General features: G+C 36.5%; 1 long non-coding RNA gene across 3 annotated transcripts; it reads left to right on the forward strand.

Annotated features, from left to right (window-relative positions):
* Positions 1-15,517: 15,517 nt before the first annotated feature.
* Positions 15,518-30,873, forward strand: LOC122171624. Of its 3 annotated transcripts, none has more exons than XR_006172039.1 (3): positions 15,518-15,556; positions 18,088-18,207; positions 30,137-30,873. It is a non-coding gene; the product is annotated as an uncharacterized LOC122171624 (long non-coding RNA). The 3 variants fall into 3 exon arrangements; XR_006172038.1 differs by lacking the exon at positions 30,137-30,873 and adding an exon at positions 29,461-29,586; XR_006172037.1 differs by lacking the exon at positions 30,137-30,873 and adding an exon at positions 20,786-21,240.
* Positions 30,874-72,089: the final 41,216 nt, after the last annotated feature.

Here is a 72,089-nt window from a genome sequence, read left to right on the forward strand (position 1 = left end):
TGAACTATCACATTTGATACGAAAGTTTGAAAAATACATGTGGATTCTAGGAGTTAGAAATTTTAATAGAAACTCTGCATTTTCCACTAGAGAAAAAAATGTCAACTACAGTGTGATTTAGCCTAAACTGAGCACACAATCACAGCAGAAAAGGAGTCAAATAAACATATTCTACATATTCCTATCCTCCTTTCCCCCTCTCCCCCCAGTGTGTCTGTGCTAATATTAGGACTGACTAACATTATAATATTATTAAATGTTCCCCCTTCTGTAAATCTACCTTCCCTTTCATTTTATATTTTTCTATGGAAGAAAGAACTTCATACTTCTCTTAGCTCACATTGTTACCATTTTAGACAAGATTAAACAAACAACGTATACACATGCATACCTACATGCATTTATATATGTAAAGTATCTACAAGGATTGATTTGCAAGTAATGCCTCCTATTTTATTATGCAGACCCATGGTGTCAAAGGTGAATGTTGGTGATATTGCATAGGGATTGAACCTTCTTGCCAGTGTTCCTTTACATTTTGTTACTGTGTGACAGACAGCAGTAGAGGGGCAGTCTCACAAAGTGCTGTCTGATGCATGAAGCAAAGGTGCATAATAAGTTCCTCCGTGTGTAAAATATTGAATCCACTGACATTTGTTGATGGTTGTTGAACACTTTATGGAAATCGAGCCATGGATGTGAGCACAGAGAGGCTGTGGGTGTTGCATTTCAACAGTAATGACAGAGATATGAAAGACAGACTGCATTCTGGACAGCTAAGTGAAGCTGTCACACCACAAAATGAAGAGTTCTTGTTCTGCTCATCCACATGAATCAGCTAGTGGTAGTGACTATGAAAAACAAAGTGTTTTATCTGAGACTATGCTCTACCAAGCAGTGTTTTTGTGTTCTTTGTTGTAATTTCCACGAAAATAGATGTGAAACATTACTTACAGAGTGACCTACATAAGCTACCCTGATGATGAGTATCAAAAAAGTGTTTCTTAGGTCCATTCAAAATTTTGGAAAAAAAAAAAGAAAACGCAACAGAACAAAAATATGTCAATGGGGTATTCTACAAGAGCAGAGAAAACAGTATATCCTGTTGGTAGTACCCAGATTTCTGAACACTGATGTTCCTAAACATTTAAGTAATTAGCTCTGAATGTCAGGAACTTCAATTCTAGTCTTGGAAAATAAGTCAACTTTAAATTAATGTAAGTCAGAACAGGCTTTTCTTTTTTCAAATTTAATGTCTTAAAGCACATTTTGAAGTGAGAGTGGAATTTAGACTTTCCACCAAACTTCAGAAGAGAATTAAAGAGTAACATTTCTTCCAAGCTCTATGCAACCTACAGTAAATCATATTTCCATATGAAAATCTTGTCAGTGGAATAAACTCTAAATCAGTAAATAATTCTTGCAAATTGTATGGGTATAAGTAAAGATTAAAGAAGTCACAGATTCCACAGTGCTAATGCTTTGAGATGAATTCACCTCACTGAAAATAGATGTCTAATGTTAAATAGATTTGTCATGCTCCTATAGAATTTATTTTGATTCATCAAATTAGGGTAACCTTAGGTTTTGTCTGTCATCTCTTAGTGAACAGATTTCACTGTTTCTGACTTGAAAACATTGCTTATCCCACAGAATCACAGAATCATAGAGACTGGGAAAGAACTTGGGATCATCAAGCTCAACTCCCAATGTATAACTCATCAATCAAAAGCAATTAAAATAGTTATCTGTACATGCAGTGTCTTAGTTTCAGCTGGAATTGAATTGTTTTCTTCAGAGTGCCTGGTATGATGCTAGGTTCTGGTTCTAGGAGAAAAGCAATGTTGAAAATGCACAGATGTTTAGAGTTACTTCTAAGCATTGTTGTACAGAGACAAGGCCATTCTCAGTGAAGGGCAAAAGGAGATGGGGAGGAAAGAATCAGGACAGCTGATTTAAACTGGCCAAATGTGTATTCCATACCATATGACATCATGTGGAAGTAGTTATGAAGAGGTGGGAGTTCACACTCTTCCACTACTCAATGGCAAGGTGGGCATTGATTGGGTGGTGTTGAGCAATTATTTGTGCATCACTTGTTACATACATTTATATATTTATATACAGTCAATGCTATTTTCTTTTTCCTTTTCTCTATCTTAGTAAATAGTTTTATCACAACCAACGAGTTCTACTTTGTTGATGTTTGCTTGTCAGAATCATAGAATCACAAGAGTTAGAAGAGACCTCTGAGATCAAGTCCAGTCCCCCTACTAATGTAGGTTCGATAGAATAGGTTGCGCTGTAAAACATCCAGGTCAGTTTTGAATATCTCCAGAGAAAAACATGCCACAGCCTTGCTGGGCAGCTTTTTCACTTTTTCGATGTTTTGTTACCTTCAAAGTAAAGTTCTTTTTCATATTTGTATGGAACTTCCTGTGTTCCTGTCTGTACTTATTATTACTTATTATCGTCCTGTTTCTGGGCACCAGACAAGTGTTGATAAGATTTCCTCTCAGCCTTTTGTTCTCCAGGCTAAACTGGCTTTCAGTCTTTCCTCCTGAGAGAGGTGTTCCAGGCCCGTAATCATCTGTGCAACCCTCTACTGGACTCTTTCCAGAAGTTGCCTGCCTTTCTTGAACTGAGGAGACCAGAACTGGACACAGTACTCCTGATATGGCCCCACCAGGACAGAGTAGAGGGGGAGGATCACCTCCCTTGATCTGTTGGCCATGCTCTTTTTAATACATCCCAGAAGACAACTGGTCTTCTTGGACACAAGGGTGCACAGCTGGTTCATGGTGCTTAGACAAAGTCACACTGCTTCTCACACTGCTCTGCCAATGGGTAGACTTGATATCCATAAGCTGGGAGGTAACCAAAGCAATATTCCATGATATTATATCCTGCAGTAAAAGCTGGGGAGGAGAAGGAAAAAGGTGAAACATTCTGAGTTCTGTCATATATTTTCCCAAGTAACCATTATGCTTGATGGAGCCTTAGTTTCCTGGAAATGTCCGAACATCTGCCATTTGAAGGGGAGTATTGAATTGATTCCTTGTTTTGTTTTGCTTGTGAATGCAGCTATAGCTTTACCTGTTAAACTGCCTTTAACTCAATCTATGGATTGTCTCATTTTGAGCTCTCAGATTTCTACTATAACGCAAAAGTAATGGGCTGTGTTACTTGGTTGGTGCTTGGTTGCCTACGAAGTTTAAGCCACAACATAGACAGAAATATTTTAGTTACAGACTAGGACATATAAAGTCACATGAATTAATCTTCACTTCCTCAGAGAGATGACAGATTAAAGGGACAAATGACAGGAGAGGAAGTGGGCAAGTACTGTGAAACAGGCAGATGATCAGTACAACAGAGAAAAATTTTCCCTGAATATACTGTACAAACGTAACACAGCATAGCGAGAAATAACATTTCTAGTCTTGCTTTCACTGCATGTCAGTCATAATTTATTATCACAACTGTGATCTATGGAACACATAGCTATATTTAACAAACATAAAAAGGTATATTTGCTCAGATATGCCTCTGTAAGCTGACGATTTTATTTTTTATTGTAAACATTAAATATAGTTTTCTAGAAATAGAACAGTGTTTTTTTAATTTATTAAAAATGAGTTTGAAATATTAACTTATCATTCAGAGATTTTTAAAAGTGAAGCTCCCTCTGAAAAGCAAATAATTTTTATTAATTTTATTTCTTTTATTTTCAGATAAATTTCATTAATTAAGCTGTTTTTTCTGTTTGTACTTCTAAAGCACATTTTTCTTTATTGTCAAATTTCTGGTTGTAGTAAAAGAAGGTTTTAGTTTGTATTATAATTAGATTATAATAGATTATAAAATTATTATAATTTTTACTTACAAAAAATGCTGTTCTTGGAATGTACTGTTTATCCTTACTATTTAGATGTGAAATGTGCCATTTCAAATAATTTCAGTTGCAGCAGATTTTTTAAAAACTGATACTTGATCTGATTTGTGAAGCTGTAGAGATACTTTCATGTACAATTTCCTTACCCTTAGAAGATGGTACTATAGAAACTTGGCTCCAATGCCTATCTCTATTGCAGAGTTCATCCACATTTCATCTATGTTTATTGCTAATGAATGATTTACCCGATAATAACAGGATAAGAAGAAAACAACAAAGCAATTATACATTTTTTTTTCCTCCTTCAGGTTATATTTATTGTGTTCTTAAAGACTTTTTCAGTCAAAGAGAAATAGGTGCATCTACATAACCATTTCAATTTAATTAATGTGACTTTTGGAGCAGATTCCCATGTTGTTCTAAGCACTGTCTTTGGATGAAATCTACGAAGAAGATATATTCTAGGTAGCTGCCTCATTCCTGAACAACCTAATTGAACTGGGCATTCAGTTCAATTTAAAGTTTTTTTGAAATGCTTAATTGGGGGGACATTGCATCCTCAGTACCATCTGTTTCACTGTGCAAGCCCAATCCTATATATCTGCATTACTTGCTAAAATTGACATATTCGCTGAGCCCAGTTCAGTTTGGGCACACAGAGTAGCTGTACATGTGCAACACAGAAGGCAAATTAATATGAATAAATTATGGCAAACAGTAAACATGTCATATGTATTATGGATATCTAGAGTATGATCAATACTTCTGATCTGTCTATGCATAATGGATATTCCTATGGTTACTGAGCATTTGTCCAAACAGTCATTTCTACAGCTATGCTGAGTGGACATCTAGTTAAATAAGAGTTCTTCACTTCTTGCAAGAGGCTTTCTGCTCAGACAAATTGAGTCCTGTATGGAGGCTGACAACTGCTCTCTGAAAATTATGATTCACCTTTAAACAGAGGTCACAAAACAGACCATCTCTTGTTCATGATAATACCTGAGATGCTCCAAAAGTAATATCTCCTATATATTTCCATCGAAACTACAACAGATACAAAGAGTACAGTAGCACTATTTGAAAGAGCAAATTCTCAGTTAGATTACACTATTTTTCAATATTGTCATCACTATTAGCAGTGAACTGCATGTAGCACTTGTCTTCCAGGACATGGCTTGTCATTCATGTCACTATCACTCCTGCCGGAACACAACACCCAAAATTTCACTGTGCTCACATCAACCGCTTGATCCCCATTAATGTTCAGAAATCATAAATCACAGAATCACAGAATCACAGAATTGTAGGGGTTGGAAGGGATCTCCAGAGATCATCAAGACCAACCCCCCTGCCAAAGCAGGTTCCCTACACCAGGTCGCACAGGTCGGCATCCAGGCAGGTCTTGAACATCTCCAGAGAAGGAGACTCCACCACCTCCCTGGGCAGCCTGTTCCAGTGCTCCGTCACCCTCACTGTAAAGAAGTTCTTGTGCACATTTGTGTGCAGAACTTCCTATGCTTCAGTTTCCGTCCGTTTTCCCTTGTCCTGTCTCCACTCACCACTGAAAAGAGTCCAGCCTCGCCATTCAGCTCCCACACCTTAGATATTTGTAGACCTGGATCAGGTCCCCTCTCAGTCTTCTTTTCTCAAGGCTGAACAGACCCAGTTCACTCATCCAAATGGATGTCAGTGGGTGCCATTTTTGTCAATATGTAGGAATTCAGTTACGCATTCTTGCTTCCTAGCACTTCCATGCCAGATGCTGCCGTTGTGTGAGACTGCCTCTCTGCTACCATCTGTCAGACAGCAACAAAATGTCCTGGAGAATTGGATAGAAAGTTCAGTCTCTACTGTCATACCACCAACATCTGCCTCGGATGTCATGGATTGGTGTAATGAAATAGAAGGAGTTACTTTTGGAGAAGAACTTGCACATAGTTGTAATATTTGAAAACAATAAATACAAGAATAATATAACATTAACTTGTTATTTTTAGCAGCAGTCACTTATCTGTATACAAAAAAACCTCAAATCCATTAGGCTTTTGATCTTAATTCTGAAAACATTTATAGCTCAGTTCATTCTCTGTCCTAAAACACTAAGTTTTGATTTCTCGTGTGAATACTCCTGAGCTTAACACCTTATGAGCAGTCTTGTGGAGAAGGATTTTGGGGTCCTGGTGACTGAGAAGCTAGACATGAGTCAGCAGTGTGTGCTTGCAGTGCTTGCAGTCCGGAAGGCCAACTGTGTTCTGGGCTGCATTAAAAAAGGGGTGGCCAGCAGGGAGAAGGAGGTGATTGTTCCCCTCTACTCAGCTCTTGTGAGGCCCCATCTGGAATACTGCATCCAGGCCTGGGGCCCCCAGAACAGGAAGGACATGGAGCTCTTGCAGCAGATCCAGAAGAGGACCACTAAGATGATCAGAGGGCTGGAGCACCACTCTTTTGAAGAAAGGTTGAGGGAAGTGGGCTTGTTTAGCTTGGAGAAGAGAAGGCTCCGGGGAGACCTCATTGTGGCCTTCCAGTACTTGAAGGGAGTATATAAACAGGAAGGGGAATGGCTGTTTATGAGGGTGGATAGTGCTAGGACAAGGGGGAATGATTTTAAATTGAGACAGGGGATGTTTAGGTTAGCTATTAGGAGGAAGTTTTTCACACAGAGGGTGGTGACACAGGTTGCCCAAGGAGGTTGTGGATGCCCCATGCCTGGAGGCATTGAAGGCCAGGCTGGATGTGGCTCTGGGCAGCCTGGTCTGGTGGTTGGCAACTCTGCAACCCTTGTTGGCAACCCTGGTTGGCAACCAGGGGGGTTGAAACTCGATTATTATTGTGGTCCTTTTCAACCCAGTCCATTCTGCGACTCTATGATTCTATGAAAAGCAAAATCTGTTTTTATGGCTGCAAATTAAACTTTCTAGAATAATGAACTGTTTTCTTTTAAATAGAAATTGAATTTGACAGTGATAGAGACTAAAGAGTGTAGACTCCAATTGCAAAGTGACAGTCAGTGCTGAGCATTTATACTCTGCCTTTCTGTGTAAGCTTGCTCTTGAGTTACAGCCAGTGATGCTTCTATTCTTACTCCTACAAATGTTCCCATTTAATCAACTTTGCTACTTCAGGATTTTCTTTGCCAGCTACTGGGATTACCCTTCTGATATCAATGTGAGCATAAATATAAAACAGTGACTGCCAAAGACAATCACTTCTGCTGCTCCTAAGTTGTATGTTTAGTCCTTTTTCAAGCTGATTAGATTTACTTTAATTGCATTCAGTCAGCTGATTATTCTAATTACAAACAGTTTAATAAATGATAGTGGCTTAAATGAATTAAGTTGCACACTGTCAGAAAATATTTTTTCTATTATATAGGAAAAATTCATAGGAAATTACTCTGTAAACGTTCCCCAAATGCGTATTTTTGCATAAAAGAAATTATGGTCCTTTTGTCCACATGGAGTCGATATTTCCTTAAGTAGAGTAGGAAGCTAAAAATAGAATAGAGAGAAAATACTGAAAAACAGGCATTGCTTTCTTATATTATTGTAGTAAATTCTAATAGCAGATATAGGTAAAAGATTTTTTATTCCAGAAGTCACAAGAGTAAGAAATCAGGTTAAAAAACATTTGCACTGAGATTAGGGAGAGATTCTTAGCTCACTAAAAAAGTCATTTCACTTTACTGAAATATATTTCTTGTATGTATCATATATACCACAAAGACAGTTCTTCAGACTGTATTTTCTATTGACAGAGTATTTTTACCTGTAATATATCTGTTTTAACAGTCCAGGAATGAAAAGGGCAAAGGCTGTGTGAATACAATTACTAGTTTGAACTGAAAGCCAGTTTTAAGTGTCAGTCTGATACATAATTATCTCACACTCTCAGTTTCTAACTTGATTTGACTTTCTTAGGCTATTTAGTAAACTAAGTATATTTTTTGTGTGTGTGCATGTGCTTTGTATGCAAATGAATCAAGCACATTGTTCAAGACGATTTTCAGCTCTTATAACAGATAAAAGTGATATAGACATCTAATTCTGTTAGATTCTTTTTTTTTTTTTTTAATATATATATACATTTAAAATATTTAAATGGACAACAAAATCCTGCAAAATTTCACAACTTTTCAAAGAATCATGGAATCACAGAATCAGAGTCTTTTGAGTTGGAAAGGACTTTTAAAGGTCATCTAGTCCAGCTTCCCTGAAGTAAACTCGGACATTTACAGCTAGATAAGGTTGCTCAGAGCCTGGTCCAGCCTGACCTTCTACCACATCTCTGGGCAACCTGTTCCAATGCCTCTCCATTCATATTTTATTTTTCCCCCATATCCAATCTAAATCTCCTCTCTTTTATTTTGAAATCATTTCGCCTTTTCTTATCACAACAGATCCTGCTGAGGAGTCTGTCCTCTACCCTGTTATAGTTCCCCTTTAGATACTGTTAGGCTGCTATCAGCCTCCCCAGAGCTCTCTTATCTCCATGCTGGACAGATCCAGCTCTCTCAGCCTGTCCTCAGAGGAGAGATGTTCCATCCCTTGGATCATTTTTTTGGCCCTTCTCTAGATGCACTCCAACAGGTCTATGTCTCTCCTGTACTGAGAACTCCAAATCTGGATGCAGTACTCCAGGTGAGGCCTCACCAGTGCAGAGTCGCTTCCCTTAACCTGCTGGTCATGCTTCCTTTGTTGCAACCCATGATACAGTTAACTGTCTGCACTAGGAGGGCACGTTGTTGGCTCATGTCCAGCTTACCAGTGCCTGGCACTAGCTATGCATTTTTGCTGATTGTGAACAAGAGCCTGCAAGCTGCACTCCTAAAATTCAGCAGAGGTAGTACACTGTGTCACAGCTGCTGTGACTGTGCTCCATTGCTCTATTACATCACTATTCATTCTGAGAATATTTTTTTCCTAATATCCAATTTGACCCTCTGTTGATGGAGGATATTATCTCTTGTCTTTTCACTAGTTACCTGAGAGAAAAAGCTCATCATCACCTCACTACAACCTTCTTTCAGGTAGTGTGATAATGTCTCCCCTGAGCCTAATGATCTAAATATAAATACAATAGGAAGAAAAAAAAAAAAAAAAAAAAAAAAAAAAAAAAGGAAGAAAAAAAAGAAAATCTAATATCATTGAGTTTACTAGCTGTTATCAACTTATCTCAATAGAAATAATTTTTGAATTTTTTCTTCTAATGAGCATAATTCACACACATACTACTTCTGAAGAATTTTTTGTTGAGTCTGAAATGTTAATCATACACTGTTGTCCAATTAACTTGTTTTATTATTTATGTTACCTTGAGGTGGGTGTCTTCTTTTTAAAATTTTCCTACAGGTGAGAATAAAGCTCCTTTACTAAGTCTTTTAAGTTTCATTTGTTGGCATGAAAACTGTAGTGATTATAGTCATGTAGAACAAACCTTTGAACTACTAACTTTATATATAGATTAATTATTCAAGTGTTGTACAAGCAGATGATCTGGAAAGTTTGTAAATTGTCAGCTACCTTGTGGAATGGTCTTTCTGAGTGAGAGTTTATTCTTCTAAGTTGAAAGAGGAGACCTTTATCTTTACTCCCTTCATACATAAATTAATTACAAATCTGAGCTTAGAGAAAAGATTTCATATTTTTATGATTTACTTCTCATCCATGATCAGTACAGCAGCAGCTGTTGTCTTCTACACACTGTGCCAGTTCTCTGTGAATGCAGCAGTAGAAGCCTAGATCACTGTGAGGCATATACGTGAGGTTTTTTCATATTAAAGTGTTCCCCCTGGAGGAAAAAAAATATATCTTCAGTGAAATATTGAAGATTCTAGTGATGCCAGAAGCTGCATATAGGTTATATTCATAATTTCTATTAATTTTATCAGAATTTCTTACTACTTTCTTCCAAAAACAAACAAAAAAAACACAAAACATCCAACCAAACAAAAAAAAACAATTCTTTTTTTCTTCTTATTCTTCTAAATACTTTGTTGTGAGAATATACATTTAAATGTCTATTTATATATGATGTAATATAATAAAATATTTAAGCAATTGGTTAGTCTTTAATACATCTTTCTCTTATGAATTCACCTGTATTTGCAAATAAAACATAGTAAAGATTACTGACAATTAAATAATTTATGTTCTCCTAGAATAAAGTATAAAATGAATAAAGACATTAAAAATATAAATTTGAATTGACATATAAGAATCCAAAATTCCCCATTAGGTATCTAAACTTGTTTTAGAAACTCTAGTGTGGCAATTAATCAATATGAAAAATTTGCATTCTGAGTATTTTCATTCATAAATTTATTTTTGTTTATTATTATTGTGGTTCATGTGAGAGTGGAAAAAATAGACTCTTTAAAATAGCATTTTCTATTCCAATTTGCTAACATGTATTTCACATTTTAATCACTGCACAATAGAATTAGCTGAAAGTGATTTATTTTTCCTTTTACTTATACAATATGAGATGCTAGTGTTCCTGTAATACATTAAAATTGTCTTGATTATGTAGGAGATTTATAGCTTCAATAGCTTTGCAACTTTAATGTGCATAACTTAATGAAAATATTAGATACAGAGTATAAAAAATATTTTTCCAACATTCTGCTTATAAATTGCATTTGTAAAGATTAAAAACTCTTTATTAATCAATTTCATATTGTGAATTCCAAAGAAGTACTTCCTTGTAATGTGATTTTTTTTTTTCTACCCATGATGGGAAATTTTCTTCCCCTCTCTCTCTTTCTCTCTCTCTCAATCTCTCTCTACAAAAAAATAAAAAATAATTTAAAAAATAATAATTATTATTAATGCTTTTAGGTTTAATGAGATTTCAAAGATTGACAGGTGAAGTGGAATTTTGTCAATTCCTTTCACCCCTTATAGTTGACCCAGTTTCAACTAAAATAAGGTTAATATTCTTCCTAAATATGATATCGTGTCATATTTTGGATTTAGGATGAGAATAATGTTGATAATATGACAGATTCTTAGTTGTTGCTGAGCAGTTCTTACAAAGTCAAGCTTCTTAAAGTACCTTAGCATTGAGGAGGCTGTTGTTGTAAAAGGAGCTGTGAGGGGACAGAACAAGGACAGCTGATCCAAACTGGCCAAAAAGGCTATTCCATAAAATTTGCTGTCATGTTTAACGATAAAATGAGGGGAGTTGTCCACAGGGGCAGCTGCTGCATCAGGGACTGGCAGGACTTATGAAGGTGCATTGCAGCATCACTGTATATTTAGTATTTATCTTTTTTTTTTTTTTTTTTTTTGTGTGTGTGTGTGTGTGTGTGTGTGTGTGTGCGTGTGTGTGTGTATGTGTTATTAAGCTCACTTTATCTCATCTCACAAGTTTTATATTTTCTCTAGTTTTCTCCCTCACCTTTAAGCAAGGAGTAAGCATACAGCCGTATGGTGCTTATCTGCCTGCTGGACTAAACCACAACTGCAGTCAAAGAAATCAGACTGTTTAGAGACAAAGTATTTGAAGACGTATGTTCTGTGATGATCAGACAGAAAAGAGATTTCACCATGTATTGACACCCAAGGAAGCTCTCATTATTCTAAAAAGAATTAAGTAATATTTATTTTAAAAAAATACATAAATAAAACAGTTTGCAAACTTCTGTCCTAGAAGTATCTAATAGGCATACCATTGCTAATTAATGCCTCCTTTAGCTTGCCTTTTACAAAGCTGCAGCAACTCGAAAATTCATGTAGTAGGAAATTAAAGGTAGCAAAAGCGAAAAGAATTCTCCATTCAGCAATTATTTAGGATGTATTGATTAACTTAAATTTACTTGTTTATTTAATATATACGTATTTGGCAAAATATGCATATCCAGTACAGTGATCATTTAATACATCTCCATTTTAGTTCCTTCTTCTCATTTCAGACAAGTTCAGCAGTAATAACTTATGTGTCATTCTTCAAATTTTGTAAGATTCTTCTAGAAACAAACAAACAAACAAAAAAAAACCACAGAAAATCTCAAAACCAACTAAGTACAAAAATAAATAAGAGGGGAAAACAAACTAAAAACAAGTAAAGCGGGATTGGAAACTGTAAAAAATAATCAGTTGTCAGACTGTGTTCTTATTCATTTAGAGGTTCACAAATTTCCCAAGTATTAACATGTATCTCAGTTCCACAAAAGTTTTATCTTTCTCAGCAGAAATAGATAATCATTGGTTTTTTGTTTTACTAGCGTACATTTTTTCCTAAAGAAAAAAATGACTAAGAAATGATGGTCTCGTCTTACCTAATTTTACACCTAATTTTACACCTAGTTAAACCTATGTTTGATGGCTTTTTGTGTATAATCATTGGATACAAACAGGCACACTGAATGATGAAAAATTCACTTCAGTCAATATAAATAGAATTTAAGATAACTGTATATGACATAAAAATCTATCTATTCTAAATTAGATGAGATGGATCTCACCCTAGAAGACTGATATTTAGTTTCAGAGATTTTCCTAAAAAGGAGCTTACTCCTGAATTGAATTTGCTGAAATTCCTATGAGACTCAGAATAACACCTTAGCTGTTTTTCTGCTATTCTCAATTCATAATAATTCATAGGAACAGATTCATAATCTGTTGTTTGGATAATAAAGCTCACGGTAAATATTTAATTAAAACATAATTAAAAACAGTAAAGATAGTTGATTAGATAATACACATTACTAAGGAAATTAAGGAATGAAAAATCTTGGTCAGTTGACAAGACTAAGTTTCTAGAAAAGAGATTTTTGCTAACAAACAACTATGGTAGCAGCATTTTTAACAGATTTTATTAGCAAGCCAGAGACTCGCAGCTCAGTTTGTTTAAACTATTTTAAAACAAGATAATTCTACTAAATTTGAGTCTTGTTTGGAAGTACTTAAAAGTTGTATGGATATGGTCCTGGTTAAGCAGTGCTGGATGTCCGTGCTCGAGAAGGTGTGGTGGGACCAGATGATCTAGAGTTCTCTTCCAACCTTAACAATTCTGTTCCACCTCTACTCTGCCCTTTTGAGTCCGCATCTGGAATACTCTGTCTACTTCTGGGCACCTCAGTTCAAGGACAGGAAACTTAATGAGAGTGTCCAGCACAGAGCCATAGAGTTGATTAAGGGAGTGGAGCATCTCCCTTATGAGGAAAGGCTGAGGAAGCTGAGTCTCTTTAGCTTGGAGGAATCTGAGGGGTGACCTCATTAATGTTTATAAATATGTAAAGTGTGTGTGTGTCAGGAGGATGGAGCCAGGCTCTTCTCAGTGACATCCAATGATAGGACAAGGGGTAATGGGTGCAAGCTGGAGCATAGAAGTTTCCACATATATACGAGAAAAAAAGAACTGCTTCACAGTAAGGGTAATAGAGCATTGGAACAGGATGCCCAGAGAAATGGTATGGTCTCCTCTGGAGACATTCAAAACCCAACTGGATGCATTCCTGTATGAGGTGATCTAGATGTTCCTGCTCCGGCTAGGGGATTGGACTAGATGATCTTTTGAGGTCTCTTCCAAACCGTGACATTCTGTGATACTGTGACACATTCTGATTCTGTAATTTTACAAAATAAAGTTATATTTTTCTATTAGGAGTTAGGAAATCACTGAGCTTGAAACTCAGCATGTATGTCTAAACTAAGTAGTAAATACGTGTCTCTTTATTAGTTTGTGGAACTGACTGAACAGATGGAGCTATATGATGATTTCATCCTGAAACAAGAGACCATGGGCACAGACCATGCCCAAACAGATAAATCTTTGCATCTGAGGAAAACATTCATATATGAACAAGGAGAGGATTTCTATATGTTCTGGAAGACTGCTTAGGTGCCGTGCTGACTGGATAACCTTCCCTGAAGGCATGTCTGTGGATAAAACATACCTCATTTTCTTAAGGAAAAGTTAATTGAGTTAGATGGAACTGCCTTCCATAATGCGAAAAGAGCTGCCAGGCGCTATCGAGTTCATAGCCAACATCCCTTTTTTTCATTTATTTAATCATTTTGAATTTCTAATAAGCTATCTTGAATTGACAAAATCTGATCACAAAGCAACAGACCTGGAATCACTTTGGCTCTTAGAACTTGATTCTGCAAGTATTTCAAAGTCAGTCATTTTCCGGTAGAGACAGAGGAGAGGCTTGACTTCTTTTGAACATTTTAAAAAAGGCAGTATGCCATACTATTATGTGCATTCCACTACAGGCAGTACAAAGTCATTGGTTGTAGCAGAAGTAAAATGGGATTTTCTGCGTGTCAGATGTATTGCTTAAGTGATGGAAATGAAAATCTCCTCCTCTAGCACTTCAGCCTCTTAAGCAATGCTTTTGTTATAAGAAAAAAGTTAACTTTAGTGCTATCTCTGCTGGAATCCTTTCCTGCTGCTGTAACATTGCTTTAATTTAACATCCTTTTTATGTCAGTGGAACTGTTGAGTATATAGGGGGAAACTGATAGCATAAATTGTGTTCATCCTGTTCAAGAGATCTGTACTTTTATCTTGCTTAACCAGGCTTAGTTCAACACATCTCTTAAAAAAATCCCCTCGTCTGCACATCCGGAAGATGCTGGGGGAGATTTTTCAACATGACATGGCTAGTAATTTAAAACAGACTTTTTCTCCCTTTGTTATCAAGGTGCATGACTAGTGTTTGACCATTAAAATGTGACTGATGTAAAAGTGTCACTATTTAAAATATCTGTAACTGTGTAAATATTATTGGGACACAGTGAGTCCACTGACCTACAGTCTCAGATGAGTACTGAGTTTCAAGAGGTCAGTGCTACTTTTTCAGACACCAGTGTGATGTTTTACAAAGACAGACGTATATATATCATTTTTAAAATATAGAGACTCCAAAAGATAGATAATTATCATTTTTTAATTTTATTCTGAAGCATATTAAAGTAAAAGCTAAATTTTTAAGAAACTGAACTTGTATTTACAAATTCAAATGAGGAAGCTAATATAACTCATAGTAACTTCTTTGACAGTAGAGTATTGAAAATATGGTCCTGGATGAAGCATTTTAAGACAAAATAAGAAAAAATAAATGTATGTGGGGGGTGGGGAAATACAGAGGAATGTACTGATTTGTATCCAGGATGTAAACTTAGCATTCCCTTTTTTTGAAACATTAGATTCATTGATTATCTTTCCACATTGATTCAAGGGAAAGAGGAAAAAAAAAAAAAAAAAGGCAGTCAAGGACAATGTAAATAGTTCAGCTACAATATCTTCAACTCTATCTATGATAACTAAACAAGTGAATCAAGTGAATCTTTTATGGCAAGCACTCAGCAGAATTGTGAAAACACTTTCATTTTCAGCACTCCATTTTATCTCCAATTCCTGAGCAATCATTAACTCAACCTGTTTTCATGCCTTTCACTTTTCACTGCTTCTTCCAATCCCCTAAAAGAAGGCATGGGATTGTGAGAAAAACTGATTTAGACAAGAGAAAGTAAAGTTGTCAAAAATGAATATTCCTGATTTTCTAAATACTTGTCTTTTTTCTTTAATACATTCAGAATTTTTTTCTCTGTTTTTTTTTTCTTAAGCAAAGCCTTTGACACTGTCTCCCACAGCATTCTCCTGCAGAAGCTGGCAGCCAGAGGCTTGGATGGATACACTCTTGGCTGGGTAAGGAGTTGGTTGGAGGGCCGGGCACAGAGAGTGGTGGTAAATGGAGTCAAATCCAGCTGGCGACCAGTTGTGAGTGGTGTTCCCCAGGGGTCGGTGCTGGGGCCTGTCCTCTTCAATATCTTTATTGATGACCTCGATGAGGGCATCGAGTGCACCCTCAGTAAGTTTGCAGATGACACCAAATTGGCTGGAAGTGTGGATCTGCCTGGGGGTAGCGAGGCCCTACAGAGGGATCTGGACAGGCTGGAGAGCTGGGCTGAAGCCAATGGGATGAGTTTCAACAAGGCCAAATGCCGGGTCCTGCACTTCGGCCACAACAACCCCAGGCGACGCTACAGGCTTGGGGCGGTGTGGCTGGAGGACTGCGTAGAGGAAATGGACCTGGGGGTATTGATTGATGCTCGGCTGAACATGAGCCAACAGTGTGCCCAGGTGGCCAAGAAGGCCAATGGCATCCTGGCTTGCATCAGAAACAGTGTTGCAAGCAGGAGCAGAGAGGTGATTGTTCCCCTGTATTCAGCACTGGTGAGGCCGCACCTCGAGTACTGTGTCCAGTTTTGGGCCCCTCACTGCAAGAAAGATATTGAGGCCCTGGAACGTGTTCAAAGGAGGGCAACAAAGCTGGTGAGGGGTCTGGAACACAGGCCATATGAGGAGAGGCTGAAGGAGCTGGGAATGTTCAGCCTGGAGAAGAGGAGGCTCAGGGGAGACCTCATTGCTCTCTATAACTTCCTGAAGGGAGGTTGTAGTGAGCTGGGGGTCGGCCTCTTCTCTCGTGTCATTAGTGATAGGACCAGGGGGAATGGCTTCAAGCTACGGCAGGGGAGATTCAGGCTGGACATGAGGAAGTATTACTTTTCAGAAACGGTGGTCAGGCACTGGAATGGACTGCCCAGGGAGGTGGTGGAGTCACCAACCCTAGGGGTGTTCAAGGAAAGGCTGGATGTTGTGTTGAGGGACATGGTTTAGTAGGAGCTATTGGGAATAGGTGAACGGTTGGACTGGGTGATCTTTTAGGTCTTTTTCAACCTTGGTGATTCTATGATTCTATGATTCTATGAAAACCAATCAAAACAAAAACAAAACAAAACAAACAAACAAACAAAAAAAAAAGACAAATCCTTCTGTGTCATTTCATGAAACCGAAATTAATAGTTAAATACACTGGCAATAAAATGCTAGTCATGAGGATTTTCTTTTCTTTAAAAATTCAAATAAATTATATTCACTAGGTAACTTTACTAGCGAACCTGGTATTACCAGCAGGTACCTTCAATGCAAAAATTAACTGGAAAGGCAATAATTTCATAAACTATATTCGTTTAGTTAACATACCATATGTTTTACAATAATATATTTTACCTTCAGTAATTAAAGAAAAATAAATGAACAACAGATGCATATACACAAATGTGGATTATGAAACTCGGATATCAAGAAATACGATTTCACACAATTGTATTTACATTTACTGCATTTGAAAATAATTTAAAAAGTTGCTATATATTCATGGAAGCCACGAAGAACTTATGACACTGAAAATCATGCCTGTCACTTTGTTTTTCATGTGGTCTCCCATATTTCCCTTTTCCTATTTCAAGTAATTTATATTTCAATTTTATGGCTATGGCTGATGCTTTTCCTTCAATAATTAATTTGTTAAGGTATTATCCAGAGAACTTGTAGTGTACATTCAGTCAGGCTATAGGCATGGAGGTGTGTTCTATATCTGGGCTTGTTAACAAGTTGTACTATTCTAGGTAGATCTAAAACCTAGAGGTGTCTTAATGCTTAAGTGAAATCTGGAGTCAGCAGATGCCCAGAGCATGTGTTTTGCACCCACTACTGACTTTTAAATGTGTTCATTTAACTTATCATCATACATGATTTGGTTTATTTCTCAATGTTCAGGTAGAAGAGTCTGTTTCTTGGGACAGAATTCCAAATATACAGGTGTAATGTCTTAGTATTCACTTCATGGTTTTATTCCAGAGGATAGTACAAATAAAATTCTGATACCATGGAAGTTGCCTCAGACATAGAAGAAACAATCGGGAATACTGTGAGGAATATGTAAGAGTGTCTTTATAAGTCTAAGAAAAGCAAAAAAAAACCAAAAAACTGAGCTAAGATGTGTATGTGACATCATTTCACAAAATCATTTATGCATACAGATAACATATTTACTAGCTATGCCATGTTTTTTATTCTCGTGTCTATTGACTGCAAACAAACAAACAAGAAAAAAAAAACAAAGAAACAAAAACACCACAAAGAACACAGCTGGAACAAACTTTATTTTTTAAACATTAAATCAAGCGCTGGTTTTCCAGGAAATTCTGGAGAAACTGTATTATCTTCAATCTGGATTTCAACTTCAGATTCTCTTTTAAGGTTAGCAATCTACTGGGGGTTTCAATGTAGACAGAAGTAGATGCATTTTTAAAGGTACAGTTCAACTAATTATGCTATTTTTGTTGCTGTTTTTGTTTTTTTATTGTTTTACTTTTATTCTGAATTCTATCAAGACATGACTCCTCAGCCAGCTGACAGTATTGCCTCAGGAACTGACAGCTCCCACCAGGAGACTGCTGTCATGGGAAGGCAAGGTGGGAGGATTCTTTTACTAACGGGATCTACAGTGAAAGGTATATAAGGCTTTGCTCACTTTTTCCTCAGTCTGGAATAATAAATAACCAGTTTATCATCAGCTTTGGAAAAGAAGTGATCTTTGAAGTTCTTTTTATGCCCCTGATTCTCGAATTCATAGAACGTTGGTAGCTTCAATACATTTAACGCACTTAATACATTTTAAAGAGTGTTTCAGAGACTTGTAGATGCCCCAGTGTGCATCAAAAAGAGTGTCAAGGAAGGTGATCCTCCTGTTCCCTGGTGAGGACTCACCTAGAGTATTGTGTCCAGCTCTGGGCTTTGCAGTACAAAAAAGACAGGGATCTCCTGGAAAGAGTCCAGAGGAGGTTCACAAAGATGGTAAAGGGCCTGGAGCACTTCTCTCATGAAGAAAGGCTGAGAGACTTGTAGTTAACAAAATACGCAAGTTAGAGATGTAGTCAACGAAATACGTAAAGTGGGGGCTCTCAAGGTTATCAGGCGTAACCAGGCGTAATCTGTGTCGGCCCCTTGCGTGGTTAGCGAATACGTGAAAGGGGGGCTGTGACAGTCATCAGCCTCTGCGGGGGCTCCTTGGCTCATAAGAAAACCATGATGAGACATGGCAAGACAAGACATGCCACACGTCCATTGGGCACAGATAACCGTAACACGGGTGATTGGTAGCACTGTGAAGTAAGGGACAACTATAAGAAGAGTGTGTTGCTTGCAATAAGGGCCATTTGCCGCACACCACATTGGTGTCATAAAAGCGTGTGATTTGGCCGGGGCTGTTTGAGCACTTCACGACGGGACATTAATCAGAGGCTGCCGAAGCAAAGGCAACAGCGACTTCAGTCAGTTCAGCCTTGAGAAAAGAAAACTCAGAGGGAATCTGATCACTGCCTATAAATTTCTAAGGTGCAAAAGGCAAAGGGACTAGGCTGAGTGTGGTGACAGGATGAGGGGAAATGGCCACAAACTGAAGCATAGGAAGATTTGCACAAATGTGCAGAAGAACTTCTTCAGTAAGGGTTACAGAGCACTGGAACAGGTTGGCCAGAGAGTTTGTGGAGTCTCCTCTGGAGACATTCAAGACCTGCCTGGACACCTGCCTGTGCAACATGGTTTAGGGAGCCGCTTTGGCAGGGTGGTTGGACTAGATAATCTCTGGAGATCCCTCCCAACTCCTACAGTTGTGTGATTCTAACATACAAAAGTCCCCAAAAGGTTTGGGAGGAACAGCACTTAATTTCTAAAAACTGTGTGGAATTTATCTGTGACTTTGGAGACGTATAGAGCCTGTTTGGTCTTGAGTTGTTTTACACTTTGTGATAAATGTTTCTTCCGCTGGGGAAGAAACTGGTAAAGAAAAGCCATTCCAAGGTTAGCTTGAAACAGCATGACTAATTCTGTTTTATTTTACTTTCTGAAAACGGCTGCTTTGAAATAAGTAGACCAAAGGTGGGAAAGGAATATTTGTTTCAGAAATATCATACAGAAATCCAACTGAATAATCAATATTGAGGTTTATCTTCAACAAGTTTTTGTTATTCCTCAGCTAACATTCATATTGTTTTTATGACATGTATGCAATGTGAATGAATGAAGTCGGAAAAGATGTAAGTTGCTCTGCCTATACATTTGTCAGTATACTGTTAGACATTCATATATTGCTGATGGATTAGGTATACTTCAGGATTTCTATTTTAAAGGAATGATAATCTGAACAAATGTGTTAATTCATTGAACAAGAATCCAGCAGATTTCAAAGAGGTGTAATCAGAGTAGATTTTATATAGTGACTTTTTAGAGTTATTATGTAACAAGACAGGGAAAGAAAATGACATTTCATGGAGTAAATTCACATAAGCTCCAAAAAATGAATAAGGTGACTTGGAGTGCCTGCCCGAAAAGGCTGCTGTTCAGGTCTCCAGCTAACCATGATGAAAAGACATGAGGTGTTCTATGAGCAACTGACAGAAGCTATGTGATCAGCAGACCTTGAAAACAAAGAAGTTGTTAGGATGTGCGGAGAGAAAACTAGAAAGGCAAAAGTCCAGCTTGAACTCAACTTGGCCTTTGGGGGAAAAAAAAAAAAAAAAAAAAAAAAAAAAAAACTGTTTTAGGCAGAACAACAACAAAAAACTTTTTACAAATATATTAACAGTAAGAGGAGGACCATAGAAAATCTTCATTTTTTACCGCATACAGCAGGAAATATGACTGCTAAGGAAAAGGGAAAGGCTGAGGTTGTCAGAGCCTGTCTTTAAAAGTCAGATCAATTATCCTCATTGTACTCTCTACCCCCTGTCCTGGAAGTCTGAGATGGAGAGCAGAATAAACCCCCTCAATTCAGATGGAAATATTTAGAGATCTGTTACACCACCTGAACACTTGCAAGTCCAGGGGGCTAGCGCCTCCAGCTGGCAGAGATGATAGTCAAGCCACTTTCTATCATTTATCAACATTCCTGATCAACTGGAGAGGTCCCAGAGGATATGACTCTGGGTAGCCTGGTCTAGTTGGTGACACTGCACATAGCAGGGGAGTTGAAACTAGATGATCATCGTGGTCCTTTTCAACCCAGCTCATTCTACAATTCTATGATTGTAGGCTTGCCAATGTGACTCCTACGTTCGAGAAGATTTGTAAGGAGGATCTGGAGAACTACAGGCTTGCCAACCTGACTTTCATGCAAGAAAAGGGTATTGTGTGATCTCTTGAAGGAGATCACACAACATGTGCAGGGCAGCCAGGGGGATCAGGCCCAGCCAGTATGGGTTCATAAAAGACATACCACAGGTCCTGCTTACCCAATCTAATTTCATTCTATGATTGAGTGACCCACCTGAATAATACAAAATTACAGCCGATAATATATCTTCCTCTAAAGAGATGATCTTTACTTTATGAAAAATGTTTTAAAACTGTGCTGATTTTTAATTGTAGGCAATATTACTTCAAGTTTGTATCTGTTGTAATATCTATCTCTGTCATTAGCATTTTGCATAGCCATTAACTTCTATCTATCCATATATGTAAATATTAATACTCTAGAATTTTATTTATTACCTAACTCTATTATAATTTACTGTACAATATTATATAGCTATTCTAGATCAGTATTAGTATTCAGTTCTCACTAATATCCTCAGTGTCTCCAAATTCAGGATATGTTATGATTTCCATGGCCTTGTCAGTAATTCTTCCTTATAGTTGGCGTGTAAATCTAGCCCTTTGAGCTGTATTCATGGAGGTAACTTGAACCACTCTTGATTCCATAAACTGAAATATTATTACTTCTCTGCTTCAATCTTTTAGCTGTTTCTGGTTATCTGCTAACAAATTAAATTTTGACTCTGACATTTGGATAGGGAAGGCCTTTAAAATTAACTTTTTAAAGATTTGAAATACAGCTCACAGAGCCCAGAACTACCATCTTCAGTTGTCCTCTGCTATTCTCCAGAATTTTGAAATCATTCACAGCATTCTACAAAATTATTTTCAACCATCTCAGCCAGTTAGAAGAATTATTTGCCTGCCTACTCTTATCCTTGTGTCAACGGTTTACGGGCTGGTTTGGCCCACTTCCATGACTAGCAGGGCAGAGGGATTTTGCAAAATCAGCACCTCCAGACAAAAAGGGAACAGGGGACCCCAAAATAATTAAAAATAGCAGCAACAATCGGAGGAGAAACAAATTTACTAAATACAGTATCAGAATGCAAGATAACACACCATAATACAATGTCCAAAAGGTGGATAGGCCTCACCAAATTGCTGAGGTGAGATGCGTAGTCCAGTTGAGCAGTAGAGAGACAGGAGGAGAGCCAACAAAGAGCGGATGAAAAAGAGCTCATCAGGTGATCTTGCCAGGAGCTATATCTCCTCTCTGTGACTGCAAACTCCCCTGGGCAATGTAGTACTTCTCTTCCGGGCAGGTACTCAGAACTTGAACAGTTAAACTCCCAGTGCACTACATGATGTTATGATGTGGAATACCGAAAACCAAAAATCACAAAACCATGACACCTTGTCAGGCATATTGTCACATTTCTCTACTAAGTTTTTCCTCAGAGAAATAGGTATATTTTTCTCTCTTATTCCTACTGGGATCCATACTGTCAGCCTGAATGACAAACTTTCTAGCATTCTTCATTCTAATTCCACTGGTCATTCACTGAACAATGAATGGTTGTATTACTGCAGAATTAATCCTTTTATCTAATATGGACAGAATATCTCTTGGGCACAAAATCATTTGTATAATGATGAAGTCAACTTTTTTGATAAACAAAAGTTTTAGACATCTCTATTGTTTTAAAAAATTCTATAGTCTAACATTAGATATATATTTATGCTGCATATGTACTTTGAAATAATATATTTTTCTGGCGTGTAACTGAAACTCTACAGTAACTTGACAGTTTGAAGAAAAGGTACAGCAGAAATCACAGTTGGTCTGGTTTCAGACAATCTCATAATTAATGGATTGAAGAATAGCATCTGCAAAAGCAGGTCTTCAAGAATTTTGCTTTCCCTTTCCCACCCTGCTCAGTCTGTCTCTGAATAAAACACCTTGGGAGACAGCTCCCCATCCCCTTTGCTTCATTTTTTATAGCCAAACATGATATTATACAGTGTAGAATATCCCTTTGGCCAATTCAAGTAAGCTGATCTAGTTCTTTCTACTAAGGGAGAAGTATGGAAAAAAAGAGAAATCTTTGAAGTTGTGCAAGAACCAGTGATAGCCAAACAAATTGTTTGTTATCAACACTTTTCTCCACAAAACCAAAACCACAATGCTGCAAAAGCTGCTATGAAGATAGTTAATTCCATCCAAGCCTTACACAGTGTATTTATAAATACTTCTTTTGAAAACAAGAAAACAAATGAGCTGTGGAATATTATCGTAGTGAAAGTATTATTTCCATTCCCATATTTTCAGTAATCTTATTCCTCTCACCTCTATATCTCTGATAAGAAATATTTTTATTTTCTTCTTGTAGTGTAGGACAAGTGACCTATGTTTTTTTTTAACCAAATTTCACACCCCAACATAACTGAATTTCTCAGCAGCATGGTCACATTCAGACTTCTTCATTTATTTCTTTGAGTTATGTGAACTACTCTACAGTGTATTCTTACAATTAGACTTGAGGAAAAAAATCACAGAATGGTTGAGAGGGATCTTCAGGTCCTACTGGCCCCAATCCCTTTACTCAGGCAGAGACACCCAGAGCAGGTTCCCAGGACGATATCCAGGAAACATTTAAAAATCTTCAAGGAGACCCCAGAACCTCTGAACAATCTGCACAAGCACTCTGTTACTCTCACAGAAAAGAAGTGCTTTCTGATATTTAGCTGAAACCTCTTGTTTTTTCATCTGTTCCCATTGCATCATATCTTTAGCAATGCTGAAGAAAGCCTGGCTCCATTCTCTCTGCTTCCTTCTTTCAGGTATTTATAGACACTAATAAGATCCCCACTGAACCTTTACTTCTCCAAGGTAAATAGTCCATCTCTCTTTGTCTTCTCTTATACGAGGAATTCTTCAGATTCATCATCTTTATGATCCTTCATTGGGCTCTATTCAGTATGCTCATCTCTCTTGTACTGAGGAGCTCAGAACTGTATACATTCCAGATGTGGCCTCACTAGTGCTGAGTGGAGTTCACCTGCTGCTGATACATTCCTTCAAATGCAGCCAAATACACTACTGTCCTTTGTGGGACAAGGTTTTTTGTTGGGTCCAAGCAAGTGTCCACTAGGACCCTGAGCTCTTTTCTGTGAAACTGCTTCCTGGTTGAGCAGCCCCCACATATACTTGTGCTGGATTTGTTCTTTACCACTTGCAGGACTATGCAGTTCTCCCTGTTAAACTTCATGAGGATCCTTTTAGCCCATTTCTGCAGCCTGCTCAGGCCCCTCTGGATGACAATACAATGATCTGGTGTATTAGCTGCTCCCCTTATTTTTGTGCCATCTGCAAACCTGCTGAGGGTGCATTCTATCCCATCACTCTGATGATTAATGAAGATGTTAAACAGAGCTGGACCTAGGTTCTAACTCTTTGATACTGTGCTAGTACTTTGGTAACACACTGGCCTCCAGCTAGACTTCAAGACACTGATCCCTACCCTCTGTTCTTAGCTATTCATTTGATTTTCAGTCTGCCTATCTGTCCATCCAGCCTACAGCACTTTCATTTAGTGTACTCTCAAAAGTAACAAAATTGAAAGTCTAGAAAAATACTTGAGAGCTAAAACCATGTGAGATCATTTCCATATTTTAAGTTAAATGTGTTGCCAAGTGTAGTTACGTTATTTTCAAGAAGGTAAAAAAATCAAAGTGTCTGATGTTAAATGTTTGTTTATTCATTTTTGTTCAAAGTCTGTAATCCAAAATCTGTTGCATATAAAACAAACAAACAAAAAAAAGCTTTTCAAAAAGGAATTAATGATTCCTATATTTCCACACTACATGAAATAAAATTATTAGGTGCGTAAGTATATTTTTAATGTATGAATGATAGAAAAATGCAGGAAAATAGTAAACGTCTACCATCAGCTGGAAAAAAAAAAATTGAAGATAGAACTTACGCTCTCTAGCATGAAACATTTTTGTGAAGAGCAAAATCTTCAAACAAGAACAGGCATTGTATGGGAACTGCTGAGTCACAGCCTGAACCTTTGATTGATCACCTGAGGCAAGCCACGAGTCAGCCAGAGGAGCACAGGTGAAGGCAATTCACCTGTGCTGCTGGAAGGGGTGGAGTCAGGCTCCACCTCTCCTAGACCTATTTAAGAGCTGGCTACCAGTGCAGAAGGATCTCTTCTGGAGTATTGTGAGTGAGTCCAGGATAGGTGTAAGCCTTCTATTTATTCTCTTTTTGTTATCATAGTCTGCTTTGTTAAACTCTCTTGTTTATTTCACAATTATAACATCTTAATAGTCATTGATTATACAGGTATCAAATTTTCTTTCATAAAACAACATAAGTAGTCTGAATGGTCAGATATAACAAAATAGAGCATATCAAGTTGCTCAAAATTTTATCAGTCTGGGACTTGAAAAGTCTTTCAGGATGGAAAATACACTGAATCTGTGGGCAACATATTCTACTACTTGATTATCCTCAGAATGAAAATTTTCTTCACCTTGATCTTAGAAACCCTTCTCTCTGTCTTTTCCTCTCATAAAAATACACATAGTGATCATTAAATCTGGCAAAATGAGTTTTTCAGCAATTGAATTAGTTTTCACTGGCTATTACTGTTAATGTGCCACTCTGAACTTCTTTCTTCAAATAAATGTCAGCACAGTTCATAAGAAAACAAGATGTCTTCAGACTATGTAACTTCATTATAGGAGCTGAAACTGAAAATAGATATCTTTCAATGGTGATAAGATGTTTGGAGCTTTTTAGCTCTTAAAAATCAATTTAAATTTAGACATCTGAAAAAAACTAGGTGTCAGTGGGAGATTCTCCTATAGAGTTATTCAATTCATAGCATTATAGAATCATAGAATGTCTAGAGGTAAAAGGCACCCACAAGGATCATCAAGTTCAACTCTTGACTCCACATAAGGACACCCAAAATTTAAAATGTATATCATTCATGAGATAATTACCTGAAAACATGCAAGTGGTGCCATTTTTGATACTACTGAGCATCCTGGCTGGTTTTAAATTAGTATACAAAGGAAACTCAACTAGGATTCAAAGTCACAAGTCACAACAATGCATAGAAAAGATAAAGTATATTAAAGCTTATTATTTCAAATTGAGTGGCAAATACAAAAATAATAACTGAAAAATGCTCACCAATATTATAGGCTCCCAATAAACTCCAGAAGGAGCAACCTACAGAAAAAGATCCTTTTCCAGTGGCAGTCAGCACTTAAATGAATTGTAGGAGAGGTGGAGCCAGGCTCTACCTTCCACAGGTGAATTGCTTTCACCTGTGCTCCCACGGCTCACTCATTGCTTGCCTCAGGTGGTGATTCAGAGGTTCAGGCCATGATCAGCAGGTCCCATACAAACTAATCTCATCTGAAAATATTTTTTGGCGTGTAGACCCATGAGATTCAATTGGTGAAACCTTTGCTCTTGCTTGCACTGTGGATAGTTTAGGCTTCAGCTCATCTCATGGAGAATCCCTTCTCTTGATTCTCCTTCTTATTTGAAGAGATTCCCCCAACAGAAGGTAATTAAGTGAAAAGATATTAGAAGTTCCAAAAAAGTGAGAAAGGAGAGCCTTTTCAAAACTGAAAATGGACTTTTCATTTAAAAAAAAAAAAAAAAAAAAAAAAAAAGATATTGGGGCAAACAAGCAGCAGACAGACAGACTGTGTGGGAGTTAACTATCACTAAGGAAATTGTTTCAGTCATAAGCATATCATGCCATCTCAAATAACCTTAGGCTTCTAAAACACCAGAATAAGGATAAAAGATATGATTCATATTCTTTGATGAAGTCTTGATTTCCATTCAGCAACAGCTGAACGTAAAAAGCATATCCTAGAACACATCAAGAACGTGAATACAGAGGACAGTATAGACTCTTGGTGTATACCTCATAAGGGACCACATGTGAACTAGCTGTACAAGCTTCCCTTGAAGGTGAACTAATCAATACAATCTTGACTCAGCTTACCATAAAATAAACTGTTACTTTAAAACTGGCTACAAGCTCAACTCATTTGCCACACATAAGTTTCTACCTTAATTTGAAGCTCCTTAGGTTATCTGGAAAATCTGCATGACACTTATAGCAGAGAACTTGCAGGGATTCATGCCCTTCTGAATAAACAGCTGAAGGGCAGATGGATAGGAAGTGTCAAATGGCTGTATATTTACAGAACTGATTGCTTCTTGATCTATACTAGGCACTATGCTGTCTTTGAAACCTTAAAGCACAATACATTTTAGATGTAATTTTAATGATCCCCTTGATATCCAATTTCCACTCTAAAAATTCACAGGCATCTAGTGTCTTGTGCCACACCTGATCTCAGTAGACCAGTGCTTCTTAAGGGACTTATCTTTAGACAATAAGTTTACAGGCAGAAGGAAGCAGGTAGTTATTTTGTACTGCTAGGAAATGAGGCCCCTCCTTATGTTTAGGTGATGCGAATCCCCTTAGGTAGCGCATTAAGTAGAGCACACCAGCAGTAACGTGCTAACAGGGTTAACTTCTTAGTCTTATGTAACAGTACTACAAAACAGATGATACATAAGAAGCACGGTGTGTTTCTCAGAGATGAACAGATGGGAAGTGGGAAGACTGGTGGAATGCGATTCAGTTCTCAACAATGCACTAGCAGCCCGGAAGGCCAACTATGTTCCAGGCTGCATTAAAAAAGGGGTGGCCAGCAGGGAGAAGGAGGTGATTGTTCCCCTCTACTCAGCTCTTGTGAGGCCCCATCTGGAGTACTGCATCCAGGCCTGGGGCCTCCAGAACAGGAAGGACATGGAGCTCTTGCAGCAGATCCAGAGGAGGACCACTAAGATGATCAGAGGGCTGGAGCACCACTCTTTTGAAGAAAGGTTGAGGGAAGTGGGCTTGTTTAGCTTGGAGAAGAGAAGGCTCCAGGGAGACCTCATTGTGGCCTTCCAGTACTTGAAGGGAGTATATAAACAGGAAGGGGAATGGCTGTTTATGAAGGTGGATAGTGCTAGGACAAGGGGGAATGATTTTAAATTGAGACAGGGGATGTTTAGGTTAGCTATTAGGAGGAAGTTTTTCACGCAGAGGGTGGTGACACACTGGAACAGGTTGCCCAAGGAGGTTGTGGATGCCCCATGCCTGGAGGCATTGAAGGCCAGGCTGGATGTGGCTCTGGGCAGACTGGTCTGGTGGTTGGCAATCCTGCATATAGCAGGGGGGTTGAAACTCGATGATCATTGTGGCCCTTTTCAACCCAGCCCATTCTATGATTCTATGATATTCCTGTATTCCTTAACTTTATTTTGATCTATGAGGCCAAAAGGTCAGGAAGCCTGAATCTTTCTGTACATCCTATTATAAACATAAGAAATAAACATGACAAAACTAAGACAGCGCTTAGGAAAAAGGTATGCTTAGATATTGTTTATACATCAAAGTGTACTACAGCTGTATCTAATATATCAAAGTAATAATTGCCATTTTATTAATATATAGATATATAGGCCGCTATTCATATTCTTGATACAATAAGCTTCATGACTGCACGTTAAAGCTGTTATTATTAATTTTTAACTAAATTTTAATTGAGGGCCTTTGTTGATTTGTTTTTGTTGTTTGATTGTTTATTTGTTTTTGCTTTGCTATTGTTTATTTGTTTTACTGCTGTAGCTAAGAAAATCGAAGATTTGTGTATCAAACAGGACCACATACAACTATGTTTTTTACAATACCTGGATTTCCCGCATTTTATAAATAAAATACCCAGGACAAAATCTGCTCCGATTGTATTCTTCATATTGAACTACAACTGTGGAATCATGTCTTGATCAGCAGTAGTCAAAATCCTGTTCCCCCTGCACCTAAGCCTATGGTACCTGTCACATCTTGACCTGACATCATGTGACATGATGTACATAAGTTCTGTACAAAATGTATGTATGTATCTCTGTCTGTGTTTGTGCCATAGAACCAAAATTGTTCTCCACCCTGTACACATTACACCTAGCAAATAAATCTTCTAATTTATGTTTCTGACTTGTGTGTTTGTGATGACTTCACTCTAAATTCCCGTGACACAAGGAAGGTATCAAATGGCACTTAGTACTTCTCTTGCAGATGATCACATTAAATCTTTATTGCTTACTGACTTATTGTAACTGTTTAAAGTAAAGATAAAAAATGGAGTTTCTCTCACATAGGCTTCTGGTATTTAAAATAACCTGGTATCCAGTTACCATCACAAAATATTTCTCTGCAGTCCAGTGAGATACTTGCTGACCCCATACAGGTGATTTGCAGATACATGTGAAGGAAATTTGTAGGCAGTGGGAGCAGGGATATGAGGCCTGGATAATATAGGGACACCACCCAGCAGCATAGGATTTGGATCAGGAAACCGAAGGCACAAGTAGAACTGAACTTTTTAAGGACGTGAAGAATAATACAAAGGCATTCTACAGATATTCTAGCCAGAAAAGGAACATTAGAGAGAGTGTTTTCCTTCTGATAAGCAAAATGGCAGTACTTGTGACAACAGATACAGAGAAAGCTGAAGTTCTTTTTTTTTTTTTTTTTTTTTTTTTTTTTTTTTTTTTTTTTTTTTTTTAACCTCAGTCTCCACTGGCAATCTCTTTTATCACATCTCTCAAGTCTGCAAAGACTCTGAACCTCAAGGCAAGGACTGGGGGAATGCAGTGTCTCCCTCTGTGAAAGAAGATCAGATGTGAGATCACCTGATGAATATGAGTAGGTCTATAGGTATTGATGAAATGCATCCTAGGATCCTGAGAGAACTGTATGATATTTTGGTTATATTTTTTTCTTTAAATAAATTCTATCACATATATGTGATGTGATAACCAATAGGTATTTTCAAAAATATGATTTGTATGTACAGCATGCACTTCTGAATGTTATATATCACAGCTACCATTAAGGCACGTAGAATGTTTCAGTGATTTTCTAATGGGAAAACATTTTCTCTTCTTGATCTCTTTTAACTTCCACTGGCATGTCTTTGCCTTGGGTGCAACCTGTCAAAAGAAATTGCTCAACAACTTTTTAAAAAGTGTTAAAAAAAAACAGTAAGCCTAATGTGATTTAATTAGCACAATGTAGTAGACTCAGCCAGTGACTGCTTCAGGAGACTTGTCACTGAAATTTTAGCTTGCAACCTTGAAGACAGTGTGGAAATTATCAAAAAAGTTTAATATATTTCTTTTTAATTTTATTTTGTTCTGTTTTGAATGTTTAAGGATTTTTCTATCATTTGGTTTTCCTTACCTCGCAGATTTTGAAAACAGAAACCAAAGTACAAAACAAAAGAGATCAACCGATTCCCGGGAGAAGATAACGAGTGAAAACATTTCATCAGATTAAGATTTTAGTTAGTGATTATATATTTTACACAGCCTCTTAAAACCTGTATGTATTGATCGGGGCAAAGCTTTAATATTTGTCAATACTGTCTGATTTAATAGCTCACTCATCTACTTTTTCTTTACTTGCACAGGAGTATCACTGCCAAATATATTCACTAAGTCCCTGTAAACCTTCTTTCTGTAAACACCTACACTTTAAGTGTGATGAGATCTCAAACTATGTCACCAAATGTAAGTTATAAAATATAAACCTCATTCACTTTTTAATAGCATAGAGAAAGTTATAAACAGCAACAACAAAAATGGACATTCAGTGTCATACATGTCATTTTTTCTAAACAGCTGATATCTGGAGGAGTGGGAAAATGAAAATGTGCATCCATTTTTTAATTACAAAAATAAAGAACAAGTTAACGTCTACTGTCATTTGTAACCCAGGGATTCTGTTCAGAAACAGAAAGGGTGTTTCAGAAGCTACTAGAGTTCTCTAAAAAGTTATTACTATGGAAGTGCATCTCTCTTGTGATACTGTAAGTAAGTGCTAAATATGAGATAAATTGGGATGTTAATGTAACAGTAATGAATTTACAATAATACATGCTTGAATATACTTATCAGAATAGAGAAATAATTTATAAATACTAGAAATAGAGCTAAACTGTAGTTTATTGATTAAGATTCATTCTACTACTCAGATTTAAATATTTGTGAGACTGATTCCTGCTTATTCTTTTTATGTTATGGTCTGTGATATGAGAACTTAAAATATATAATAAATATAAATAAATATAATATATAATATAAAATATAATAAATAAAATGTTCTTTAAAGGGCAAAACCTTATTACTTCTGAGCTGTATCTGAACTCAGAATCTCACACAGTACTTCTGTGCCGGGTTACAAATCCATGGTAATTCCAAGCATTATCAACATGCTGTTTTTATCTATAGCAATATATTTACTCCCATATAACTGTTTTTCAAAACCAATTGCTTTATTGTTATTCTATTCAGTGTAAAAAACACTGTACTGTTGCTATCTAAAAACAAAAGTATAAAAAAGACATATATACATATATATATGTAATATATAATCTATTTTAATTTGATTAGTAGAAATCATCAGAGATAAGTAATAATTATATTTTGTAAGATAAAAATGGAAATTGATTCATAAGAAAATTAAGGTTTCACAGTTGGCAACATATTTTCTCTAATACAGTACATCTTTCTTCCGAATAAAATCTTATTTTTGTTTGATTACGCTTTTTCAGTTGTCTTCATGATTATTTTAATGTTTTTGCAATATTTCTGATTTCACAGAGCATCACCATAAGTAAGTATATTTTAAAAATATCTATAGCAAATAAAAATTATTTTCACAACTTGAAGATTCTGTGATTGTTCTGAAGAAAAGTACACTCTTCTAAATAGAAATTTTACATAGTCTCAAAAGACATAGACTCAGGGAGACAAAAGGGATATTTTTGGAGGAACTTCTACTTACTCAGTGATGAGTGAATATTACAGTCAGGCTTATGACAAACATTAGAAAACATGCAAGCAAATTATCAATGACAAAAAAGAAAGAGCACATCTGAAATGATGAAAACGAAGAAGGGAAAATGTTTGACAGAAATTTGTGTAATATTTAGAAATAGTAGGTGAAAAGGAAATCCCCTCTAGGATTGACTCTGATTTTTATTCAGAAGTATCTCCCATTTAATTTTGCATAGATTTTGCCTACAAATTGTTTTACATTTAGCATATATATATTAGTACGTCATGCAATGTTATAGCATATTTTTTTCCCTTTTTATTGTAATATAAGATTGAAACAATAGTTCATCTTTCTTTTGCATGAGGAAAAAAAATGTGTGGGAAAAATAAAAGGAAAAAGAAAAGAAGAAAAAAAGAAACATCCCTATCTTGTGATTTACTGATGATAATGTCAGTTTATAAATATATGCACGTTCATGATATAGAAATGGGTAGTAGAAGTGGAACTGGGAAGTTTTGTGTTACAACCACAGCAGCAGCAGTGAAATCTTGGCATTTGCAGAGACCTTTATTCTGAGTCTTACTGTAATTTCCAATACTGCTCTGGTCCATCTGGGATGTATTAAAAAGAGCGTGGCCAGCAGGTTGAGGGAGGTGATCCTCCCCCTCTACTCTGCCCTGGTAAGGCCTCATCTGGAGTACTGTGTCCAGTTCTGGGCTCCCCAGTACAAAAAAGACAGAGATCTCTTGGAAAGAGTCCAGCGGAGGGCCACAAAGATGGTGAAGGGCCTGGAGCATCTCTCCTATGAAGAAAGGCTGAGTGAACTGGGTCTGTTCAGCCTTGAGAAAAGAAGACTGAGAGGGGACCTGATCCGGGTCTATAAATATCTAAGGTGTGGGGGGCAGAATGGCGAGGCCAGACTCTTTTCAGTGGTGAGTGGAGACAGGACAAGGGGAAACGGCCAGAAACTGAAGCATAGGAAGTTCTGCACACAAATGTGCGCAAGAACTTCTTTACAGTGAGGTGACGGAGTACTGGAACAGGCTGCCCAGGGAGGTGGTGGAGTCTCCTTCTCTGGAGATGTTCAAGACCTGCCTGGATGCCTACCTGTGCAACCTGGTGTAGGGAACCTGCTTTGGCAGGGGGGTTGGACTCGATGATCTCTGGAGGTCCCTTCCAACCCCTACAATTCTGTGATTCTATGATTCCATCTAGCACTATTTGCCTTTCCATTGTGCCCTAAATATTTTTATATACACACATTAAAAAAAAAAAAAAAAAAGATAAAGGTAATTCAGATAATACAGTTAACAGCACTACTGAGTGATCTTTTGAATGAGAACAAACTTAACCCTTCCACAAACTACAGAATTTGTTTATTACGGATAGTAGATTATATGTATTGTTAAAAACAAAATGAAACAAAGCAAACTCAGTGAAGCAAAGTTCTGAAAAGCAGGAGTATTTAATTCAACAATTTCTTCTTCGCTATTTAGGGTCACAGATATCAATTAGATGGAATCTGAAATTAGATTACTAAACCTCTTCCCAAGCTTATGAATAAATACAAATTTTCCATACAGCTTGCAGTTTAGCTGATTCCTACTCAAGAAACAGGATACTAAGGATTTTTATAAAATAATGCATTTTTTCCTTAGAGATCAAAATGGGTTGCTGACCAGAAAAATAGTCCATGGGAATACTTAGGGTTAATATCAGTCCCTAAGTCATTAGTATTAAGCTGTTTTTGTGCTTCTTCCAGTTCACATTCCCACTGATATCAAAAAGCAAATAAGATTAAAAATGAAAGGTCTTATTTCACTGGAATTCCTCTGTACAAATTTTGATCTATTTCTAAATTACCAACACCACTGGAAATAAAAAGTTGGCCAGATTTGACATACATAAATTCTAATGCTTAATTTACACATTCAAGTCTAAAATTTAACCAGTAATTTCAAGGAAGTATGTCCAAAGTTATATAGCAACTCTGAAACATCCAAGCTGTGGGTTTTTTTTTTTTTTTTTGTTTGTTTGTTTGTTTGTTTGTTTGTTTTATAATATAGAAGGTTAAGTCTCGTGCACAAGTACATTACAACTTCTGTGATAAAAAGATGAAATAATGGGGTAAGTGGTATGAAAAGAAATCAAAGAAACCACATGTTAGATTTAAGAAATTGGAGAAAGTGAAAGAGAAGTTGAAAGAGAATGAGAGAAAGTAGATTTATCACACCTACTATCTCTCACTGATCTGAAGATAAAGTCACACATTAGTAGCAGTCTTTTACTAGTCTTACTATTATTCTAACTAACGTCATACCCAATGTCATTCACAAGATTCACAGAATCACAGAATCACAGAATCACAGAATCACAGAATCACCCGGGTTGGAAGGGACCTCAAGGATCATGTAGTTCCAACCCCCCTGCCTAGCAGGGCCACCAAACACACACATTCAGATCAGGTTGCCCAGGACCCTGTCCAACCTGACCTTAAACACATCCAAGGACGGGGCATCCACAACCTCCCTGGGCAGCCCGTTCCAGGGCCTAACCACTCTCCTTGTATAGAACTTCCCCCTAACATCCAACCTAAATCTTCCCTCCTTCAACTTCGATCCATTTCCCCTAGTCCTGCTGTTGTCAGCCCTTTTGAAGAGTTTACTCCCCTCCTGGGTGTAGGTTCCCTTCAGGTATTGATAGGCTGCAATGAGGTCACCCCGCAGCCTTCTCTTCTCCAGGCTGAACAAGCCCAACTCCCTCAGCCTGTCCTCATAGGGGAGGTGCTCCAGCCCCCTGATCATCTTAGTCGCCCTCCTCTGGACCCTTTCCAAAATCTCAATGTCTTTCTTGTACTGAGGGCTCCACACCTGGACACAGTACTCCAGATGGGGCCTCACAAGAGCCGAGTAGAGAGGGACAATCACCTCCCTGTCCCTGCTGACCACCCCTCTCATGATGGAGCCCAGGATCCCATTTGCCTTTCGAGCTGCCAGAGCGCACTGCTGGCTCATGTTAAGTCTCTCGTCCATCAGGACCCCCAGGTCCTTCTCTGCCGAGCTGCTCTCAAGGACCACTCCTCCCAGCCTGTACGGGTGCCTGGGGTTCTTCCGGCCCAAATGCAAAACCTTGCACTGTGAGCATTTAGGTTTTTTTCTTTCTTCCTGACATCAAAGAATTTTGAAAACACAGCAAAGTTTTCTCTTTTTTTCTATTTATCTTTCCTGCTTAAATTCTTAGTTGCACAGTACTTCTCAGGGAATTTCAGAGGTGACATACGTTATAGCCTAGAAATATAAACTTAATATGGTTACGTACCAAAAGGCACAGTTAAAAGGAGAGGAGAGGAGAGGAGAGGAGAGGAGAGGAGGGGAGAGGGAACTGGAGCACCTCCCCTGCAAAGACAGGCTGAGGGAGCTGGGCTTGTTCAGCCTGGAGAAAAGAAGGCTGCGGGGTGACCTCATTGCAGTCTTTCAATACCTAAAGGGAGCCTATAAACAGGAGGGGAATCAACTCTTTGAAAGGGTAGTAATGGCAGGATGGGGGGAAAGGTTTTTAAGTTGAGGGAGGGAAGATTTAGGCTGGATGTTAGGGGGAAGTTCTTTACAGAGAGAGTGATGAGGTTCTGGAACAGGCTGCCTAGAGAGGTTGTGGATAGCCCATCCCTGGTAGGTGTTCAAGGCCAGATTGGATTGGGCCCTGGGCAGTCTGGTCTAGTATTGAATGGGGAGTGTTAAATGTTCCTTCCAACCTTGCCGATCTGTGATTCTGTGATTCTGTGAGTCTGCAGTGAGTTCTGCTTTGCCCAGCTCTTCTAAACAAGTGTACAAAGTTACTAGCATGGCCAAACTAAAATGCAACATTTCATCTTTCTGAAACATAATCCTTTGTTCTTACAGAACTCAAGGCCACTATCCCAGAAACCTCATTCTGTGATTCTGTAATTATAGAATCATAGAACGGTTTGGGTTGAAAGGGACCTTAAGGATTATCTGACTGTAAACTCCTGCAGTCATCTTCCATTAGACCATTGTTCAAATCCCCAGTTTGACCAGCAGCACTTCTACAGTTGGGGCAACATGTTCCAGTGGCTCTCCATCCTCTGAATAAAGACTTTCTTCCTAACACTGAACCTAAATCTCCCTTCTTTTAGTTTTAATTGATTATTCCTTTTCCGATAAAAATGTTTTTAGGCTTTCTTTTAGGCCCCCTATAGGTACTAGAAAACTGCTGTAAGATCTCTCCTGAGCTTCCTCTTCTACAGGCTGAACAACCCCTACTCAGCCTCCTTTCATTGGAGAGGTGCTCCTGCCCTCTGATTATCCTCCTGGCCCTTCTTTGGACTTGCTCCAACAGGTTCATGTATTTCTTTTGTTGGGGATCCCAGGGTTAAATTCTGTAGTCTTATGATAATGGAGTAGAGGGGGAAAATAATCTCCCTCAACTTGTTAGCTATTTGTTTAAGGAAAACACAGAGTTGGCTTTGTGGCTTCAAGAACACATTACCAGCTCATGCTGTGCTTTTCATCAGCTAGGACATCCAAGTCCTCAGCTCCTCAGCGATATTCTCAATCTATTGAAAGTCATTTGAGGACTAGTGATATTATTAGACATAGTCAACATGGGTCCATTAAGGGAAATATGATCTCCTTCTACAGTAAGGTCACCTGCTTAGTAGATGAAGAGGATGTAGTGGAAGATCTCTTTGGGGGATTAAAATGAATATATTTTTAAAGACAACTTGTTACATGAAATAGAAAAGTGGAATGGAGAAGCAATAATTAATTTAGAGCATACAGTATTTGGAAATATACACTGCTCTGCTTCATTACACAAGTAGGGGAAAGATACTAGATTAGTACTGATGCTCTTTTACTCTAATGAATGAATGATCTACTAGAAAGTCACACCTACAGGACAGTGAGAATCAGAATGTTTATGTGTCACATGTCATGTTCTAGCTGTACTACATCTGCTGCATATTACCACATGGTTGCAACTGAAAACTTTACTATGGTATTCTGATGAATAGCACTGTAAATATTTTTAATGAAATAAAATTAAAATTACCAAAATTTTGCTATCAAACTAGTATTAAGTAGAGAAATAAATCACAAAACATACAATTCAATGACTGTCCAAATGAATGAAGACATGCATTCAGTTACATTCTATGCCATCATAATAAAAAGACAAGCAAGCAACCCATCCACCAAAAATACAAACCTAAGAAATGTTTACAAAGTAAATAACAAAGAAATATGTTAGTATTGTTTTCTGATAATGAAACACAATTAGAGTTTTCATTTTTTGAGAAGAGAAATGGTGTAAGTATTTGGGAATCAAATTGAGACTTAACATTGTTTTAAATTTCCTTTTTATCCATAAAACTAGTATGTATTTTGTTTGTTGTTCATGAACACCGATTTAAACTTTTCAAATATTTCAGGAGAATGAGCAGAAGGGTAATCTACCAAATGAGCTATTTAAATTAAGCACGTGCAAAAGTCTAGGTTGTCTTAAAGTATTTAATACTTTTAGATATTTACTCTGATAGAATTTATATGAGTGCCAATGCGCAAACTTGTTTTCTTGATAATCTACAGCATCAGTAACGATAAATATTTGTCAGAATCTTTTTAAAAATTAAGGAGAAAATTAGGAATTACAGTATTATGATTCTGTAATTGATGAAGGCATTTTTCAGAGAGTAAGTTTCGCTTTAGAATGGTCATTTTCATTATTTGCAGAGAATTCAAATAGCTTAAAAGATTATATTGTATCAATTCACATTGACAAATGCTAATTCACATTGATGAATGACTAGTACAAACAAATTCAGTCAAATGTTCAAGTGTAGTTTAGTTTGGCTTTTCCTTTATTTTTTTCCCCTCTAAATTTTACTCAAACACCATTACTGTTAAAATAATTTTAATACTATCTTTCTTTAATTTTACCTTTCTATAGAGAAAAATTGTACTCTGCTTTAGTACGTAGTTTTGACAACTTGCTTATCTTGCTTACCTGCAAGAGAATGCGTGAGAACATCCCTTACTATGCTGTAGACACTTCCTTATTTTTGCACGCACACTTGCTGTGAGTACCTTTCAGCCCTGCTTTATTGAGTATAGATTCTCTTTTTACTCTGCACTATTTAATCTTCAACTTGGTCTACCACTTCCCTGCTTGAGTTTGCTTCATTGGCCTCCACTTACTCTGTTCCTTGTTCAAAGTTCTGCTTACCAGTTTGTTGGGAAAAAATGCTTTTCTTTACTTGATCAAGCAGATCCTGTATATTTCTAGCAGTCTTCAAATCCTCAAATGCTTTCCCATGATTGTAAAAAAAATTCTCTCTGCTGTCAACATCAGGTGTATAAACAGTTTTTGACACAGGTCTACTCCTTAAGTTATAAACCCTCAGCATCCATTTCAAGAAAGCCACCCTTGATCACTATGCTTGTAGCCATGTAACTTGATATGCTCTTTTTCTCTCCTGGTAGCATTGCTGGTGCCCATGCCAAAGATTAAGAGGTTAGACTCAAGTTTCAGCAGCCCCTCCAAAATGCCTTCGATTGTCAAGCATAAAACTGCTTAAACAGCAAGGGCAGATCAGTGTGTAGGGGCCTCTATCTCCTGCAGCAAGGAATCTCCCTCCACAGTCACTTGATATTTCCTTCTGTTGTTACTGTGTGGTTCAAGCTCAGCTGGCTCAAATGTTTTGTTAGTCACAGTTACCACATCTCCATATACAAACAAGGCACTGAACCTCATTTGCAGATGCAAGTCTGCAGCTGATATTTATTTTATACTAGTATGAGAAAATACATTATTCTTTAGCGATTTGTTTAACTTTAAAATCTCTTATCTATTCTGCATTAGGTGTTGTTATATCACAATTGGTTGCATCCTGTGTCTTAAATCTCTTGGTCAGTTGGTTTCTCTTTGGCCGTTTTTAACAGACTCTACCCACTTTACCCTTGATCTTCTCATTCCTAAATGTACATTTTTATCAGACTATAGATAAATCATACAGAAACTTAACATCAATGTGCAAATTCCACTATAGATATTTAAAGATCAGACATTGCAGTTTTGAACCTTAGAACCTTCTGCTTGCAGCTTTGTGATTTAATGTGTAGTATCAATCAGATATTATTAAATTAATTTGAAATCATTAGTGATAAAATTTCAACCAACTGTATCTTTATACTTGCTATAAACTGCAGAATTTAAGGAGCAGGCAGCTTTAAGGGTTGCCTATGTGGGAAAAGGCTAAGAGCTGCAGTCACATCCAGCTCCAGACAGTTCTGAACTGGTGTGAGCACCAAAATTTCTGACCAGTATGAAGCAGAGGTACACAGAAGCAGTTAAGAAATAAATCGTGAATTACTAGGGCCTGAAGACACAGTACACATTGGTGAAGAAGTTTCTGGAAACGCACTTTGGGACAAACTATTTGAAGCCAATAGAATCACATACATACCTAAAGGGATAACAGTCTGTGGAAAAACCATGATGAAATAAGGACATTCCTAATAGAATTTGGTCTTGAGCATTCCACATTAATGCAAGGATAACCCTGAAGTATTGCAGCAGAATGCAGCACAGAAAAATGTGAAGATGCAAAAATCAGCAGAAGGAAGAAACTTGGCAGAAGTCTGCACACATATCCCCAGCCTTCTATGCCAGTCAACACCTCACTGAAGTAATTGGAACTGAGTCTACAATTAGTTGTAAATAAGATGAGCAGTGATTACGAAGAGGGAGAATAGATGTTTGGCTTAATGTGATTCAGTGCAAGAGAAAGGAAAGAGATTTTATTTAATCATTTAATTATGTTTTATTTTTTTCTCAATACCTGAGTCAGCAATAAAAACTTTGTGCAAAGTGGCAGTGTATTAAATTCAATGATAATTTCCCAAGTCAAGAGTGTTTTGCGTACATTATGCAGAAATTAATATTTCACAGAACTTTTTCAGGGAGAACCTCCATGATATTAGGAATATCCTAATGGAAAAATGCTATGCCTTAAGAAGCTGACCTTAAAAAAGTCGTGATTGAAGTAGTCCTGTATTCCATTAATTCTCTGTGTGCGTGCATTATTATTATTCAAAATATAATCTTGATAAGAAAAGTTTAAGTTTAATCTATTATATGGAACACAGGTTCTCCTATCATCTTCATGAAGAAGCATGGTTTAATTTTTTTTTTTCTCTATTGATTTGGCAAGCTTCAAGACAAACTTCTAGAGTTTCCCATTAGCTAATTAGCTGTTGAAAGACCATCTGGAAAAATATGGCAGAGGATCAAAAACAGAACACAGATTTGCTTTCTAAAAATAAATGCCATAGTACTTATTAGAATGTAAAAACTTCTAAATTCCTTCACAAGTTCCCTCTTAGACTGTTTCTCAGATTGCTCCTTTTTTTTTTTTCCTATTGTTTTACAGGTAATGAAGAAGATAAAATAAAGAGTGCTTGGAAAATCTAACTCCTCCATGTAACAGTATATTTCTTTCTTTTTTTTTTACTTATTAATTTTGTTTTCATTGAAACAATTTGAGAATTTGTGTCGTCTGTAACTGTGTATCAATTACAAAAGCTGCATTACAAAATACTGAGGCAAAGTTATTTTCTAAATACCCAAGGATACAAAAATTCTAACCAGTAACCTATCAGAAATGTCTTCTCAAAAGGGTTCTGAATACATATAATCCTTCAGGAAAAAAAAAGAGCAGTGGTATTGACACAATCAAACAACGTGGCAACCTGACATCTTTTCAGGAATACTGTGTATGATGAATAGATTCAAACTCATACACTGTGTAGTCTGATTTTGAGTGGGGGTGGGGGGGAGGGGAAGAAAAGAAGAGGAAAAACAAAGCAAAACAAAAAAAAAAACCAAAAAAACCAACAACCCAAAAACACAACTATGACACATGTCTCAAAAGTCTGTCTGATTTTGGTACTTCAGTCTTATTTATACAGGTTGTCATACTTGTAAGCTGATTTTATTTATTTATCTATTTATTTATTTATTTATTCATTCATTTATTTAATTATCTCTTTATTTATCTACGTATGAGGATCACTGAGTCACAGCCTGAACCTCTGATTAATCACCTGAGTTGAGCAATGAGTCACCCACAGGAGCACAGGTGAAGGCAATCCACCTGTGCTGCCCTAAGGGGTGCAGCCTGGCTCCACCTCTCCTAGACCCATTTAAGAGCTGACTGCCAGTGGGGAAGGGTCTCTTTTGGAGATCCACTTTGCTGGAGTTTTCTATGTGAGCCTAGGATAGAATGAATATTCTTTTCCACTCTAGTATAATAATTGTATAAGCTAAGTTCTTGCATATGCTGTATCATTTGTATGTTCATTGCTTTTGTAACCTTTCTATTTATTTTATTTATTTCCAGAGAGTCAGTTAGTGCCTTCACTATGGCTTGTTTCAGGAATTCCATTCTCACAGTTCTTTATAGGTGAGACTACGAATATTTGTGGGATATCATTTCATACTGTGAAAACTCAGAAATTATGTGGAATATATGGAGTTATACAGGGCAACAGAACCTTTCCAGTACTTAAGAAAATACAGACATGCATATCGAAGTATACTTCTATATTTTCTATATTCTAGTTTTGTTTGGAGGGTGTAGTGTGTGTGCTTCTCATACTAATGGGTAAAAAGAGGACATTCAGAGAAAAAAAGAGGAGGACTGATAGTCATGAAATACAATACTTTGCTGGAGAATGGAGGAGGCCAGGGAAAAATCCTTTAAAATTTGTCTGCTCTACTTTCCATCTACTAGACATACAAGTGTGCAATACTTACTTTCTGCCAGCTGCAACAGAGAATGAGCTGCTTAAAAAGCTACAGCTGTAACTCAGTGTGCCTGAAGAGATTAAAGATTAATAAAGACAGTTTTCTCTTATCCCCTCTTCTGTTTCTACACAAAACAAACTAAACTGAGCACAGGAGCAAAATATACACTTGCTGATGCTCTGCTAGTTTGGGCAAATCTATACTACATCTTTGAAAGGAGTTTGAAACTAGGTAGCTAATGCCACAAATCTGTTGATTCACCTGTGCTTACCTGAAGAATTTCAGTTTGATTGGAAGAATTTATGCAGAAGATCAGTAAATATTTGTAGCAAAAAGAAATGTTTGCCTTTCTCTAGTTGTTAGGGATCTCTCCTAGTCTCCAATACCATTCCTATATGATATTGACCTTGCAGGGATCTCAGTCAGTTCTCTCAGCACCTTTGGATTAAGTCTGTCAATTCCAATAAGTAGATTTCTTGGGTCTAGGATCTAGTGCTAAATGGGTCCAGCTCTTTAATTAAAATTAATCTAGAAAAGAATATCAACATTTGTATGAACAAAGTAACAAGAACAATAATGACCAAACCTGAAAATGTTGATTTATTTCCCTTACACATATTTTCCTTAAGGTCAGTAAGGATCACATACTCTTACTCCTTATTCCTGTGTATAAATCTTATCTGTGGCTTTTAATTTGCTTGTTTGTTTTTATATTTCTCAATGAGAACTACTTACATAAACCACATACTTTATTCTCTTATTTCTGGTAGGGTATTTTGAATTGCTAGGGAAAAGGTAGTACTAGAAACAAACAAAAGATACTTAATCATCTAAGTTTCTCAAAGTATGACTTTTTTTTTTTTTCCTGTAATGCTTTATTTTCTTCTGGAATAACTTGTCTTTACTCCTTTTCTCTTTGAAATCAGTAATAAGAAATTAAAAGTCCAAGCATACCTATATGGATGTATTTATTTTTAAAATGAATTTTTTAGGGCATTGTATGCATCAGTTTAATGAAAAAGATATCAATTAGTTGGAAAATGTATCAAGTATACATTAAATGTTCATGGCAATTTTGTGATTTTTTTTTAAAGTAGCACTGGAGAAGGAGACAGTGAAGTCTCACAAGAAAATGCCGGTAGTGGTAGCTTCTGTTCTTTTGTCCTAGGACAATAGACAAACATAAAACAATCCATAAATTCATTTTACTCATCTGTAAACTTCAAAGAGTTTTAATGCTTTTCCTTGTGGATTTTCATTTTTTTTCTCTCTGAACACCCTATTCTTCAGTCAACAAACAATTTACATTTGTGAGATATGTATTAACATTAATCATGCTTGTGATATGTATGAAAACCTTGATTCATTATGACTGTAAAATCCAAGGAATGTGCTCTGAATTGAACTGATCTCAATAGAGAATATTGTATTATGTCTAAATATGTTGAAGTATGTCAAGAGACTGCAACGGACATTCCTGTAGTACAGATGCAAAAACATAGCAGAATGATCGTATAAGGTGTTCCTCATTCACAAGCACAAAAACAAGCATTTTATTACTGATTACTAAAAAAAAAAAAATAAATAAAATTAAATTAAATGCTTGCTTCTTTATTATTACTTCCTTCTGCCATAATCAGAACACATGCTGATCAATAGCTGTGATGAAACTCAATTTTATTCCTTTTTTGACAGCTGGAAAACCTCTCATGTCCGTGTTCTATTAAATGCTACCAGGAAGTTCCTTCCTCTCTGATGCACTTAATTTATTGTTCACAGAGGATGTATCTATTTTTTCATAATTCTACTTCCTTGTGATAATAAGCAGTAACTTTATAATGCAGGGTACATAGATATTCAGAAGCTTTTGAGAACTGCTCATCAGTTTGGGATCCACAAAATTTCTAAATCTCCAACTTGATGATGTAATAAATGCAATTACACCATAAAAGAGGTTGCTACTACTGCTGTCATCATTAGGAGATGAACTGGTGAATGAAAGGAAAAGGGAAAACAGAAGAATAGTGGGAGCAGATGCTAACTCCCCATTTTCCATCAGTTTTTACTTACAGCAACACCAATCTCTTATATTGGAGGAACTCTCTGACACTTGCTGCTTAGGCAGCTGTCCTCTATTTTCTCTAGAGAGGAAATAAATTAAACTGTAAAGAAATTTTGCTGAAAAAAAATGTAGTAAATAATTCATGCAACTTACAGCTCAATTTGTTAGGAAATAGTTCATTTCTAAGTCAAAGAAACAAGCAAACTAAATCAGGAGGAAGAAAGAGCTTGTGTAACATGAACTACTTCAAAAATAAAAATACACTGAATACAGCATAATGAATTATCTCCAGATCACATAATTATTTGATGAAAATGGTGACAGATCTCAATTCTCTGAAGTTCTGATGCTTGCAGACCCCTTTCTTTTGATGATCGGAGGCTACTATTACTCCATTATGAACTATATATAAAAATGAAAAGCTCAACATAATGGTAGTATATTTATGACTGTAAGAAATACTCACTAAAATTTCCTACATCTTTAGGATCATTGTTAATATTGCCATGTGTGTCCAGAGCTTTCAAAAATATTTAAAAAAATGCTTAAAATTAATAAAATCCTATATTTAAATATTTTAAATTGTGATATTTCTTAGTGGGATAGATAACAGGATGAACCCATTGAGATGTCAAAGAAATGAAAAATCATATTGCAGAGCATAAATTATACTGCCAAAGAAGCATAAAAAATAACGTGATAGTGTAAAATTCAATGATACTAAAGGCAGCAATATTGCAGCAGTGTAAATGTGTGAAAAATACATATGACTTAAAAGTAGTTTTAGTTTAACTATGGTTAGCTAGGTGGAGTTCATTGCATATATGTATGTGAAACACTGGAAAAATGAAAAATAATGAAAACGCTGCAGATTCATAAACATTCACTTGTTTTCTATAAGGACGTAAGAACAGAAAAATAAATAAATATATGTGTAAGCTTTTAGAGACTCCAAAACAGTATACCAATTGAAATATTCCAAAATTAAGTTAGAGATCAGTTGAAAACAACATTCAGAATGGCTGTGGTTCCTTTAAGGGATTGTTTTGAAGCAGTAAAATTTGTTTTACAGAATAACTGAAACAGTCATACATAAACTGAAAGAATTTTTACATTCAGTACAGAATCTCGAATGTTGATATCAAGAGCAGCAAAAAAGGCAAACTGAAGTGTCTTTATCTCAGACATGAACAACAGCTGTGACAAAGTAGAGATGAAAGTAACTGTGCACAGAGGATCTGAGAATTGCCAAGTTCTGAAATACCAATTTGACTAGATAGTCAAAAAGTGAAATTATTTCAATTTTCCAAGCCAATTACACACTGACTTTTTGTGTTGTGTGCATGGTATGTATAGCACATACTATACAATTCAAAAATTATTTTGAAACATATTTTTATCAGAAGCAGATTGTTTTATGATATTTTCAAACTTTAATAGCACCAAGCCTGCCAAAGCTCAAGAAGCATTTGAACAACACTGTCAGATATACGGTTTGATCTTAGCGTGTTTTTATGCGGAGCCAGAAGTTGGACCAGTTGGTTGGATCATGCGTGCCCCTTTCGACTTGGGATAATCTACAATTCTATGATTCTATGAAACTTTCTTCTAAAAAAATGCTTCCAGTTTACACAAAGGTTGTGTAAAAAAGAAGCCTTCAACATGAAAATAAGAAATGTAAGATAAGCTTCTTGTATGTAAAATTTGACAGCAAAATAATAACAACAAATACAACAACAACAAGGACATAACAGAGATTTGCTGAACACAACGCTTTATTTCCTAGTAGAATTTCCTAACAATTCAACTCATTTGTTTTAAACTTATCTAATTTGTCACTCTGTCTGAAACACAAAATTCCATTGAAATCTTGAAGAAACTAATTTTCAAAGAAAAGTTAAATGAAATCTATCATAGGGTTTTAAATAATACAAAGCCTTAAAGAATGCATGCAGTTCCTGCTTTACACATTGATTCACTTGTAGTTATGTCAGTTGCATTCTTAATTCTTAAGAGTTTCTTAATTAGAATGTGTTCAGTGATCTACCCAAAAGGGGAAGTCCATACCATATGTCAGCGAGAAAGTGTCAAGCTGAATTTCTAGAAAATGACTGAGAAATTCACAATAGCTACTGCTACATATGGTTCCTGCCAGTGTGTCTGTATCTTATAGACCAAGTGTAATAACAACCAGATTCTGAGTATAGATTATTTTATTCCAAATGACAAAAGTGATTATTCAACCTGTAGGGAGCAGGAAAAGTTATGGGCAGGTTGAATAAAGGCAGATGGAATGATTAAGTGTAATAAGGGAAGAGGATCCAAGGACAAATGTGAATGATGTCTACAAATGCAGCATTAGGGTCAGAGAAGAGTCTTCTTGAGATAAACATCTCATTAAGAATCCTAACTGTTAGAGATAGTCACCAATATGGCTGTGCCTTGTTATTGCTGTTGATAATGGTGCTAGCTACCTATCAACTGCAGTGACATATGAGAGTAGTAAGTAATCATTCTGACCCTTGTATTATTCTGAATGAGCCTGAATGGTTTTTGGTATGTTAAATAACCCTTTGTAAATACCTTACGTATCGCTGAAAGACTGTTCTTTCTCTCCTTTTTTTTTTTTTTTTTTTTTTTTTAATCTTGATATCTTACTATTGTATTTGTCTTAAGAAGCAATTTTACTTGACTCAACTTTTACTTTACTAGAGCTCAACTACAGAACTATCAGTTAAGCAAAAATGCATGATAGCAGAATTGTATCCATTTTATGATGTGTGAATTTTATCCTATTAAGACAAACATAAGGACAAGTACAGACTATTATAGCTGGAGAGGAACAACCTCAGGGATCAGTACAAATTAGGGGCTGACCTCCTGGAAAGTAGCTCTATTGGGAAGGATCTAGGGGTCCTGGTGGACAAAAGATTGGCCATAAGCCAGCAGTGTGCCCTTATGGCCAAGAAGGTCAATGATACTCTGGGGTACATTAGGAAGACTGTAGCCAGAGGTGATCCTCCCAGACATACTATGCCCTGAAGAGACTGCATATGGAATATTGTGTCCATTTTGAGATTTCTCTGTACAGGAAAGATAGAGGTCTTCTCAAGAGAATCCAGTGGAGGGCCACAAAGATTATTAGGGGCCCACAGCATCATCCTTATAAGGGAAGGCTGAAAGATCTGGATCTGTTCAGAAGATAGGGGACCTTGTCAATGCTTACAAATATCTAATGGATGGAAGTCAAGTGGATGGGATTAAGGGGCAATGGCCAGAAACTGTAACAGGAAATTCCAAGTGAACATGGGAAAAAAATTCTTTGAAATTACAGAGCTCTGGGACAAGCTACCCAGAGAGGTTGTGGAGTTTCTCTCTCTGGAGGTATTCAAAAACCACTTGTGTGCTTTCCTACATAGCCTGCTTTTTAAACCTGGGGAGCATGCTATAGCAGGAGTATTGTACTAGATGATCTCCAGAGGTCCCTTCCTGGCCCTGTGATTTGGTGATTCTGTGCTTCTGACCAAGATACCTTTTGTCTGTCCATAGACCTATAGCATTTATTACTGAGCCTCTACCACAAGCGGGCAGCAGCATCTTGGTTCAGTGTCTGAAATAACAAATGTTTTCGGGAGTTAGGGAACCTGGGTAGATGTTTACTCTATTCCATTATTTTATTTTATTTTTTAGAATAGTACGTTGCTATAAGGGTAGCATTTACAAAGTTTGGAGCTGGAAAGACATGAAAGTAACCTGTAACAAAATTTCTGAAGTTTGAGTTTGAAATCTACACAATGCAGTATTTTCATAGTATTTTAACTGCTTTATAATTTCATGCATGAAAAAGAGAGCAGATTCTTGTCTTCATGACATTTTGTTAAGCTTTTGGAATGCATGTGGTATGCATCTCTTAGCCACAAAAAATAATAATTCCTTTCAGCTTCAAGCTTATAATGACATGAAGTGTGTTACTGCCCAATAGAACAGGCTTAGTGTGCTGAAGTTGCACTCTCAGCTAAAGAATGGTTAAAATTTTGTCTTTGTCAGAAAAAAATTGATTTATGTGCAAATTTCTGCAAGCTTTCATTTCAAACAGTACCTAATTTTCAGTGTTGTGTCACTTGACTGGAAAATTCACAATTATTTTCAGAAGAGGAAATATAGTTTTGAAGGAGTAGATCCAATATAGTATAATTTAATGTAGATTAATGCACAAAACAAGGAACACATATACTTTTCATTTAATCCTTTGTGAACTTCACTTCTCTTCATTACAAATTGTCTAGCTTTCATCTCTAATAAAATAACCCCTTTAAGACAGTTATTGCAACATAGGCAGTCTACATGGAAATTTAAATTTGTTGTTATATTTTATAACTTTTTATTTAAGCCAGTATTTCTGCATTCATATGTATAATCTTATTACTGGAAAAAAAAAAAACAGAGCAAGCTGTAATATTAAAATTAAAGTTTTGAAATGACTGTATTGCATTTGGTATTGTTATGAATAGGAGATTTCTAGATGTTCTGCTGCAGTCAGTTCAGACAAATGATTTGGCAGCATTTTACAGCATTACTGTAATCAGGCACTTAGCAACACTGACATCAGATGCTGGCATCCTGTATTTTTCAGTAACATTTGATCCAGAATGAACGAGCTGCTCTTGCAAATTCAGTTTAGTAATGGAAAAAAAAAAAAAAAAAAAAAAAAGAAAACCCAAAAACAAAAAACAAACACAAAACATGTAGCTTTTTGCACATGGAAATTGGATGTCCTTCAATAAAAGCTCAAAAGGAAATATCTAATTCTATATGCAATAGGATTTTGATGTTTCTGATGAGAAATGAGCTGTATTTGTACCTCAACTTCTAATTAGCTACTGGAAAGTGTCTAATGCTCCATTATTGTATTTGCGCTTGTTTTTTAACTGCTGTCTGAGGCAACTACAGGTAAAAGGAGGTAATCCTCCTCCTCTTCTCTGCATTGTTGAGGCCATGTATGAAATACTGTATTCGTTTCTGGGCATCTCAGTTCAAAAAAGACAGCATTCTTCTAGAATAAGTCCGATAGAATGCAACAAAGATTATTAGGGTCTTGGAGCACCTCTCCTACAGGGAAAGGCTGAGAGACTTGGGTCTATTCATCTTGGAGAAATCTGAGAGAGGATCTCATAACTGTTAATAAATACCTAAAATGTGAGAGTCAAGTCAATAGAGACAAGTTCTTTTTGGTATCATGCAGCAACAGAATGAGTGGCAGTGGCAGGAATTGGAACAAAGGAAGTTCCATGCAAACACATTGAAGAACTTCTTCACTGTCAGAGGAACACTGGAACAGGCTGCCCAGAGAGATTCTTCTTTAGAGATATTCGAGACACATCTGGACAGCTGCTTGTGCAATCTATTGTAGGGAAATTGTTTTAGAAAGGAGTTGGACACTGATCTTCGGAAGTCCCTTTCAATCCCTACAATTCTGTGATTCTTTAGTTCTGTAACTGAATATGAACTTGAACCATATGAACTTCACAGTGTTTTATGTACCTCAGTTAAAAACACATTTGAAATAATTGTACATCAATATATTTTTAATTACAAATTTATCTGTATGTATTTTTATTTGGTCTTCTCATACAGTCCTTAGGTAGAAATAAAGGCTGTTTCCAAAATTATACATATTACAAAAAAATTGCTTGACTCCATTTTTCAGAATGTTTAAAAATGTTAAGTCTTTATTATATATTTATTAGTCAATGTTATAATATGTATATATTTTATATTTTTCTACATCCTAGTGATTTAATTCTTTAAATGTGAATTTGAACAAAAAGACAGTATCAGGCTAACAAAAGATTTAGAAAACCAGGGTGATTTCTAAAAGGAATTTTGTTTTCAGCTTGTTTGTTGTCTGTTTTTGAACAGGTTGCCCAGTGAGTCTGTGGATGCCCCCCTCCTGGAAGCATTGAAGGCCAGGCTAGATGGGGCTTTGAGCAACCTGGTCTAGGGGGAGGAATCCCTGCCTATAGCAGGGGGGTTGGAACTAGATGATCTTAAAGATCTCTTCCAACACAAACCATTTTATGATTTTATGACTCTAATGTATATGCCTTGTAGAATGTCCCAGATCACCTGGACCTGTTTGCTTACATTCCTTAGGACTATATAATTATTTTAGTTTTTATCTTCCTAGTCCCACATGTATCTAACAACTTACATGTCATGTTATTCAAGTAATAGTTCAAGTATTAAATATGTATTAGTATATAGATAAGCAAATAATCACATGTATAATAAAATACCTAAAGTACCATGAAAATTAAAATCTTACAGCAGTAATCTTCCTCAAATAATGTGGTTAACAATTATTAATAAAACTGTGTTCACTTTATTTACTTGCTTTATTTATATTGATTTTAACATGGACTAGGCTGTAGAAAAAGATCTCTGTCCCAGGGAACTTTATATGAATGCAAAGGGGACAGTTAGAAATAGAAAAATAAACTAGATGTTACATGCATATACAGTGATATATAACAAACCTTCTGGACAGCTCTTTTATCTGCTAATTTTTTTTTAGAGGTAACAGAAAAACATACAAAAGTAGTTCTGAATAAACTAAAGGTTACAGGCTACAACAGAATATTTCAGAGTTATACCGATGAAGGTTCATGAGATGAGGCTTTGTATAAGATGAAGGAGAAACAGTTATCTTTATGAATGAATCTTGTGCTTTAGGCTAAATCAGTAATGCGTAGACCTTATTTTCTAATACAATGCTCATGTTTAGCACACTTTGAAAGGGCTAATACTACTGTAAACCAGAAATCAAATCATCCACAAAGATAATACTAAGACTAGCTCAAAATGTTTTTAAAATAAATGTTTGCTTACTATTGCCAAACTCCTATACTGAAAGGTAATTAAAATATCTTAGTTACCAGTTTTAAGACCTGAAATAGGTAGAGAAACTTTAGAATATTTATGCCTTTCTTAGAAGCAAGGAGTAGATACTGTTATGACTTAATAGCTACTTGTAGTCCATTTCAAAGGTACCTTAATTAGTTTTGAGATAATTTGAGCATAGCTGTAGTCATACGATGTTCTGTCCATGATCAGATTACCCTAATTTGAGATAACTCTGTAGCCACATGTGATAAGAGCTATTTCCCAAGTTCACAACATTTTTATAGGTAGAAATAAAGGCTAGTGACATAGAAATTAAGAACAAAATATATTTGAAAAGGTATTTTAAAGAAATATCTTTCCCCAGTAAATCTTTTATTTTTTTTCCTCCACAGAAGCAGGGTAAGTTGTTATTCTATGCTTCATTTTCTTGTTATTTAAAACAGTAATATTGAGTAGCTCTGTCATGAAGGCTTTGTCTTGATGAGGTGCATGAGATATGGTTTAGTAGCTTGTGTTAGTGGTGGTAATGAGAGAATGGTTGGACTGGATGATCTTGTGGGTTATTTCCAATCTTGTGATTCTATGATTCCGTGATCTGAAAGGAGACAGGTGCTACTTGTTCGGTAGATAATATGTAACACTGAGTTCATAGGATTCCACAATGCATTTGGTCTTTGATCACTGAAGTTTTCTGTTACAAAACAGAAATCACCACTAAGTAGAATACTATGACAGCAAAAGTACTTATGATCACAAGCTTACCAAGACTAGATTTACAACAGATTATACACACATGTATTCAAAGCATTACCAGTACCAAATGTATCAAACAGATCTTAGAGATGGTGGGAGGGATGAGTGAAAAAGTGGTGGCAAATAAACAATCTCCATAATAAAACTGACTGCTAAACAATTAAAAACAAAACAAAAACAAACAAACAAAAAATCTATTATCAAGAAACTAAACATCCCTAGAAATAGGCTCAAAATAAAATAAGACAGTCTTACTTTGAAGTTGATCTACATCACTGAGTATGCTGCACTATAGACTTTCAGTGTTTCCACTGTCAAGTCACAGAGAGTTAAGGAGGAAAATAAGCAAGTTAAAAACAGGGAGAGGGAATAGGGATGTGCACAGCACAGGAAGTTTCTCAGAGAGAGAAACTCCATCTTGGATAAAAATCAGGACATTTTTGTATTACTGAGATGTAAAAAGGGTGGGACACCATCTTTTGGTAAACAACAGGTGCTGTTTGTTTCATTTTTCTTCCTGAGACAGTCAGTAGATAATAGTTCTTGTTTCTACAAAAGTTTATTCTTCTAGTCAACTCTCCCTTTATCAGGCTTTAAATCAGTCCGTCCTTTTTCAGGCAATAAATCATTCCTCTGTTCCTTGCCTGATTCTTATCAATGGAGTGGTATCTTCAGAATGGTTCCTGTAGGAGGTATCCAGTCACACTTCAAAGATTCTGGTTATCGAGTTGAGTTTCCAGCTGGCTTTTGTCAGTGTCAGCAACCATTTTATGTCAGAAATTCCTTAATACATGAAGGTTACTGTCATAATGGCTCCCATCAAGCTTCCAGAGGAATGTTAGCTTTTCAGTCTAGTTATTTTATATTCACCTAAATATGAGTCTTACTGCCTTTTTCTGTTACATTTCAGGTACATATCACATTTTCAATCTTTAATAAAATCAAATCATGATGAAGTAAAAGTAGAAGTAATGGGAAACAGAAGTTTGAACATTTAAATATAAAATCATTCCTGTTGTCCCCAAGAAGACTTGACAAAACACTGAGATTACTTTAAATGTTTATTTATAATACAGGGAGCCTCTTCCTGGAAAGTCATTTAAATGCCTTAAGGGAATGTAAGATGACTGCAATGTGCATGAGTATTTTGTAGACAAAAGTGGAGTGGAGACCTGTGCCACTCTATGTACTTTGGGCCATCTATGTTCATGATGTTCTTTAGTTACTTTTCATAATTTACTTATTGAATTGCATTGCAACTTCCATAATAATGAATCTGTATGTTCACTAAATCTGATTGTTTTTTTTTTAAATGCTTATGTTGTAAATTGCAGATCTATAACAATCTTTTAAGATCTCTTTTACAGATCTTTTTTAAAGTTGAACTAATGCTTTTAATTTGGACATGCAGAACTCAGATACAATTTAGATGAGTACAAAATTGCTTGTGATACACTACTGGATATTAATTAACATATGTTCTATAAATATTTCAGAACATTTTTGCAGTTACGTGATTTGATATGCTTTTTATTTTCCTACATATAAGACAACTTTTACGTATTTTTCTTATGTGAGTGAAGCATTGTTGGTAACATCCTTTCACTGGTAGATATAAATGGTTAAAATGTTGCAGTGTACATATTTTATGCATTTTATTTTCCATCAAATAATACAATTCAACATATTTCCATATTTTCAGTATCTTTGCCTTTTATACATTTATTTGTATAAATGTCAAATATCATATTCCTAGGCAAATATCAATTATCATTTCCTAGGCAAATATCAAATAGCAAATACTTTTTCAGTAAGTAGAACTTTAATCTTTTTGTTATATCATAAATAGTTTGTATGTTTCAATTTTGGTTTATTGGAACAGACTGTTTTAGAATAATTACATCTTTATCATTATTCTGTTTCCACGTATGTACCTAGAATCTAAACTGAACCAATGACAAGTAGAAGTTCTTTTTTTTTTTTTTACTCAGTTTCCATGGTTAATCATAATTACAGGTGAAGCTTTACAAAGGACTGAATTCCATCAATTCTGCTTTTAAATAATATTTGATGTAAAGCTGCCTGCCTTTATTTGCTTCTGCAAGTTTGGAGTTAAAAAATGCCCTGGCTAACGTCAGCTTAATATACAAAATGTAATATTTTTCTCTAAAAAAAAAAAAAAAAAAAATCCAAAAAAAAAAAAAAAAAAAAAAAAATTTTTTTTTTTTTTAAAACAAAAAAAAAAAAAAAAAAAAAAAAAGACCAAGAAAAAAAGACCATAATATAAAAAAGTATATTTTTGAATAAGCAGATACTTCTGAATCAATTTTTTCCATCCTAAGAATGCACTGTTAGAAGCCATCTAGAAATAAATAATACAATCCACCTTTTAAAAGCCATCTTAAACTGAGACTTCTCAGAAGTTTTGGACATTTTGTATTTTTGATACTATTTCTAGAGATATTTATTTTTATGATATTCTGGTAACTGCAATCACAGCCAAAGCTCTAGAAAGAAGTATGGTTTCCAGTTTGTCTGTGCTCTGTCTGGCAAATTGTAATGTGAAAATACTAATAACAACAATAGTAGTACCAATGAACATTTGCCTCATTTGCTGAGAACTGCCCTGTCTCCATGATAACCAGCACTGTCTTACAGAAAACAGTACTTGACAATTTAACAGTAATGTAACAGATTTTTTTATTTGTTAAAGTCTTCCAGGGTTTTTTAGTATTCTAGTTGCTATTTTTTTGTTATTTAATGTAACTGTTATTAAACAAGTAAAAACACTGAAATCTGTGGGTTTTGTTTCTGTTTAACTTGGTTTTGGTTTTATCATATTTTCGGGAGACCTTTTTGCTCTCTTCCAATATCTGAAAGGTGCTTACAGGGAGAGCAGGGTTGGTCTTTTCTCATTGGTGACAGGTGACAAGAGGAGGGGAAATGGCCTCCAGTTGTGCCAGGGGAAGTTTAGGTTGGATATCAGGAAAAACTTCTTTTCAGAAAGGGTTGTTAAGTACTAGAATAGGTTCCCTAGGGAGGTGGTTGAGTCACCATTCCTGAATGTGTTTAAAAATCATTTGGATGTGGTGCTCAAGGACATGATTTAGTGGAGGGTTGTTAGAGTTAGGGTAGGTTGTGGTTGGACTCGAAGATATTGAAGATCTTTTTCAACCTGAGCAATTGTACGATTCTACGATTTTTCATTACGGAAACTATTTGTTGTGAAAAGAGTAATTTCAGATAAATACATCAAAAATCATGAATAATTTATTTTTTATCAGAAACAGAAGACATGGATGAAAACTGAATATATCTAGGAAGAAATTACCTAGCTTTCTATAATCATAATTACTGGTGTAATTCAGTCTATACTCTTCTTTCTACAACACTGTCTGTACTCAACAAAAGAAAACATCTCACTTGTGAGATGAAAGAGGGAGAAAGGAATGGAGATGCACCAGCAGGGCAGCATGTGAATGTACTAATAGAGCATAGGATATGCATGTGGATCAACAGAGCTTGGGGAAGACTGAGATAATCCCAAGCTTGGAGGTGTCTTACAGCCCCTAAACTGGTAGCATATGCTTTCTTCTGAATCTCAAAAAGAAAAAAACAGCAATAACTGACTTCATAGGTGTTTCACTAAGACAGAATGATAAGTGGAATATAGACAATGTCCCTTACATCCAATCAGATTTTGGGAATTCCACATTTGTGCATCAGTTGGATTTTGGAATGGTTTCATAGAATCATAGAATCACAGAATGGTCTGGGTTGAAATGACCACAATGACCATCGAGTTTCAACCTTTTAGCCATGGTTGCCAACCACTAGACCAGATTGCCCAGAGTCATATATAGCCTGGCCTCAAATGCCTCCAGGAAAATGACATCCATAACCTCTCTGGGAAACCTGTTCCACTGTGTCACCACTCTCTGAGTGAAAAACTTCCTCCTAATATCTAACCTAAACCTTCCATCTTAGTTTAAAACCATTCCCCCTTGTCCTATTACTATCCACCCTCGTAAACAGCCATTCCCCCTCCTGTTTATATACTCCCTTCAAGTATTGGAGATTCTCTTCTCTAAGCTAAACAAGCCTAGTTCCCTCACCATTTCTTCATAGGAGAGATCTCCAGCCTTCTGATTATCTTAGTGGCCCTTCTCTGGAACCAGTTCCAAGAGCTCCATGTCCTTTCTATACTGGGGGCCCCAGGAGATTTCTTCCCCTATTTTGTACAAATACCTAGGATTGCCCCCGTCCCAGTACGGGGTACAACATCTCAAGTCCCAGTCCCAAGTACAACATCTTGTACTTCGCTTTATTGATCCTCATTAGGTTTTATGGGCCCACTTCTCCAGCCTGTTCAGTCCTTCTGGATGGCTTTCCTACCATCCAATATATCAGTTGCACTGCTCAGCTTGGTGTCATCCACAAATTTGCTGAGGATGCATTCAAAGACATCGGCTATGTCATTGATGAAGATCTTGAAGATCACCAATCCCAAGACTAGCCCCTCAGGGACAACTCTCATGATCAGCCTCCATCCAGACATAGAACCATTAACCACAACCCTTCTGCTGCATCCAGCCAACCAGTTCCTAATCTGTCAAACAGTCCATCATTCAAATCCGTATCTCTCCAATTGAGAAATTAGGATGTGGTGAGGGATCATGTCGAAGTCTTTGCATATGTCCAGGAAGTTGATATCCACCACCCTTCCCCTGTCCACCGATGCCATCACTCCATCATAGAAAGCCACCAGATTAGTCAGGAACGATCTGCCCTTGTTGAAGCCATGCTGGCTGTCTTGGATCACCTCTTCATCTCGTCTGTGCCTTATCAAGGTTACAAAGAGGATCTGCTCCATGATCTTCCCAGACATGGAGGTGAGGCTCACCATCCTGTGGCTCCATGGTCATCCTTTATCCCTTTTTTAAAAATGGTAGTAATGTTCCCTTTTTTCAGTCATCAGGGACTTCACTAGACAGCCACGATTTTTCAAATATGATGGAGAATGGCTCCATAACCACATCAGCCATCTCTCTCAGAATCCTGGGATGAATGTTGTCTGGTCCCATGGCCTTATTACATTCAGTTTCATGAGGAGGTCTCAGACCTGTCCCACTGTTACACTGGGACAGAATCCACTCCCCACAGCCACACCTAGAGATACAGGGTCCTGCAGACATGGGGAGCCTGACCAGCAGTGAACATCAAGACAAAGCACTTGCTGAGCACCTCAGCTTTTTCAACTGAGGAAATCAGTTCTCCATCTTCATTTATTAGAGGGGGAACGCTGTCTTTGGTCTGTCTCTTCCTGTCTATGTACCTGTAGAACTCCTTGTTATTTTTCACATCCCTTGCCAAGTTCATCTCCATCTGAGCCTTTACTCTCCTGATCTTCTCTTTACACAAGCAGACAACATCCCTATATTCTTCCCAGGCTACACACAACACTGCTTCCATTTCCTGTACATTTTGGTCTTTTCCCTCAGTTTAAGCTGCAAGTCATTTCTCAGTCATGCTGGTTGCCCACCTCCCTTGCTTGATTTTTCTGCTGGGGGATTGAAAGCCATTGCGCTCTCAGAAGGGTGTCCTTAAAGAGCTGCCAGTTCTGTTCAGTACTCATGCTCTTAAGTTACCCAGGAGATCCCACCCAGTAGTTCCTTGCGCAGCTGGAAATTTGCTCTCCTGAAATCCAGGTTCCTGACACTACTTTCTGCCATGCCTGCATTACTCCAGATCACAGGCTCCACAATGGCATGATCACTACAGCCTCCAGTCTTAACCTCTCTGATGCTCTCCTCCACATTGGTGAGCACCACATCCAGTAAGGCTTCACCGCAGATCAGTCCGTCTAGTACCTGAGCCAGGAAGTTATCCACAACGGACTCCAGGAATCTCCTGGATTTTCTGCCACCCGCCATGCTGCTATCCCAGTGGATATCCAGGTGGTTGAAATCCCCCATCAGGACAAGAGCCCACAAGAGTGACACCTCCAGCAGCTGAAGCTAGAAGGCCTCATCAACAGGCTCCTCCTGATCAGGTGGCCCGCAGCAGACCCCGACACAAGATGTTCTTCACTGGACCTATCCCTGATTTCAGCCCATAAGCTGGTTAAGGCTGTTACTCACATAGTGCTCTTTGCAGACTATATACATCCTAACATAGAGAGCAACTCTGCCCCCCCTTCCTACCCTGTCTATCCCTTCTGAAGAGCCTGTAGCTCTCAAACACAGTATGCCAGTCATGAGATTTGTCCCACCACGTTTCTGTGATAGCAACCAGATCATAACTGTCCAAGCACATCATGGTTTCCAACTGCTCCTGCTTATTTCCCATGTTGCATGCATTAAAGGCACTTCAGCTAGGCTTTCTGGTACACTGCCTTTCTAGAGGGGCCCTCCCTCAAACCTCTGAAAGAAATCTGAAGTTTTCCCCCATTGCTTCCTAGAGGGACATGAGAACATGTCAGATGGGGGCTCAGCAAAATTACCTCCTCTGAGGAATTTTCATAAGATCCTACAGGACAGTTTGGAGGTTTTTTTCCTGCAATCTCCTGGAATGACAGCAACCCCAAGCCATTCTCTGTCTCACTACACCTTTTTTCCCCCATCACATTTAGTATAAAATCCCAGGCTACTTGCTCTGCCCTAGCAAGCCTCATTGCATCCCTTTCCCTCTTCCTACCTAGTTTAAAGCCCTCTCAATTAACTCGTATAGCACTTGGACTATGATCTGTTTTCCTCTTAGAGACAAGTGACACCCATCTGCAGACATTAGACCAGGTGCCAAGTAAATTTCCTCTTACAGTGTGTTGCACAGCTCCTGTATGTGGAGACAAGAACATCCTCTTTGGTCATTTTAGTGTAGCTAATAGGTACAGAAGTTTTTACAATAGTCTCTGGGTTCTTCTCTGGGAGCGTCAGGACCTTCTGGGGACAAAGGCTGAAATAACTGGAGAACAGACAAGAATCCTCTGAACACTGGAGGGTGCCTGTTGTTGTCAGGTAAAAGTGAGGTAACAGGAGTCTCAAGGATGAGGACCTGAGGTGCTCTAGCAGATCCAACCGACATTGATTAGCTACCGTTACCAGGGTGCCTGGAGCCTTTCTGCAACTCTTAATAAGTGTAAATCATCACTTCTCTATTCCTTACATTCGTGTAAACAGTAACATTTCTAGTAGAACATATTTCATTTTTTGCTCAGTGCATTGCAATATGCCTTAAATACATAGGGCTAAATACTTAAATACTAAACTGTTTGTTGTCATTTTTATAAGAGTAAATACTATCTGTTGCAAATTCTGGATTTGTAATTTGTAATTAAGAACCATAACCTTTACCCAATTTCCTATAATAGTAATTTCCTGAAATGTACAGTACATAATATGTTTTTATAATGGTTTTTGTTTTTCCTCCTTTTCTCGGTGAAATATTATAGTGTAGTTACAGTCATCTAAGATAACAAGCTGTCTAAGCTATATATGAATATACCTATGTGACAACGAAGTAATTATGAAACAAAAAAACCTAATATACACTCCAGCTATCCTCATAAACTGGTGAGATCTTGCAAAGATAGATTAAAAATAAAATATTCTTTAGTGAAAAAAATATAATATTCTTTAGGAGAACAGAATTCTCACAAGTCAGAGAATGGGTAAGGACTATAGGCATTTTATAGTGTTTTCTTTTTCTGTACTCTATCTTTGGCTGATGGCATAATGTGTAGAACAAAAATTGTGAGGTGTTTTTTGTTTGTTTTTGAATATCATTACGTAGTAATCATTGTAATTACCTGTTTGAAAATAGGTCACTCATTGAAAGGTATTCAGCAAAAACAAGGGTATACAAATATAGAATTTTTTTCTTAGTTGTCTTTTTTATATTTCAGGAGAGCAAGATTTTAGAAATATTTAAATTGCTGGATTTGCTCATGCTTACAGAAAGTTAGTGTTGAGGTGTAATTCGTTTTCTTTTTTTTTTTCAAGGAGTAATCAAATGTTTGATGTGAATATTTTTATGGTAAAAACTTTTTATCTTTTGAAATTGATGTTCAATCTGTGTTGATTATGAAAGAATTTGACATCAGTGAGTTGCAGTAGCTCTCCAACTGTGTATCTGCAATTTCTGATAAAGATATTAGACTGTGTCCATAATGCTCCTGTATTGATCCCATTAATTATGGTTGTGTCCTAACAGTGGCTGCTGATATTTTGAATATCAGAAGATAAGGTAACATGTAATGCAACTGATTAATTTAAAAAGAATTTGTATACATCTAATTTAGAGGGTATCTTATTAATGGAAAAACTTAAGCTTGTGTTTATGTCAATGCTTATTCAAGAGAACACTTTAATGCCAACAGAATAAAATGCATGAACTATATCAGGGCAAAGTTGTTTTCATTATACAGCCATTGTAAGATGTCCTGAAGAAGAAGTCATGCTGCCCTGATTTTTGAATATCTAAACTGATCACCAGCAGCTGTACTTTCTGCATGGATGGTTAGTGCAGGAGGATATGAAACTGCTGGGAAATCCAATCTGCTGACAGAAAGTACAAGGCATCATGGGGAATGTTTAATGACAATCTTGCTAGTTTTACATATACATTATATGTTAGACCTCGCCTAAAAATGTTACTAATATTACGATTAAATTAATGATGCTCTATTATCTAAATCTTAAATGAGGGTGCTTTTATTTTAACTTTTGTTACAATACATTATCTTTGTGAGATTTCTATCACTACCCAATACTTATCTGAATAAATGCTGTACATTATTTATCCAAACACACGTTTATGAAATTTCTACCACAATTGCAAATATAATAAGAGACAAAGTCAGTAATATCATCATGAAACACTAGAGGAAACTTTCTGTTTTTTCTTCTTTTTTACGATTTACCCCTTTCTCATGTCTCTTTTTACTTTTGGATTAATTGCGATAGAATGAGTTTTTAGTGTCCAATAGAAAGGCTTATATTTATAAAAAGCATGCGTTGCCAGAAGGTTATTCTCAAGTAACAGATGAATCATGAACCTTTTTAAAAACAGATTGATCAGTTATAGGTCAAAGTCTTGGGAGAGTCCTCTTGAGACAACAAGTCCTTCTGTCATTATGTAGTCATTACACAATAGCTTTATGAAATGTCTGAGATATATAAGCGTAAATAAAAGAATCACTTTGTATCCTGCAGTCATTTTTCTTTCTGGCAAGACTGTTTCAGATCTTTTCTGATGTAATTCTTGGTTAGAAATATAAATTTTAAAAATAATTTTCTTTTTGTTATCTATGGTTTTGGGAATTATGTTTTATTGATTGTTATAACTTTATAAATTAGCAAAGTAAAACAAGGAGCATCATACTGCCTAATGGTTATTTTTTTTTTTTTTTTTCTTTTTCTTCTCTATCTTCTGTCATAGATCTCAGTTTTTCCTGTGTTGGGACAGCAGGAGATACATCTGCTCGCTAGTCAGAGGTTCTCATTACCAGTCTAAATAAAGATACTATGTATATGCGTGCATATATGGTTATTTATTTATTTATTTATTTTACTGCTTCTAAATCTGAATATTATACTTCAGGGAAAAAATCTGCTTTTTAATGAAAATAAACATATGGTTAATATTTTCATCGTTAGATGGATATTGCCAGTAGAGGGTGAGGAGGTAAGGTTTGTAAAATTCAAAATATTTCTGAGAACTTAGAGTCATAGATATGGGGGAAAAAAAAAAAAAAAAACACCTTTAATTTCTGATTTCTGTTGTGATATTGTCTGACTAAATTTTAAATGTAACATCAGGAAAACTTTATGTTTGAACTCTAACAGTGCTGCTTGCCAAGTCCATGATCATGAGGGAAATATAAAAATCAGGCACCAATAACATTTTCACATAGAAATAAATTGAACTGCCCATATTGTACAGCATTTTGTTAGTAATTAGGAAATCATCCAATAAGCTTTAAATGAGTTTCCAAAAATGAAGGAGAGAATTCATCATCTCCTGTTAATTTGAGTGTCACTAAGTTTCTTACTGATTAGTGTAATAGAGATTATGTTCTCTACATAAAAGCCATTTTAATCAACTACATAAAAATCTGCACAATTTATCTTAATAATAGTATAGAATATAATCTTGAAGGCAGTCTTATCATTTCTATCTATATCCTTTAGAAAAAAAAAATGAAAAAGATATTAATATAATGAGATATTTAATGATAAATTTCAGAAGAAAAGAAAATGAAATATGTGGAAAATATTACAATATTTATATTTTATGATTATGATAAAAATCAGAGGTTTCTGATTCAAAAACCTAACAGAATACTCATAGATAAACTATCATTATCAAACAGTAAAACTCCTGAGTGCCCTAAGATCTACATTAAAAAGAAAAATAGCACCTTAATTAAAAAACTCATCATTCTACCCCAAGTTTCTTCAAAGAATCTTGTTCTATAACTTTGATTTCTGGAATCTCATAACATGACAATCATCTCAATGATATTATGTATGATTATTGGGTCATAACTCAAGTTTTGGTTCCCCAAATCTTCAGAATGGATATTTAGCTTTGTGTTCTTTTTCTCTTCAAAGTTTATGGGTGTAAGTGTGAATCATTTTCCTATGTCCTTTACTTATATGAAGAAAACATATTACTACTGTGCACCTGTAGTGGCTCACAACATAGCATATAATTCATTTCTGGTGTGTTACTTTCGATAGTTTTCTCCCTCCTTCACATATATAGAAAGAGTACGTTCAAAGTTTAAGATTCTTAAATAAAGCAATGAAACTATCCATCAAATTTCACTCAAGCTGTCACTAGAAATTCCACTGGGATCTAAAAAAGTATTTCCATGATAACAGAAACACAGTAATCATTAAAAAAATAAAAAAAATAAAAATAAAAAAATCAACAACAAAAAGCAAAAGAAAACAAAACACTCTTGGTATTTATAAGACATCCTTCCTTAGGAGACTGGAATGATTTATTAGACAGCTCTCTAAATACAAATCAGCACTGAATGTACAATATCATTTCAGTTCTGTTTGCATTCTAACTTTGTGATGGAAAGAAAGCTTATGTTTGAATAACAAGTAAGTTTTTTAATGTTGGTGAGAAGGCACGCTTCAAGAATATTTTAACAAGCTTATCAGCTAAGAATGCCCTCATATAATATGTTGAAATGATCAGAGAATTCACACTTGAAAAGTACTAATGGAAAGATATCAAGTAGAGACCGATTAAGTCATAAATGAGATCAAATAGTTGCCAGATTTTCTATGGTATTAAGACTATTAAGTTTTACTTCAGCTAGTTAAAATCTATCCATTTACCAGATATAGTTTTTGAGCCATTTTGCTTCCAAATTAGAAATCTCTACATGTCCTTTTTATTAAAAGGAAAAAGACATCTGAAACCAAATTGATCTGTGTGTCACTGTTAATTATTAAATTCAAAAGAAGACAGGAGAATTGATTATTGTTTTATGTGACATGCAGGTGGACTGCATCCTGACTTATCCTAATTTTATTTTAAGATATGGGAAGACTTGTTTTTGAACCTATTTAACATCAGTAGGTATCATATTCCTGTGATTAAATTATAGAGAAAATGAGAGGAGAGAAGAGGAGAGGAGAGGAGAGGAGAGGAGAGGAGAGGAGAGGAGAGGAGAGGAGAGGAGAGGAGAGGAGAGGAGAGGAGAGGAGGATAATGATAAAATCCTTAAGAACCATTTATTAATCCAGAGGTTACCCCTTTCTTTTACAATCTCCTTTAACATTCCCTCTGTCTGAATTTTAAACATGATGATCTTGGAATCTGACCTAAGTCACACATTGTAAATTCACCATATCCTGAATAATTCATAGTATTGACATACATTAGTTTTTAAAATAATACAGACAATACTTAGGATCATGGATATCCTTTTCATAAATATACTGATATTGCATAAATATTAGCTTGAGACAGTAATACCCAGGCAGAAGAGCAGCCAATTTTAATCCTGAGATGCTCTCAGACTGTTAGCCTGAATCAAACACTAATGAACTTTGCCCTGCTGTTTTGGATGTGCTTGATCATTTACCCTATAGGTTTGAATGACATGTTCAGTAGCATTTATTTATTATTCTGGTTATCACAAATAGCAAACCTAAAAAATAAAAAAGTAATAAAAAATCAGTATTGGAAATAGTAGGGAACTTACATTTTCATCTTTAAAGGAAGTATCTTAACAGTAATGATAAGCAAAATATAAATTTTAAATAGAATGTTCCTACTGCATGAAGGTCACTGGAAGCAGTACTAGTGGCATTGGACTGATGCCGTCTGGGAAAACTGGCCTCTTATATAAAATGTTAGAAAAAGCATAAATGCAAAGTAATAGAAATTCAAAGGTATTTTATTGTTGCTGTTTTGTTTGTTTGTTTCTTTTTGTTTTTGTTTTTGTTTTTGTTTAGGAATATACATAAAGAGAGAACATCTACTCCTTTAAGACTGTTTGATCAAAGATCTTGTCCAAATAGAATAAGGAAAAGAAGGCAATAACACCAGGGCACAAACCTGGTAATGGAGACAACGCTAAGAAACAAAGTAGGTCCCTTACATTGAGAGGGGTGTGTGGAATGTGAGAATGTTTATTTCAGTATGATAAGTTGATGAAGAACCATGTAAAAATGGCTTGACATGAAAAATCTTTGGTAATAAACTAAACATACAGAGGAACAGAATTGAAAAACAAAAGTGGAAACAATAACAAGAAACACACCTTGACACTCATCCTAGTTGATAGTCTATCAAGAAACTGTAGGAATCACTTCAAGTTTTACATGACAGTACTCCTGTGGAGAAGGACTCTGAAGTACTAGCGGACAAAAAACTGGACATGAGCTAGCAGTGTGTACTTGCAGCCCAAAAGGCCAACTGCATCAAAGGGAGGGTAACCACCAGGCTGAGGGAGGTGATTGCTCCCCTCTACTCTGCCCTTATGAGGCTCCATCTGGAGTACTGAGTCCAGGTAAAGGACCCCCACCGAAAGAAAGATACAGAGATGTTGGAGCAGGTCCAGAGGAGGGCCACAAAGATTACCAGAGAACCTTTTCCTACAGCATCTCTTCTATGAAGACAGACTGAGGAAGCTGGGCTTGTTCAGCCTGGGGAAGAGAAGGCTCTGGGGAGAACTTAACTGTGGCCTTTCAATAATTAAATTGAGTTTATAAGCAGGAAAGAGACAGTTAACCAGTGACCAAGCACAATCTGGTAGAGATGGGACACAGGTTAATGGTTTTAAAGCAAAAGAGGGAAGATTTAAATTAGAAGTTAAGAGGAAAATTTTCATTCAGAGACTGATGAGGTGCTGAAACAGATTTCCTGGGGAAGTTGTGGATGCCCTATATAAGGAGGCATTCAAGGGCAGACTGAATGGATCCCTGAGAAACCTGATCTAATGTGTGTGATCTTGTGGGTGGCAACCTTGTACACAGCAGGGAGTTTGGAATTAGATGATATTTAGGGTCCCCTCCTACTCAAGCCATTGTACAGTTCTATGATTTAGCATAAGTGGGTACTCTAAGACAATTACTGTTTTTGTTATACAGAACACATATTTTTAATGTGTGAGTTGAAAAAGCAAAAACCCAGATTAGAAATTTTATCAACATATGTTTTGTAAAAGAAATGTAGAGACTGATAATAAAAGAACAATTCCTGACTTAGTACATTATCTGCAGTGGACTCAAACAGCATCAAAACTAGTTTGACTACACATGTAAAGAAGTCTTAAATCTCAGTTTTGTGATAACTAGATCATGCTGTTTCCCTGTGCAAGATCTTCCCACACTTTGTCAAAATAGAACATAGTTTCTAGTGATGTCAAGGAATCTAAAACACTGGTGATTCTTAGAATAATTGGAAACATATTTTTACTTTTCTGTTTGCTCCTACAGTAACCAGAAGGGAATACTGGTAAAATAAAAAAAAAACTTCCTGTATGAACAATTGTGTCCTGCCCTCTTTTTTATGTACACAGCTTCTCTTCTCTTAATCCTTAAAAAAAAGTCTGAAGAATGCAAAATGTGATAAATTAAAACACAACACTGCAACCACTTTGTACCAGATTGTCATGATTATGTACATTATTTAACAAGAGTTCTCATGTAAGAACTAAATTCACCAGGGAACAAGGAATTGTGTCTGTTTAGATTAATTACATATTGGTTGTGATACTGTGCTTTAGAATTGAATGTAATGATAATTTAAAGCATGAGAAGCAATACTCATTTGTCATTCAGTCTTTTTTTGTTCTTGTTATTTTTCTTCATGTTGTTTATTTATTTATATTTTTTTGGTTGGTTGGTTGATTGGTTAGATGGTAGTTTTTTTGTTTTGTTTTGTTGTTTTTTTTTTTTTTTTAAAGCTAGGATTTCAATAGATGAGAACAAATCAGTGTTCAGGAGAACAAAATTAAATGAAAGTATGATATCTCATATTTACTCTAAAAATGTCAATTCTATATAAAGCTGTAAAGGAATTTGTCACCCATCTCTTCTCTCTTGTTACAATTGTTTTTTGAAGAGGAAAAAAAAATACAGGTGTAGATTTACTCAGAGAAGAAAAGAAAGAAACAATTAATAAAGAAGCAGAGAATTGCCAAGATTGGAAAAGACCTCCAAGATCATCCATTCCAATTGTCCACCTATCACCAATATTTCTCCACTAAAAAAAGTTCCTTCATCCAACATCTATGTTTTTCTTGAATTCCTCCAGAGATGGTGATTCCACCAACTTGACAGTGTGACTTGACCATGAGTGTCCAAACTGCTGCTGGAAGTGCAGTGATCATGTTATAGCTGGTGCTGAGATGGCTGGGTTGAGACAGCTGACCACACCCATTGTGCTGGTACCCATCTCGGATCTGTTCCTGTTAAGACACAAGCATAGGCTCGGCCCCAAGTTATCAATCAATAGGGCCCTTCCTGTTGATTAGAATTCAAATTTTTTATCATAACTCGTGCTCCTTCCTTGACAGCAGTTAAAGTATTTTGACCAAAATGCCTTTAAAGTGGGGGGCCCTTTGTTGTCCACCGATTTAGAAAATTAAGAACATAACACGCTTTAGCTATTTTTTCCTGAGGGGTCATACCCACATTCCTCCTCTTTTGTTTTTGAAGCATGATCTTTAAAGTACCATATGCTTGTTCAGTAATAGCTTGGCCTGTGGGAGAGTAGGGTATGTCTGTCAGGTGTTGAATACCCCACTGCTGAAAGAAGGAGTAGGTAGCATGAGCCACGTATCCTGGCCCATTGTCTGTTTTTATTGTTTTAGAGACCCCAGGGTTTGCAAAGACCAATACAAAGTGTTTACAGACATTTTTTGCTTTTTCTCCTGTATGTGCCGATGCAAAAATGCAAGTAGGGAAAGTATCAATAGAAACGTGAACATGATGGAGCTTCCCAAATTCTGGTATATGTGTAACATCTGTTTGCCAAATTTCTAAGAAATTTAGTCCACATGGATTAATACCTATAGAAGGGTTTGGTGCAATAATTTAACAATGTGGACAAGACTGTCAGGCCTGATCTGAAAAGTACGCTGTAATGCTTTTGCATTTTGATGGTAGAAATCATGAGATAAGCGTGCTTGAGCAAACTGATCAGGGACAACAACTGCTCCTGCCAAATCATCTGCCTGTGCATTGCCCTCAGAAATAGCTCCTGGTGGAGAGGAATGTGAACAAACATGCTGAATGAAGTAACATTCTAAGCGATGGTCCAGGAACCATTTTAAACTTAAAAGAAGCACAAACAATTGTGCATTTGTTGTTTCTTCTGAGTAAGAGTGTTCCAGTTGCATCACTATACCTACAACATAAGCAGAATCTGTTATTATACTATCTATATTATCTATATTATCTATTATCTTTTCAAATCATTGCTCAAACACACGAACCACTGCTGTAAGTTCCACAATTTGTAGAGAGTGGGTGGTGACAGTGATATTACTATTCTAAGTCCCCAATACTGTCTCTCCATACGATGACTGCATGGCCAGTTCCGCTGGATCCATCTGTAAAACCAGTAAGACTTAAAAACTGCCCTGTGAATCCTATTACACACACTGCAACTGCGGTGACATTCAAAACACAAATTCCCACTGCTGAAGATCAAATGGGACATAAATTGCCTCTTGATCCGTGCCATCCAGTGCTAATAAACGCTCCCTTCCTCTGCAAATGACCAAAGCTACCATATCAACCCTGGTGGTAATAGTTTTAACAATTTTATGTGGTAGAAATGCCCAGTTCAAGATTACCAAGGGGTCAAGATCCTCCTTAACCCACTGTGCTAATAGTTTGTAGGGTTAAAAAGGAGAGTTAACAGTAAAGAAACTGATAGGATGATTGAGTCTTCTTCGATGTGCTGTCTGATGAGTCATTTTTGTGATGATAGTGTGTAATACAGCTATGGCTGTAGGTGTTAGATGTCATGTTGACAGTAAGTCCGGATCCCCCTTGAGTAATTTGAAGAGAGGATGAAGATCTATTGGAGAGATCCCTATAATGGGTCGCACCCAATTTATGGTCCCTAATAGTTTTTGCAGATCGTTTGAAGTGTTGATTCTGGCTCCTAAAGCTAAAGCCCATGGCTGACTTTGAGTTTGAGAATCCTCCAGCTCAGATACTGCCAAAACCATTACAGTGTTTTTTGAACTTTTTCCTGTGCAATTTGCAGTCCTGCCTGAGTTGTTGCTGCTATAATAACTGATACAACTTCAGTCACTGTCATCTCTTTCAGTGCGGCTATCAAAATATTATCCAGGTAATGATACATACAAACATCAGGAACTGAAGCAGTCCTGTCCTCTGGTTCGATAATTGTAACTATTACTGCGCTTTGCTTTGGTAGTGTGTCCCCCTGTACCTGTCAGTGCTGCATGGGGATTTATAAGAGGCCATTGTTGTGGCCAGAGATTCACGGGAATAATAGTAACATCAGCACCACTATCAAGGATGCCTGTCACATTAAGCTTTTGTTCCCCTTGTCGCAATACACAAAGCAGATTCAGTCTACTCTGCGAGACCTTCTGAGACCAAAAAACTTCTGGCACGTTAACCCAAAATTGCTATTGCCTCATGAGACATTGGTTCTCAGAGGCAGCTTAGGCTGAAAATAAATCAATTTATGGGAAGTGCTATGCGACTTCCCATAGTGATAGTACAAGGGGGGAGGGGTGGTATCCACAGCATTACCTTAATTTCAGCAATATAGTTTGAATCAATAATAGCAAGCAAAACAAAAATACCTATTCGAGTAACAGTAGCTAAAGTAATTTTGTTCCCATAATTGCAATCGCTTACCTTCATCCAGAACAGGTAGTTGAAGTAGCCAGGGATGATAAGACTTCTATCAGCATTGCGTTTCTTTCACCAGGATAGCGTCTCCAGTTTGTTTCTCCCTCAGGCTTCTTCCAGCTTGTTCTCTGGCCTCGGCTTCTTTCAGCCCTTCTCTTCGGCCCAGACTTCTTGCAGTCAGTTGTAGAGCTTCTTTCAGCTTGTCTCTTCAGCCAGGGCTACTTTCAGCCCTCTCCTAAGCTGGAATTCCTGACAGCCCCCTCTTTGGCTGGGGCTTCTTGCACCCACTCATCAGCTCAGGCTCCTTCCAGCCTGTTTTAGAGCTTCTTTCAGCTCATCTTTTTTTATGGCCTTTTAGTCCAGCGCTTTTCTCTGCCTGCCTCTGTCCAATCTTTTCTGGTCCCACTCTGTGCTGGTCCCCGTTTGGGCATCAATTGTTGCAGGGCTTCCCCAGGTTCCCTTGCTGGAAGGGCAAATGAGGTGCGGACTCATTTGCTAGCGCAGAACAAAAGCCATTTATTCTAGGTGCTTACCACCCTTCATACCCGCGCAACAGAACAATTTTGCCGTGCAACCAAGACTGGTTACATATAAGGGCTAGGCGCCTTGTGGGTGTACAGGTCTGACTCAAGTTATTGTTGAGCTTTACCACTCATTAGCAATACAGCAACCTTCTTTATCCCACACACCACCTCTCTGGACTGTCCCAGCACCTGAACACTCTAGCAGAGAAGAAATTTTTCCTAATATCCAACTTGCACCACCCCAGGTGCAACTTGAGCCCATTTCTTCTTGTCCTATTGCTAGTTACGGGGGAGAAGACACCAGCTCCCACCCCAACACAATCTCCTTTCAGGAAGTTGTAGAGTGATAAGGTGTCCTCTCAGCCTCCTCTTCTCCATACTGAACAATCCCAACTCCCTCGGCCAGTTCTTGTAAGACCTGAAAAAATAAAAGATTTTGCAATGAAGCAGAAGTATATCCCCTGACACTCTCCAGTGTTATAAAAGATGAAACACGTATCTGTATATCGGTTTATGTTTCTGACTTTGGAGATTTCAATCATGAGAACTAGAGCCAATTGCTATCAATGAAATCTGAATAATCAATGTGTATATTGAGATAGAATCATTTCATTTTCCTTTAATATCTCTCTATGATCTCAGTCTAAAAATGATATGATTATAGGCTTTTACTGTTCAAACTTTCTCTTATTACTCTTATTCTTGCTGATAAAAAATTACTGTAAGTTAATTTCATTACCAACAGGATCTGGAATAATGAATACAATGCAGTACAAGCTACTGCTGTATGTATGACATGCTTTAATTTATTTTATGAAGTCTTGTACTTATCTCAGATTCTGGGTGGATTTCCTAGAGAAATGAAAATTTCTGTCAATTAATTGCACATATTTTGCCAGAACAGAAGAGATATCAAATTCAGATAATTTATTATTTTTATGAAAATTGTGGACCAGCTAAAACAAGGAGAATCTCAGTGAGAAGAAATGAATGTGTGAGTACCCACGCCTCCACATGACTGACACCAAGAAATACCAAAAGACTCTGTAGCTTCGTACCTTATTGAAAACCGGTGAATTCAGATACGAAAGAAAATATATTTGGAAGAGTAGGCTTCATTATTTTTACTGCTCATTGATCTAGTTATTTAGCATGTAATCTCATCATTTGTAATAAAAGAAAAATTTTAAATTGAGGTGGAGTAAGAGATTCCAGTTGCAGTCATACAGATAGGCGTTCAAGTAACAGCTTCAAATTTAATGAAAGGCAATGCATCCACTCTGTTTTTTCATTAGCTGAGTTCTGGTTGTTCAGTTAATCTCTTTGCAGAATTGATTGATAGTTAATCTTCTACTTTATTTTAAGGACAGTAAAAGAATAGGAGGTCTATTCAAAACATACACATGAGGGATGATAACTATGGGTTTTCGTTACATTAAAATAAAACATTTACATAGCAAAATTAAGTCCTACTACTTGCAAATCTCCAATAATGCTGTAAGATTAGAAAAGAGGGAAAATGGTCTTCAAGCCATTTGCTTTTAAATGTTTCTTCCACTGATATAGACAATCAGCATTTAGTATTCACTTGAGCTGAAAAAAAAAAAAAAAACCCAAAACTTCCTTATATCTCATTTCAGTGTTATTTAGTATATTGTTATTTCCATAATTAAATGAGAGACACTCACCAATTTCTAGTGCTGTCTTTTCTTTAAAGGAGAAAAAAAAAAAAAAAAAAGACATATTACAGGTCTGTAAGAAACTTATGCAAGTGATCCTGCTTCCACCATTCTATCACTCTAATTATTTGTGCAAGATCCCAGTGTGTATACATTCAATACAATAGGGAAATCACAGCTAAGTAACTAAATAAATTAAAAAGAAAACATCAAGGAGAGGGGGGAAAAGAGACAAGCAAGCAAACAAAACAAAAACCCAAAACCCACAAAAAGTCAGATAAATTAAAAGACAAAAAGGCATGAAAATGTAACATAGCAAAATGTCATTTGCCTGTCATTTGCTGAGTGCTGATTTTACCAATTGTTTCACCCACATTTATGTATATTCATAATGAAACACAAAAATGCTGCTAGATCCCATAATATTTTTGAAGATTTATAACACGGTTTTCCTTTCTGAGACTCTTTCAATAGAACTGCATGACTATAATATCAAAGGGTATTTTGGTGGTAGTGGTGATGCTATTTGTGTCTGCTTGTTTTCTCTAACTTATTAACTGAATGCTAACTTAAATAGAAATGTTTCATAAATAGTTGCAATAAAGCACGTAGAGCTTCTGACAACTCAAAAACCTAGGGAAAAAAGATCATGGCCGCAAGCCCAAATGAGAGAACCTGACTTGCAAATACCTGAGCGACAAGTGAAATTTTGTATTCTATACTATAAAATTTTCTGTTTGCTTTACCAAAAAAAAAAAAAAAAGACAAACAAACAAACAAAACAATCCTTTATTTTCTGATGTAATAAACCTTTGCACTTCATGATGTTTTTGGAAGCTTACTTCAAAAATTTAAAAAAAGACTGACTGACTCCAAAGTTCAAGCCACCTGCTTAAATATACCGTGGCTCACTTTACTAATTTTAGTGAGTGTGCAGACAAGGGAGAAACTTATTTTAGATTATTTATTATGGTCTTTGACAGTATGTTGGCAGTTATCATGTAGCATATGGAGTCCTGGGGAGTCTTCACTGATCTAGATAGGAAAAGGAAAAAATTACCAGGCTTCAGATTGACATCTGAGAAGAGATCATCTCGTGCCCTATGTTACAGAAGCAATGCAGAATATAAACCCAGCAATTGCAGAATGAAAATGCTTGTCTATACTAAGGTCTGGTGCTTATGTGAGAAAGCAATTAAGTTCCTGAGAAGCTTAGCTAATTAAGAGTGTTGTGATTTGCAAA

Source organism: Centrocercus urophasianus, unplaced genomic scaffold (genome assembly GCF_019232065.1).
Source record: "Centrocercus urophasianus isolate 14NV4802_14NV808 unplaced genomic scaffold, USGS_Curo_1.0 seq_9, whole genome shotgun sequence".
Classification (NCBI taxonomy): Eukaryota; Metazoa; Chordata; class Aves; order Galliformes; family Phasianidae; genus Centrocercus; species Centrocercus urophasianus.